The 72,089-nt window shown below is 37.3% G+C and overlaps 1 protein-coding gene and 1 long non-coding RNA gene across 4 annotated transcripts; both read right to left on the reverse strand.

Annotated features, from left to right (window-relative positions):
• Window positions 1-6,398: 6,398 nt before the first annotated feature.
• LOC131156512 (uncharacterized) lies at window positions 6,399-9,130 on the reverse strand. The gene is made up of 2 exons (XR_009137017.1): window positions 8,403-9,130; window positions 6,399-8,305 (listed from the first exon to the last, which is right to left on the reverse strand). It is a non-coding gene; the product is annotated as an uncharacterized LOC131156512 (long non-coding RNA).
• An 11,414-nt stretch (window positions 9,131-20,544) lies between these two features.
• On the reverse strand, window positions 20,545-41,507 carry LOC131156513 (peptidyl-prolyl cis-trans isomerase CYP63-like). 3 transcript variants are annotated; one of them, XM_058110247.1, is made up of 15 exons: window positions 41,250-41,476; window positions 40,141-40,238; window positions 39,966-40,020; window positions 32,037-32,125; window positions 24,779-24,803; window positions 24,641-24,679; window positions 24,438-24,555; window positions 24,112-24,272; window positions 23,633-23,996; window positions 23,354-23,496; window positions 23,019-23,238; window positions 22,492-22,881; window positions 22,355-22,417; window positions 21,384-21,432; window positions 20,999-21,096 (listed from the first exon to the last, which is right to left on the reverse strand). In XM_058110247.1, the coding sequence occupies exons 2-14, from the start codon at window positions 40,216-40,218 to the stop codon at window positions 21,423-21,425; spliced, it is 1,755 nt and encodes a 584-aa protein (XP_057966230.1). In that variant the 5' UTR covers window positions 40,219-40,238; window positions 41,250-41,476; the 3' UTR covers window positions 20,999-21,096; window positions 21,384-21,422. The 3 variants fall into 3 exon arrangements, with proteins under 3 accessions (XP_057966229.1, XP_057966228.1, XP_057966230.1); XM_058110246.1 differs by lacking the exon at window positions 21,384-21,432 and having other exon boundaries at window positions 20,545-21,096; window positions 41,250-41,507; XM_058110245.1 differs by lacking the exon at window positions 21,384-21,432 and having other exon boundaries at window positions 20,545-21,096; window positions 41,174-41,400.
• Between the last annotated feature and the right edge of the window lie 30,582 nt (window positions 41,508-72,089).

Below are 72,089 nucleotides of genomic sequence, written 5' to 3' on the forward strand. Positions count from 1 at the left end.
TTAAGAAAGTAACTTAATTCATGATCAACAAACAAACTAGTTGAAATAGAAAAACTTAAAGATGAGTTTAAACAAACACAAATAACATTGTTGGCCAAAATCATAGGATGATTTTTACAAGGCTTAACTTAAGAAAATATCAAATTGAGCTTATTACATAAGTACCTTGATTAAGAAAAAGATATTTGAGAATGAAAGCCTATATGTTACATGCTTACATGACTATATGATATGCTATATGCTACATATGTATGCCTTGACTTGACTTGACTTATATTGAAAATTTATGGCTCACTATGTTGAAAGTTTGAGCATGAGATTATTGAACATAAGCATGAATTTGATATGAGATTAATTCTTGACCATACATGCTAATGATGAATCACATGGATAAACGTACTACTCTTTATATTGATATCTATGAGCTATGAAAGATATAATAGTTATATTGAGCTCCACATGATGTGATATTGGCTTTGGTATCTATAAAGTACTTTGGTATCCTTGAATACTTTAATTGATATCAAAATTTAAAAGCTCACTTGGTATCACAATCTAAAAGTTAAATTTGTTTTTGAGCATGACAAGTATGATTATATCTATGAGCATGGTATGACATTGATGATATTAGCATGATATTGATATTTGATACATGATGTGAATCAATGTTTTGAAACATGGGATGATAAAAGCATAATTGGTAATAAAACTAAATGTATTGAATTCAGGGGGAGTGTTATGACTTATTGTTTATATTATGATCATTTCCCTATTAATCAATTGGTATCGTAAATTAATAAAAATTTTAAATTGGTATCATAAAATCAATAATTGGTATTTTGAATAATGTCAAAGGGAAAAAGTTGTTAGTAAAGATATTACAACTCATATCATATACATGACTATTAAAACACACTACACATGCTAAGATATGCATGTTTGATGATATGTTCAAAATAATGATTTTATTTGAACTTAAATCATTTTTTCTCTTTTTAATTGATGTCAAAAGGAGGGGAAGTTTTAAGCAAAAAATTAGCATGGTATTGCAAAAATTGAGTATGAACATAATATATATCAAAAGGAGGAGAAGTATTTGATATTGATTGATAAACTTGAACTTGAATGAAGTGAGGAACATAATTGTAAAAGAGTTTTGAAATTAATATTGATCTTTCAAATATTGTTAAGATGATGCTTATTAAAAGGGGGAGTCTTTTTAAGGCTCACTCCAATTTTTGCTTCTTGTTTGTCATCATCAAAAAAGGGAAGCTTGTAAGCCTTACAAGGCTTAATGTCCTATTTTGATGTTAACAAACAAGTGAAACTTAACATATTTGATTAAGTGATGTCATTTCAGGATTCAATGATGAATGTAAGGTCAAGTGTGTAGAAGGATTCATGAAAGCTTATATTTAAAAGAAGGATGATCAATATGAAGCTTAAAACATGGATTCAAAAATGGATTCAAAGATAAAGCTTGAAAATCATGAGAGCATGAGGATTAAAGAGAACTTGATGAAAGCTCATGTCAAAAATCAAGGATCAAATGAAGCTTAGATCTCAAAATGACATATCTAGAAAGCTCACAAGGATCAAGGAACATAGAAGGCCCATATCAAATAAATGATCCATAATGCAAGCTCAGAGAAGATTGAAAGATCAAAGATCAACGACAAATGGACCTCAAAACAAAGAAGAGTCAAATAAGTTTTTAGAACAAGCTTTGAAAGTACTTCAAGTATGACTCTTCAGATTGAAGCTTATTAGGCAAACGAGACTTAGAGACCTTAGTTTTTAAGTCTTAGAACATATTTTTTTAAGGAAAAACAAATTGATATTTCAAGATTGAATAAGCAAAGAAGAGAGAGAACAAAAATATTTTAAAACAAGAAAAATTGTTTGATAGGCGACTGAGTGCTTGTGGACAGTCAACTGCCACGTTAAAGGGTTTTAAATAAATAGACAGAAACATGACAGTCAACTGTCTAGAACTTGACAGGCGACTATCAGTGCAACTTGAGATGACTGACTATGTTTTGATAGTAATTTGTCACCTTTCTGATCATATTTAAAAACCTAGTTGTTCAGTGACAGGCGCACGACTCCCTTGTTGACAGACGACTGCCATCTTACTGCTTGTGCATTTTATACGTGTAATACATTGACAAGGGACTACCAGAGACCTCACAGTCAACTGTCACACGGAAAAATTTAAAAAACATAACCAACACATTTTGAAATATTCAAATACTTGAGGCTCAAATTTATTTAAATCTTGGACCTTACTCCAAGTAAACTTGGGGAACAAGTTAGATACTTTTCTACATATATAAATACACCAAAGTTAAATTGATTTAACACTTAAGAATTCAATTTAGCATTCAAAATCTCTCTCAATTGTTCTTAAATTCTCAAAGCTCTCTCTTGCTCTCAAATTGCACGAAGCTTACTGAGTTCTTGCTGGTTCTACTCACTGATATTGTGCTACAACTACTAATTCTTTCATCCATTGAAAGAATCATACGGTGAAATACTTCTAGAGCTTCAATCTGAATTTCATATTATGAATTGCATTGAAGTATATGGTTTTGAACTGTACTAATCAGCTCTTTAGGGACTAATTCTTTGAACATCTATCTAATTTGTATCTTGTAGATATTGACGGTTCAAGGTTATTTGGATCGTTGGCTAAGCGTGGGGATATCGCTTAGAGAGGCGGGCTCTAGCCTAATTGAAAGAGTGACCGAACGAGGGTACATCGTTTGGAGAGGCGGGCTCTAACTTACTAAAGGAGTGTGTAAACGGTGTTGTTCCGCCTAGAAAAGGAACTGATTTTAGTGAATCCTTTGGCGATTTTCCAAATTCGAGGACGTAGGCTGGGTATAAGCCGAACCTCGTAAAAATCCTGGTCTCACTCTCTTTTTCCTTTACTCTTTATTTTTAGCACATATAAATTCCATGGATAATTTTATTTGTAATCATATATACTATGTATATTTGGAAATCAAGTAAACTTAAATTCTAATTTTGATTTGGGTTGCGGAAACCGAAAGGGAGTACACTGGTTAAATCATATTTTGCGGAAACCATACGGGAGTACGTTACTTAGTTAACATCTCAAAAATAAATTTACTAAGAGTTTATTTGAATTCTGAATTTTGGAAAGAGTGAATGTTTTGCTAAAAATCACTTTGAGAAAGCTAATTCATTATCAAGAGGATTGCAATTAACCACAGGGCTTAAGTCAAACTTTCATATTTTTTGGGCTGCAAATAAACAAAAGCTGAAATCTTGTATCTTGTATATCTTGGTTTGAATATTGTGTTTTGGATAATTGGTTTGGTTGATTGATTGGTTATTTGATTGTTTAAATAGTTGTGTTGTTGATTGTATAAAAGAAACTAAGTTCTTGGGTAATTGACAAATCAAACAAACAAGTCAAGAATTGGTTAAAAGAAATAAAAGAGGTTAAGAAGTCTGAAAAGAAATTAAGGGAAATTTTTTAAAATCCAATACGCCCCCCCTCTTGGGACTACATCTTACTTTTCATATCACAGCTTGTCACTCAGAGCATAAGAAGCTCAATGTTATATGAAACCTTAAAAAGCTTAAATGCGGTATCGTTGCTAGAATAGATAGATACAGTGCAACCACACACATGTTTTCTGTGTGGGTATCTAGTAGTTGGCTTGGTACAAAGGGTTATTGGTCAAAAGGGATCAGGGTGGTGATTGCCAAGTTGGGCTACTGTATGTTATGATGCCTAACAATGCCTGCACGAACAGGGCTCGATCAGTGCTTAATTATTGCACAACCCTGGCCATGGGGAGTTATTGGCATAGTTATGATAGTTTCAAAGTTGGAAGGTGTTCTAAATATGCATATACATTATTTAAAAGCTTTAATTGGTAAAGTCACAGATTTGAGTACCGGGTAGAGGGATTGTGCAGTGTATAGACCTGTACCCTACCCTAACCTCGAGAACTCTCGTTTGTTACAATGCTGAGTTATCTATTACAAGAATTATATACATATCTCTCATATTACAGTACAGAGAATGTTGTGAATGTTAATTGCCACTAATGGTTTAAACACATGTTGTCACACACTGATGTAATATCTTCCTCCTTACTGAGAAGTGTCTCACCCCAATCTTACAACCTTTGTTTTAGGAGTTACATAAAATCGGTCCTAGTCTTCTAGAGATACTATGGAGCGTAGAGTTTTGTTAGTTAACATAAGTTTCTATATGAATACTGAGTTGTTAGCCTGGTTGGCTTTTTGGGAATGTAATACAATTTATGTTTTACGTACGGATGAATGTATGTAAGGAACAGTTACATACTCTGGTATGTCTATTAGAATCCATATGAATGTTTATGTTTTTTCACAATATATGAAAGTACAGATCACTATGATATACTTGTATGTCCCTGTTTAGGGCGGGTATTTGATGTATGTTATCTGATTGTACAGGTTATGTATGGATAGTAGCACTTTGGGGTTGTATAAAGGGTTTGGGCATTACAGTTAGTATCAGAGCCATAGCCAGCCGGAAGTGTGATGTGAATTGCACTGCCTGGTTATGGATATGCTCAGCGCTTAGGTTGCTAGGTTTTGTAGATTAAACTATACCAAAGTTTAAGATGTAAATATGATTATCGAGTGTAGCTTTGTATACCTAAAGACATAAATTCATTGACAGACTTCTGTGCTTTTTTGGATCATTCGAAAGGTTCAGAAAATCATAGCAATCTATTGGCGAATTTGTTTTTAAGTGGAAAGGTGGAATTCGAATTAGAATGAGAATGTGAGTCATTAAAGTACATCAGTATTAGGAATGTTATTATGGGAAATGAGTTTATATTATTGTAGTATTAGTTGATTAAACTTCTAATTGATTTCCTCATTTACTTCCTTAGGATGGAATCTCGAGATATTACTACTAACGTTGGAAGCAGTAGTAGTGAAGGAGTTGGTCATGAGGCTAGCAACGACCCAACGTGTGTTCTGCGGGACTTCGTTCAGCTGCTTATGGCTGAGGTTGTTCGAACGAATAAGGGTCAGGATCGTCCTCCTATTGAGTTAGGATGCTCCATTGACTAGTTCACACAATTGAAACCTCTCATCTTCGTAAGGAGTGCAGATCCGATTCGAGTTGAGAATTGGATTGAGGAAATTGAGAAAATCCTGGACGTTCTTAACTGCACTGGGAAGCAGAAGATAGCCTTTGCGACGTTTAAGTTGATGGGCGAAGCAGAGAGGTGGTGGAAGTCCATTAAGATGCTTGAAGAGCATCGACATATTCCTATAGTTATGACGTGAGCCCAATTCAAAGATTTATTCTTTGAATGGTATTTTCCAACCACGGTCAGAATTGCCAAGATGGAGAAATTCATGAGTCTAGAGCAGAGGCAACTGTTAGTTCAGTAGTATGCTACCAGATTTCTTGAGCTATCTCGCTTTGCTCCATTCATGATTCTAAATGAGGCAGTGAAAGCTTGAAAGTTTCAAAATGGCCTGAAGGAGGAGATTCACAAGCAGATAGCTGTAGACACCCTAATTTTTACTAGGCCTTCCTGAAAAGACCTAGTATCGTAAGTTTGACTTCAAGTCTAAATTAGAGCTCTGGTTGTTTCAACTTTGAGTCCTATTTTGAAATCCCGATAATCTCAAGATAAACTTGTTGTTTCAGGATTGAGTCCGAGTATTCTAGCAAAAGTTGTTTTAAGTCCTTTTTACTAAAATTTTAAATTAAGTTTTTCATAAGATTTGTTTAGTGCTAAGAAATGTTTGCTCTTTAAATTCCTTCTAAAATTCTCAATTTAAATCTGAATGACAATCTTTTAGTCAAATTTTAAAAATAAGCAATGTGTTGTTAAAAGTTGAGCTTTAAATGTTTAATTAGCTCTTTCAAACTTTTAATAAGATTTTTAATTGAGTTCTTTAATTTAAAAACCAAGGTTCTATTTAGATGTTAAATTTATGCTTTAATCACTAAGTTCTTTTAGGACAAAATTGGTCAACTTGTTTGGTCAAAATTGATCAATTTATGTGGTCAAAATTGATCAACACGGGGTAGATGCATCATTCATTCCAAGAAGGCAGGTGTGCACACATGCACACGCAGATTTTTTTTTTTTTTTGGATATCGTTCGGGTCCCCAGCCGGCATCTACCAAATTACCCTGAGATGCATCAGGCCGAGACTAATCCCCACGCCCCACAGAACCCACCCCAAGACCCTGCAAGGAGGTAAATCGGGATTTGCTCAAGGCAGCAGGAATTGATCCCAAGCAACCAACCTGGGTTACAGGCTCAGCCGGGTCGCCCTTGCCACCCGAGCCAGCGCCCGGGGGTTATGCACACGCAGACTTTTAAACATACACAAAGGAATTAACATGACATACATCCCAAAAATAAATATAAAAAAACACCAAATACAAGAGCACACAAATAATGGTTGCAGGAGGAGCAACCTGGGGATACATTCTTACAGAAAATGACAAAATACAATAAAATAGAAAATATTTATACAAAATTCAATGAAAATGAAGATGCTAAGACCTCCACTACCAAGCTGCCACTTGGAATGTTCTCCCTCAAAGCCCTATGCATAGAAAAGCCACTGAATCAATCTATTAGCAGAAAATTCAAAAAATAAAATAAAAATCAAAAAGTTGAATCACACGTGGGAGTGGTTAAAGGGAATTATTCCTTGCCAAGTTTGTTGGTGGGGGAAATCGGTTAGCAGAAGAGGGATTTTGGCGCCAAGAAGGTCACCCCGCCTCCCTATAAATAGGGAGGCTCGCACACTACAAAGGGCATTTTTTTTTTTTGGGGGGGGGGGGGGGGGGGGGGGGGGGGGGGGGGGGGAGAGAGAGAGCATAAAGAAATGCTGGGAAAATAAGGAGAGCACAGTAACACTCTGCAGAATTTGAGAGAAATTAGAAAGAAGAGAGTATAGAGAAATACTGCAGAAAGTGAGAGGGAAAGAATTAGAGGGGAGACTTTGCAGAACTGGAGAGGGATTTAGAGGTTCAGGGGAAGACTCAGAATACAGAGCAACAATTCAACATCAAAAATCTAAGCAACATTCAGTAGCAGATCAGAGAGTCAGACACAAACATACCAGGAGAGAAGACCGGAGGAGGAGAAGAGAAAGGTATAATTATGTATCCCTTTGTTCAACTCATGTGATGTTACTGTGTGTGTGTGTGTGCGTGCAGGTACCCCCTCTGTTCCTAAGTTTCAAACGCAGACCCAAACCTGAGCTGGTTTGGATTCCACTTAATCTCCACTCCCTTGGACACGATTTTAATTTCGAGTCCTCACCTTCGTGAACATCCCCATTGCCACGCAGTAAATCTCCCAGGCCCGTATTTTCAAAATCAACCCATCTTAACCCGCACCCCTTTTCTAACTTCTAATCTGAAGCCCAATTTTCAAATTCAAAACAACCAGTCTATCTTAACTTTCCAAGTCCAACCCACCAATCTATTTTAAAATCAAACCCGAAGCCCACTGATGTTAACCCAAAGCCCATTTTTTAAAATTGTAGCCTAAAGCCCATTTTTCAAACTACACGAGCCCCAGGCCCATTAACTATTTAATAAAAGGGAGGAAGTCCGTTTTGTAAAATCAGGCCCGGGTTCAAGTTCATAATAAAAGTCCAATCTGATTAAAAGAACTTAGGCCCGTGTCTTTGAAATGGCCCAGCCCACCATCTTTTAAAAAAAAAAATCCCAGCCCGCTAAGTTTTTTTAAACCAGTCCATTCCCAATTTTAAAAAACCCCGAGCCTATATTAAAAAAAAAAAACAAACAACAAACAAACCCATTTGTCTTTTAAAACTCGGTCTACTAATCCAGTTTTTAAAATAAGCCCATTACCCATTTTTTTAACTAACCAGGCCAGCTTCAAAAACCACTCAAAAGCTCAAATCTCTCACACGTGACAGTCACGTGGCTAACTCTAAGTCACTCGAAGTGAGTCACCTAAGCTCCCAACTCACCTGGCACCACTCACGGGGTGGAGACGAGTCCACTCATCATTCTCCCTGACCTTGAAAATGGAACCCTAATCCTAACGTCACCAACACACAACAGCATTCGGAATCATCACAAACCAGGATCCCAATATTCAGTCCACAATCACATGCACCAAATATCAAACAAAAAAAAAAAAAAAAGAGGAAAGAATCTTATCTGCAGAAACCGAAAACCCTTTTATTTTTCGGAGCACCTATCTGTTTTCCTTTAACCACTAGACTGAAGAAGAACGAAACCGATACCTCGGTCGAACTAATCAAGCAAGAAACTTCGAAGTGAGAACTGACGATCGCAAGTTCTAGGTTATCTGAATCTTGAAATAGGAAATTTTTGAGAAGCGGATTAGAACCTGAGAGTTCGAAATCACTCGGATGGTGTGAGGGAAAGACAGAGAGAAAGGCGGGGAATAGGAAGCAGTATAGACAAAAAGATGAACAAATCATTTCTTCACATTCCTCTTTCACCTTCATTCTTGGGTTCCCCTGCTTCAAGACTCAGCACGCATGTCGCAGAAATCAGTGAGAAACCCTCTTCTTCTTCCTCCTCAAAACCCACAAACCCAAACCCTAACCCTAACTTGAGTGGGCGAGATCATTCTCCGTCTCCATCCTGCTGTGTCACCGGCAAAACCCAATTCGCGACAGACCCAAAAGAATGCTTGTCTTCAGGCTCTGCTACCAACACTTTGGAATTCATGGATGTCCCCGATGGCCTCGATTTAGGTTTAGAGTATATTGAACCCTTGAAGAACCTACTTCTAAACTCAATACTTATAGCAGAAGAATGAGAAGAAAAAGACAACCGCCCCCAGCAAAGTCGTGAATCGGCTCATCAAGAAGGCCAAGACCGCCATTGGCGAAGATCACCGAGTTTCCTACTTGGAACCCGACTGTTACTAGAGAAGCTGCTGCCAATACCCAGCAAGAATCCCGACATAACCATGACTAGAGAGACAGTTAGAGTCGGCTTCGTGATGCCATCGCTGGAGTTTCGAGCAGACGAGTTCGGGTTGGAGCTCGCGGAATGGATGAAGAAGAGAAGAGCCAGAGAAGGAAGAGAGAGGTTGGAAATGAGAGAAATGGGAAATTTTTGGCTTAAGTATGGTTGTCTTTACAGCAATGGGACACTAACACGTGGCGCCACACGCTCCACCCGTCGAAGGGTATATACTGTTAAATCCGGGCCGTGCATCTTGTGTTTCTTGGCATGGGCTCAGATTTGGGCCACCTCAGCGATCCAACTATGTTTTGATTGCCAGCCGCACGATCTAAAATTCCTTGGGACGGTCTAGATCACGCGGCAACACGAATCCTCGAGCACTGGCTTCCTCCAATTATCCCTTAACGCGTGGCAGCCCTCTCACCTTTCATTCAGAATGCCTTATGTGGCCTCGTGGTACCCGTTGGATCTTCGCTCCACGTCAACGATTGCGATCGATACATGTGGCCACGATATGCTCCATTCACAGGGTGCCACATGTAATGGTCTTGATCAAGTTCACTAAATCGGTACAAAACCGGCTCGGTTTTTATTCCTTTCTTATATTAAATAAATCCCCAAAAATCCATAAAAATCGTAAAAATTCATAAAAAAATGCATAAAAATCCAAAAAAATCCCAAAAAAAATCAAAAATACTTTAAAGCTTTAAAATTGATCCATACTTGAGAATTTTGAAGAAAAATACAATAAAGTCCAAAAGAAAATCTCTAAAATGTTTCTTTAAAAATCAAAAAATGTTTTTGCGCTTATAAAAATATCAGAAATTTCACAAAAAATTCCAAAATTATGTTTTTAAATTTCAAATTATTTTTACAATAAAAATCCCTAGTGAGTCACAAAAATTCTAGAAAAAACTCCAAAAATATTTCCAAGCTTCAATTTTCATGGTTTTTGTTTCAATTTTATTTTGTGCTATTTTGAAGTTCGGGAAAAATATTGAAAAATAATCAAAATCACAAAAAAATATCTTCACACTAAGAAAAAAATCACAAAAATGTTTATTAGGCCCAAAAAATCATTTTCATCCCGAACAAATTCCAAAAACCTCCCAGAATATTATTTTTCCTACTTAGAAAAATCCTATGAGATTTCAAAATCCGGGAGAGTATTTTGTACCTTATTTTCTCGATTTTCCCATCCTGATGGTTGCAACAAAGGGCATGGACTCCTAGGAGTATTGGATTGCTCCGGTTTTAAGGGAATACCTATATAGTATTCATTTTGTGCATTTTCTTTGACTTTCGAAAGGGAGTAATTTTAAAGGCTTATTAGATTTATTTTGAAATAATTTTCGATTAATTTGGTACCATTTGTAAGAATGGGCACGTAGGGGGTGTTAATACCTTCCCCTCGCGTAACTGTACTCTCGAGCCAAACTCTGGTGACGCAGATCGATTCTACCTGTAACGGAGTAGCAATCAAGTGTTCTAACCGCACTTCAAAAGGTTAGTGGTGACTCCATACACCATGTTTTCCACAAAAATATCTTTTTCAAAATACACATCCATTTTTCCCAGTTCACAGCCACACCCATTTGCGATACTATGTTTGACGGGTCCGGGACGTTGCGACAACAGCCATTTGGCAGATGCAGGACTTTGTTACTCTGGTTGACAAAGCCACTGTAGCAGAAGAGAGTCTGTAGAGTACCCTGAGGTTCAGGCTTCGAAGAAGAGGCTAGCACCTCCTAGTTCATCTTCTGGTTCAAGGCAGGGTAACTGGAAGAAGAGCAACAGTGATGTCTCTCAGAGTACCACATCACTCTGGTTTGTTCTACAAGTGGTCGACCTTACTCGGGGAAGTGTTTGAAAGATTCTGGAGCTTGTTTTCGGTGTGGTAGGATGGGACATCAAAAAAAAAAAAAGTCGTATGCCAATGAATAGCGCAGCTCCACAACATCCATATGGAGGAGGTGCTCAGGTGCCGCGGGGTGGTTAGCAAGGGGGGGATAGCCCAAGCTAGGGTGTACTCCCTAACTCCTGGTGACGTAGAGAACGCTGGAGATGTTGTCGTAGGTATTATTTACATGCTTTTGAATAAAGTTGTTATATTATTTGACTCAAGAATGACACATTCCTTTATTTCTCAGGGATTTGTCAAACTATGTGACTTAGAGGTGCAGCAATTAGATAAGGAACTGGTAGTGGCTACGCCATTAGGGTCGGTAATTGTATATAGTAGGGTAGTTTTAAATTTTCCATTAGAAATTCAGGAGAGGATACTATCAGTCAACCTTATTGTTTTCAACATGTATGGGTTCGATATCATCCAAGGGATGGACTAGTTGACAGCCAGTTATGCCAGTATCAATTTCCACAGGAGAGAAGTTTTGTTTAGACCTCCAAGAGAATAGGAATTCAAGTTTTAGGGTCGTGTATGTGTTCAGCACCACGGATCCTACCTCCTATTCAGGTTAATAGATTACTTCAGGATGGATGCCATGGATACCTAGCGTTTGTGAAAGACACACCGATGAAAGAATATGACCTGGAGGAGATTCCTGTTGTGTGTGAGTTCCCACATGTGTTCCCAGGGGACTTGCCGAGATTACCTCCAGATCGTGAGGTGGACTTTGGTATAGAGTTGCTTCCTGGTATGGCGCCAATATCGAAAGCTCTATATCGTATGACTCCAGTAGAATTGAGGGAGTTGAAGGAACAGTTACAGGAGCTTCTTGAAAAGGGGTACATTTGACCGAGTGTTTCGTCCTAGGGAGCACTGGTTCTGTTTGTAAAGAAGAAATATGGGTTGATGAGGATGTGCATCGACTACAGAGAACTTAATAAGGTGACGATAAAGAACAAATACCCATTACCCAGGATCAATGATCTGTTCGACCGGCTTCAGGGCACACAGATCTTCTCTAAGATTGATCTACGGTCTAGGTATCACCAGTTGAAAGTGAAAATGGAGGATGTTCCGAAAACAGCTTTTCAAACTTGGTACGACCATTATGAATTCATGGTTATGCCATTCGATATGACAAATGCACCTATAACATTTATGGATTTTATGAACCAGGTTTTCCACGAATACTTAGATGAGTTCATCGTGGTATTCATTGATGACATCCTAGTATATTCTAGGAGTGCTGTAGAGCATGAAGTTCATCTGTGACTGGTATTGCAAGCGCTTAGGGATAAGAGGTTATACGCTAAATTGAAGAAGTGCTGGTTTTGGATAGAATAGATTTCGTTTCTAGGGCATGTAGTTTCCAAAGGAGGGGTAACAATGGATCCGAGTAAAATAGAAGCTGTGGTGGACTGGGCGAGACCGAAGAATGTTCAGGAGGTCAGAAGTTTTCTAGGTCTTGCAGGTTATTACCACCGTTTTGTAGAAGGGTTCTCTAGTTTAGCGGGTCCATTGACGCGACTCACAAGAAAGAACGTGAGGTACGCTTGGACTGATGAGTGTGAGCTGAGTTTCCAAGAGCTGAAATGGCGACTGGTTAATGCTCCAGTTTTGACCCTTCCATCTAGGGATAGTGGATTTTTTGTCTACAGTGACACCTCTAAGAAGGGTCTCGGCTGTGTTCTAATACAGTAGGGAAGGGTGGTTGCATACGCTTCTCGTCAACTCAAAGAGTATGAGAAGAACTACCCGACACATGATATGGAATTGGCAGTTATAATGTTTGCATTGAAAATCTGGAGGCACTACTTGTATGGTGAAAGATGCGAGATTTTTACTGATCACAAAATTCTTAAGTACATTTTCACCCAAAAAGAGCTAAACATGAGGCAACATAGATGGCTTGAGTTGATAAAGGACTACGACTGTACTATTAGCTACCACCCAAGAAAAGCAAATGTGATAGTTGATGCTCTGAGTCGAAAGTCTGTGGATGCGTCAGTCTCTACAGTGGGAGTTCAACATCAAATCTGTATGGACCTAGAAAGGTTGTGCTTAGAAGTGGTGGAAGGAAATCATCAGGTTGTTCTTACTAGCTTGGTGGTACAGCCGACCTTACAGGAGAAGATCCAAACAGCTCAGAAGGAAGATCTAGAGCTGGTTGAGGTTATGTAAGGAGTCTAGAGTCGGTTAAAGCCGGATTTCAGTATCTCTGGTGATAGGATTTTGAGATTCCATAACAGGGTATGTGTACCAGATGACGCCGAGATTAAACAGGTCATTCTGGAGAAGGCACACCATTCGTTCTACACCATACATCCTGGAAGTACGAAAATGTACTGAAATCTGAGGGAATATTTTTGGTGGTCGAACATGAAAATAGAGATCGCTTGATTCGTAGAGCAGTGTCTAACATGTCAGTAGGTCAAGGCAGAGCACTAGAGGCCAACAGGACCACTTCAGCCACTTGACATTCCTAAGTGGAAGTGGGAGCATATCTCGATGGATTTTGTGACAGGGTTACCTGCAGCGGTGCACAGACAGAATGTCATATGGGTTGTAGTTGATCGGCTGACAAAGACTGCACATTTGATTCCAATTAGAGTCAGCTATGCTCTGAATCGACTAACTAAGTCGTATGTGCAGGAGATTGTACGACTCAATGGTGTCCCTGTTTTTGTTGTTTCGGATCGAGATCCACGTTCTACGTCTCATTTTTGGAAGAGTCTATAGGATGCCTTGGGATCACAACTAATGTTCAGTACATATTTTCACCCACATACGGATAGACCGTCTGAGAGGACTATTTAGATGCTAGAAGATATGCTGCGAGAATGTGTACTGGATTTCGGTGACAGCTGGATACGGTATCTACCGCTTGTCGAGTTCGCGTACAACAACAGTTACCAGGCCAACATAAAGATGGCACCTTATGAGGCATTGTATGGTCGTCGGTGTCGATCTCCATTGTACAGGGATCAGGTAGGTGAGCGGCAGATACTGGGTTCGAAACTAATTCAACAGACCTCTGCAAAGGTTGAATTGATTAGGGAGAGAATTAAGGTAGCTCAGAGTCGGTATAAAAGTTATGTTGATACTCGCTGATGAGAGCTAGAGTTCGAGGTAGGAAGTATGGTATTCTTAAAGATCGCTCCGATGAAAGGGGTTATGAGGTTCGGGAAGATGGGGAAGTTAAGTCTTCAGTATATTGGGCCTTTCGAGATCCTGGAAAGGATAGGTTCGATTGCTTATCAAGTGGCTTTACTCCTAGCACTATCCAAATTCCATCATGTGTTCCACGTGTCAATGCTAAGGAAGTACGTGTCAAATCCATCACACGTGCTGAGTTACAAACCTCTAGAGATCAGTGATGCTTTATTATATGAGGAGGTACCAGTACAAACATTAGATTGGAAAGTTCAGCAGTTATGGATTAAGGAAATATCGTTAGTGAAGGTATTATGGTGTAACCATGCAGTGGAGGAAGTTTCATAGGAACTCGAGTCAGAGATACGCCAGAAGTACCCGCAGTTATTTTTTGATGGTACGTAAGTATGTATAGTAGTATAGGTGGTTTAGGTTAAATTAGTATGGTCTTCGAGAGAGTTTTGTATTTGTATGTGTATGTAATCTTCTGAAACATCATGTTATAACCACGGTATTCCTCCGCCATAAGTGAGGGTAGGTAATAAATTCAGGCCGAAACTGCTTTGTGGGTAGCTGCCGACTCTTCTGTAGGTCTCCGACGTAAGGTAGAGTATGTTTGGTATCGGTTGGTGAATTTTAGGGACAAAATTCTTATAAGGAGGGGAGATTGTAGGGACCTAAATCTGGAAAATAAATAAAGAAAAGAGAAGGGAAATTAAAAAGGATAAAATAGCAGAGCTCGTCGACAAGGCTCCTTTTCTCGTTGACGAAGTCTCTTTTGTGCCTCGGCGACGAGACGCAAGGGTCTGTCGACGAGAAGATACCGAGAGATTTTTAGAAATTCTAAAATCTCAGGCTCGTCGACAAGGTCACTCTCTCGGCGATGAACGCCCTTCTTTGGTTCGTCAAGGAGAACTCCAACTCATCGACGAGGCAGGCCAGGTCAACCTAGTTATAAATAAAATATGCATTGCTTCATTTGCTAAGTTATCTCAATTCTCTCTCTCTCTCTCTCTCTCTCTCTCTCTCTCTCTCTCTCTCTCTCTTTAGAACACGAACCAGCCCTCCCTCTCTCTCTAATATTTTGTGTCGTCTATTACCAGAATCAACGATCAGACGTCGCTACATGGATTAGGAGGAGATTCTCTGCAGTTATAGCGAATCAGATCTTCGTTTTGAGGATTTTCGAGTTTTTCCCTAAAATCAAGATAAGGATCTGATTTTGTTTTTGGTTCGATAGATATGTAGTAGTTGGGATTATAATGAATTATTGTTCTTCAGTTTTTAAGTTTCGAGGGTCCTGTGTTGTTGTTTTGGATCAATTCATTCATGTTTCGATTTTCAGGATTAAGGTCAGGGGATTTGTTTACATCAGTATTTTTAGAAACCGAAACCACTAGATATGTAGCTTATGTTTATATGAATGATATGACTGCTTATTTTTAAAATTTCACCAAGTAGATATGTCGATTTTGCAGTTTTACGGTTTTGGCAAAAATGAGTTTTTTGGCATATGATCTCAAAATTTCTTAAAATTACTTTATTTGCATTAAAACTAAAGTAGGAGATGCTTGAAACTCTTGATTGCAGTAAAAATGATATTTTTCGAACCAATTTATAGGAAATGTATATTTTAACCAAATAGGTGTGGCATATGATATGAAATGGTACTATAAGAGAATATACTGATTCAATTAAGTACGTATATGAAATATAGGGACTAAGTCCCAAATGACTTTCAGGAATGCAGAAATAAGATGTCGGTTAAATACCGTGCACTATGTATGTAAGGGTTAAACCAAAAGGGTATGTGTCGGTTTATACCTCAGTATGAATGAAAGAAAGTATGTATGAAAGAATGCATGAATGAGATTGTGAAAATACTGGAATTGCACGGGTTAATATGTTTTATGGTAAATCGTATATATGATAATTAGGACCGCAGCTTGTCACTCAGAGCATAAGAAGCTCAATGTTATGTGAAGCCTTAAAAGCTTTGCTAGAACAGATAGATGCAGTGCAACCACACACATGTTTTCACTGTGGGTATCTAGTAGTTGACTTGATACGAAGGGCCACTGGTCAAAAGGGATCAGGGTGGTGACGGTTAATTGGGGCTACAGTATGTTATGATGCCTGAAAATTCTTGCATGAATAGGGCTCGATCAGTACTTAGTTATCACACAACCCTGGCCATGGGGAGTTACTGGCATAGTTATGATAATTTCAAAGTTGGATGGTGTTCTAAATATACATATACATTATTTAAAAGCTTTAATGGGCAAAGTCACAGGTTTGAGTACCGGGCGGAGGGACTGTGCAGTATATGGACCTATACCCTACCCTAACATTAGGAACTCTCGCTTGTTACAATGTTGAGTTATCTATTGCAGGATTATATACATATCTCCTATATAACAGTATTGAGAATGTTGTGAATGTTAACTGCCACTAATGGTTTAAACACATGTTGTCACACACTGATGTAATATCTTCATGTTTACTGAGAATCGTCTCACCCCAATCTTACAACCTTTGTTTCAAGAGTTAAAGGAAATCGGTCCTAGTCTTCTAGAGAGACTGTGGAGCGTAGAGTCTTGTTAGTTAACGTAAGTTTTTGTATGAGTACTGGGTTGTTAGCCTGGTTGGCTTTTTGGGAATGTAATACAGTTTATATTTTTTCGTACGGATGAATGTATGTAAGGAACAGTTTGATACTCTGGTACGTCTATTAGAATCCATATGAATGTTTATATTTTTTCGCAATATATGAAAGTGCAAATCAGTATGATATACCTGTATGTCCTTGTTTAGGGCGGTTATTTGATGTATGTTATCTGATTGTACAGGTTATGTATGTATAGTAGCACTCTGGGGTTGTATAAAGGGTCGGGGTGTTGCAAGGGTGTCTGTCTAATATAAGACACAAATCATTGCGGTCAATCACATCATCCCAAATGCACTAAAGAAACCACAACTATGTTGGTAAACTCTCCTCCTCAACTATTATGAATGCTACAAGAAATATTTGCTGGTTTGAATAAGGGGTTTTTCCAATTAGAATGTGTTACATATACACAAAGAACTAGAGTACAATGATGAAATCCCTCAATTGAGATTGCAACCGACCAAAAAACACATGTCAACACTATAGACTTGTTAGCATCAGGAATATCTCTCCATACCCACTTTACCTTTGCCCTAGTATTTGACTCACACATAGCATACATCCACTTTAGCAGCATTTGATATGAAAGATCCTAATCTCCAAAAATCTTTGCAACTACCAGTTTCTTCCCAAGCCATACCATTTTGTACGATACATGATATTGATACTTTGACCTCATGTGTGCTTGCAAAGCTGCAGTTGAAGCATCAACATCACTATTGATAATTTACATTAATTCATCCACAACTAATGACAACTTCAACTGTGGGTGGTCTTGTGGAAAGAGTCTCATTCATGCATGTATAAGGACCTCTATACTATGTAATTTCAAATAGTCCATGCTTCCTACGTTCACAAGAACACAACATCCAAGCGCAACTCTTGTCTGCATTGCACCTAACAACCCATGTTGTTAGGCTCAATTGCACCACCTTGAAATTGTGGTTTTTTTGCGTATGATGCACGTGCATGGAGTGTATCAATTCATCCTTTGTGTTGAAAATCATACCCTTACAAAATTTTGAAACACAATCCCATCTGATGCCCTAAAAGAAAGTCTCAAATTGGTTTCTAATATCACCAGCATCGACGTTGATCTTGTACGGAAATGGGGGCACGTCGCGTACCCATCTCTCTCTCGTAGCTATGTTCTCAGGAGGTATGACAACTTCTTCATGCTCAACCCCTTAACCATCAGATCCACATGCCTCATTTACCTCGCCTTCTACCTCCTCTAAATCTTCCTCTAAATTGTCTTCTTCCTCTAGTTCACAATCACATTCAATGTCAAGTTTCATTGGCTCGATTATGTATGCCCCTTTGTTGTTCATTACAATTGATGGAACCATTTCAAAGTTTGGTGTGGACAGAGCTCTAGGTGAACTTTGGTCATGCTTATACCCAGTTAATAGGCGTGGTTCGTCATGAATATTGGACCCCATATTGAATCCGTGCAAATTTGTCTCCTTATTTGCAAACTATGTTGACAAAAATTCTGGCTGGAATGACGAACCTGGCATGTCATTTAAATCCAAAGCTATGGTCACCTGTGAAAGGTGATCGCATAGCCTATCTGTCTCAGCAATATTGAATTCATTATATAATTAATGATGAAAAATGTCTTCCTCTGCAGAATTGAAGTTCCATCCATACTCCTGCTTCGATGGATGCGTTTAACAAAAATTTTGACTATATACACATTAGAATAAGAACTCTACGGGTCCAATGCAATTAGCGGATCTAAATCATCCCTTATCAACCATCGACATACTCTACACTTCCAACCCCCCCCCCCCCCTAACTCATTGTGGATATCTTGAACTTAATTATAACAAAACTAACAAATTTTGAACAAATATTAACTTATCTTCGAAGCAAATATTTGAATAAAAATTTCTCAACGAATATTAATTCCTATTTGCTTCAAATGAACATTATTTCTAACAAAATTTCAAGGAATGATTATTTTCAAGTCAGTTAAAAATATTGTTTTCACAATAATATATTATCAAAGTTGAAAGAAATAATTTCACATGTAATAAAATATTGTAAAATTAGAACAAAATAATAAATATTATGATTAAATCATAATAATATCAAATAAATCTTACTTCACATGTATAAACACCAATCTCACATAAATATATTAATATAAATACATCATAATCATAAAAATACTTCAATATTACAATGAAACTAATGCAAGAAATCAAAGCACAAAGTCCAGCTGCTCAGTTCTACTACAATATCAAACACAAAAGTAGAAAAAAAGTTCAACTTCAAATGTATAGAGGAGAGGATTTTTTTTTTTTTTTTGACTTGAAGATGAGTATTTATACTGCTAATCCTTCTTCCTCTTAGTTAAAACGTTCACTGATAGCATGTTTAGTGACCGTTGAAAGAGAATCGTTGGAGGAGTAAAAGGGGGGACAAATGATACACAGAGGGAGGCTGGAGGAGGAAGGAAGAAGTAAGGAGGAGGGAGGCATGCAGAAGAGGGAAGGAGAAGAAAAGGGGGGCACGAGCACGTAGGGGAGCAGGGGGCCTACCACATGGCAAGCGAGTAGTGCAGCCAGGGTCCGGATTTAAATTTTGACCATTCTGTTTTTTTTTTTTTAAATATAAGAACTGACTTTTGAAAAGTCGGTTATGTGTTTGACATGACAAAACATGTTGGGGGACAGGCAGCGAGGGAGCAAGGGGCAAAGGGTTTGCTATGTGATAGGTGAGCCACACGAGGGAGGATTTAAATCCTGCATGTTCATTTTTTTATATATATAGAAGCTGACTTTTCAAAAGTTAGTTTTCAAATTGACATAACATGACAGCCCTGAGCTCACAAGGGAGCAAGGGGCAAGGGGGCCTAACACGTGGCGCCAGGCAAAGGAGGCCTATAGAAGAGGGAAATTTTTAAACGTTTGAAAAAAAAAAAACGTATATCGGAATTGACTTTCTAAAAGTCGATTATGACTCAAACAAGACTCCACTCTTACCATCACAGGGGGAATCATTAGGTTTTGAATTTCTATTTTAAAAAAAATATATCATAATTGACTTTTCAATTGTCAATTTTGACAAAATTCAACTATAAAAACTCGATTGGGTTCATTTCCGTAACTATATGGCCAGCTACCCCACAATTGTATTTATTCTATTTTAAATTGAATATTTTCGTAAAAAACTCGTCCTTTTTCTCCATTCCATAATTAAATTATGTTTCATTAATAATTAATATATATCTTTTAATATATATATTTTTTTAAGTATAAAATAGCCACTAAATTTTCATATATTTATAAAATTGAGTCAACCTATAAACAGTGCCGCTTTAAGGGATCAAAAAGCTATCTTAAATTACTTTATCAAAATTCACTTAAATAGTTTTCAAAAATATAGTTTTAGAAAAACATTTTTTATAATAATTATTTATTGTAATACAAGTCGAACGCCACTTTTTTATAAAAATAATTATTTTAAGTGATAAATACTATAAGGGCAGTACAAAATATCCCACAAGTAAATCCTTATTGGGGATATTAATCATGTTTACTCGCGTTTCACTGTCTGGGCGACTTAGAAACTAGCTAAAATGGCCATTCTTGTTCTGAAACATATTGTCCTCCACTGTGATTAGACTAAGTAGGACATCAACGTCACGACTATCACATTTTAAATTCCCATTTTAATCCTCAATTGATGAGTAACTTTTTCAGAATAAATAAAACACTTACTAGGTAGAGCAGTGCTCAACCTTGTTGCTCAATAATATGACTTCAACCCAGACAATTGACACCTGTACAGAGCCTCCAAAATAAGAACCAGAACTTGAAACCAAAAGCCAGCTTTGATTGGTCTAAGTAAAGAGCAATCAGCAAAAAAGGCCCAACATGAGGAGCATATTATGAGATGGTTGCAAAAATATGTTTAAACGAAATCATGATGGGCCATCAATTAACATTTTTCAAATTACATCACAATGCAAAGCTACACCACGCAAAGTTTGTCATCAATCCTTTTCCACATCCAAGATAAAACTACGTTGTGCCATTATCAGGACTAACATCTCCATAAGAAACCAACCCCTTCTGCCCAGCTGGGGAACTTGATCTAGAGCTAGTAGGAGATGCAGAGACCACTCTATCATGCTTCAGTCGAGCAGCATCGGGAGATCGAGAATGGGAAGATCCTCCGCTCCTTGAATTTGATCTTCTATTGCCTGGAGAATGTTTGTCAACTATTCGGGATCCCAAACGAGACCTCAACCCCTCACTTATGGCAGGTTGCCTGCCTATTGGACTCCAGCTACGAGACCTGTAACGGCCATGATAACCACCTGGGCTGCGAGAGATGCTTCTACTTCGGCGACTTTTTTGGTATCTAGGAAAAAAGGAAACATATAAACTGTTGTGTGTGGTGGTGTCTAAAATCAGCCCACCAATGAAAAAGAACAAAAAGAAAAGGAGTTCGAGGAGAGAAATTTGCTAGAAAACTAAACATATTGTATCAAAAGCAGAAGGCATTCTATTAAAGGGTGCTCCACAATTTCACATTAAATATGACTCATCTACTGATGGTGCACCACACAAATACGCATGTTCTCTATTTCAAGGTTTGTTGAAGTAACAAAACAGTAAAGAAGAGGTGGATGATCCTCAGTTTCTTACAGGTCACAGTGCCAGAATGATTCCCACAGTATTCTGCTACTACTTCCACCTGAAAAGTTAAAATCAAAACTAGCCAATATTGTGGTAACATTTTCCAGAATTATTGACACTCTTTTAACTTGAACCTGCTGGTTCTTGACACAATGGACAAGTGAATCATCTTCACTTATGTGGATGGCTGTAAACTGATGACCAGGTTTTACACAAGACACAATTGATTTATCAGCTATACCAACTTAAAGGGCCAGTGAAACTAGATCAACAAATAATCCATTTCAAACCAAAAGGGCATTTCAGCATCCCATTGAATCCAAATCATATCAACACATCCATACAACATTTGAGCATTAAAAGCAAGTAATTTTGTATATTGCACAAACAGAAATCTTAATAAATTCAAGCAATGGCATCATTCACATTTTCTTCATCTATTATTGTTTTAGTAAATCTGAACTGTTTGTTATGACAATATGATTATGATTCCATTACAAAGCATAATTCAACCGGTTGAAAATAGAAAATTGATTAAGATATGCTTAAATAAGCACACAACGCCTGCGTAACTTTACGTGGTAATTACGAATTAGTTAATGATAACAAAATCACATAGGATAGAATCACAAGTCAGTTCAGAAAGGATTACCAACTTTATAGTTACATATGTTCCCAGAAAACAAGATTGATTTGTCTCCATTAAGCCAATTTTTTTACCAGGTGAGGTGCTTTTTTTTTCTTTGATGTGTACTGATGAGAAAAATTTATGACAGAAAAATGCAATCGGAATTTTTTGGTTACTTGTTCCATCGTTTACCATTCACTTTCCATTAAAAACACACAACACCAGAGTAAGCGAGGAAATTGTAGAGTGCATATGAAGGACAGAACAAGTTCAAAGAACCATACAGTGTGTGTAATATGCAGGATGAGAGGAAGGAGATAATGAATGAGGGTTGGTCGGGGGAGAATGATACCTGGGGGGACTCCTTCCTCTTGGTGAGCTTCCATAGAATCTTCGTGGTGACCGCCTATAATACCTAGAGCAAACAACAAGAAGTCAAGGTTTAAGGAACCCTTGCCCCTCAATTCAGCCACATAAATTTGCTGTTACCTATCACGATTCCTTTCATAAGCATCCCTTCCGCCATATTGGCGTGACCTAGGAGGTGAATGCTCTGGAGATGGGGTACGATACCGACGTGCAAATGAGTAGCGTTCTGTGAACCCACGCCCCTTTCTAATGCGCTTTGAAGTGTCATTTGGAGAAGGGCTTCTCACCAAGCCCTGGCCATGATTAGGTGGTAAAGGTTCAGGATCTTTTCGGGCAAGACTACCTAATGGACTCCTTGAACTATGTCGGCGTTGCTTTCCAGACTTCCTAGCTGGGCTATCTACAGAATGCTGACACCTGGGACTCATCCTGGAAATTCTTTTGGGGCTCGTGCTTGGACTTCTCTCTGGGCTGATTTTGGTTCCTCTTTTGAGCTGTGGGGTCAGGCTCCTGTCAAAAAGTACAAGTGAATTTACTTCAGGGGACATTAATTCTTGACACATTAGACAATCAAAACAAAATTCATTTTAAAAACAAAAAACAGAACAATCATGTACATAGAAGCAAAACAAGCCAAAAGCAGAAACCTGGATTTGTTCGAGTCATCTGAATAATGGTGTTGATTGGCAGTTTTACCAGATTTGCCACCTGTGTCATTTCCATTGTTGAGAATCTCCTCATTCTTCTGAAAATACTCACCCTCTTCATGCAATGAGTCCTCCCCTATCATCTTAGGGTCATGAGCCTTTTTCTTTTCTACTATGGCCCCTTTTCCAACAACAGGGGTTGGGGATTTATTTCCTATATCTGTAACATTAAAATCACCCCAAGTCAAAAATACTACATTCATAGACTATCAGTAATTAATCATAAATAATTCCTGTCATGCATGCATGTTCTACTTGTGGACAAATTGGCATACCAGGATTATGGGATGATCTATTTTCAGCTTGCATGTTACTTGCTTTATGAGCAGAAACATGGCCACTAGCTTTTTCATTACCAGAGCTGCTTCTGCTACTGCTAGTATTCTCACTCTCTGCACTGCTTGAACTCTCTGAACTCCTGAAAGAAATGCAACAGTATGTTTTGTTCTTTTTATTACTAGTAGAAGCACAAGCAAGGAAACAGAGCAAATAGGAACATAGGAACAGGAAAAAAATTCTTTGCTTAATTGACAGGGAAATCTAATGGTACAAACCATTTGGATTTGCGCCTTGATTTTTTATGATGCCGGCCCCTCTTCTCTTTTCGTCCACCCCTCCTCTTTCTACTACGCTGGTGCTTATCTCTTCTTATTAACCTTCTCTTCTTACGCCTTCCATCACGGGAAGAACTCGAATCAGATAGTGAGGAATCAGAATCAGAATCAGAGTCTGAATCTGATAGAGACTCAGAATCAGAAGAATGAGAATCTGAAGAATCAGAGCTGTATGAATCAGTCGAAGAATATTTTCTTTTTCTCTTCCTTCTTCTGTCCTTGAGAGATCTCTTACGTCTTCCTCTTTCTTGCACATCAGAACTATCCTCAGAAGAAACAGCTTTACCAGATTTTCTCCTCTTTCCTTAAAGGAAAAAGATAACAGGATAAAGCAGAGATGAATGATATAATAAGTTCAGTAAGGAAGTAACCACAAGATCCTATTCTTGGACTAATGATCAGGACTACGAAAGCATTACCTCTCTGTGCTCCAAACACATTGTGAGCTTTACTCTGTGAAGCTTCACCACAATCTACAATATTTACAATACCATCGGGCTTTCCATCTTTTGTTCCCACCTGCTCCATTTTCTTTACAATTTCCATCCCTTGAACAACCTTTCCGAAAACAACATGTTTCCTGCCATAAAATCAGAAAAATAAAACGTACCATTAAATTATCATCAACGTGGTGATTAGCTACATTTTTTACAAAGAGAGGGAGAGAGAGAGAGAGAGAGAGAGAGAGGTGGGCAGAGAGTGAAATAAGATCATCCAAAACTCTGCACAGAGCAATGATCAATACCCATCAAGATATGGTTGGCGCCTGAAGGTTATAAAAAACTGGGACCCATTTGTGTTTGGACCACTATTGGCCATGGAGAGAAGACCAGGCCCATTATGATCCAGTTTAAAATTCTCATCTGCAAAGTAAATAAAAATATCATCACTAATACAACTAATCCGTAATGCACACAATTATGTGCTTAAAATACATACAAAACCAACCTGCAAACTTCCCTCCATAAATACTTTCTCCACCAGTGCCTGCAAACCATTTAAAAGTCAGGCTTTAGAAGTTTGGACAAGAAGACAGTAGTTAAACTCTACATTCACTAAAAGAAATAAATCAAGGACAGTGCATACCATTTCCCTTTGAAAAATCACCACCCTGTAGGGAAAAGAAATTGATTTAATGACTGAATAATTAGATGTAGTGTTTAGAGTCAAAAGAAAAAACAAACAACTGAAAATACCCCCATTTTTTTTGGTATGGCGCAGTATGCAATGTCCCCACGGGGTCAGCCACCAAATAAAACCCTAAATCCGCTCCACCCCCCACCTCCCAACAAGCTCCCCTCAGGGATAGAACCCTGGACCTCCCACATGGAAGGGCAGGTAATGAACCAGAAGCATGTGGCCTAAGGTCTGGTTTGAAATCGTCCCAAATGCCCCCCACCCCAGGGGGGACCTGCGGGGGGAGGAGGGTGGAAGAAACACACACCTCACACACAAATACACACAAAACAACAACAACAACAACAGAAACAAAGCAACAAAATTCTCCATGGACCAACAGATCTTAGAACAGCCTGGCTGCTGGTGCAATGTCGGCCAGCATCACTTGCAGAATATTCAGCTATGAAATGAAAAGATATGCCTCCAAACATGAGCATCATCCATTTGTTCAACATACTCTATTCAGCCAAATAATGTCCAAATTGGACTGTTAGGATTCCCCAATCAATTGGAATTTTCTATTTAATGATAAGATTCCCAAATCAATTGAGGTTTCTAATTAATGTGTTATGATTCCCAAATCAATTGGGATTCTATTTAATGTTAGGATTATTTAATGTTGGGATTTTTATTTAATGTGTTAGGATACCCAAATCAATTGGGATTGAGTCCATTAAAACTCGGATTGGGATATTTTACATTCCAAATAAGAGTAAGTTTCCCTACCCTATATATATGTAGCCCTACAGGGCTTTTTCATTCAAGAAATAACATAATTCATAGCCTTTTGCTAATTTCAAGGTAGATCCCTCAAAGTGATCAAACCCTATTTTCTCTTACTATTTTCCCTACTTTAAATTTCCCCAATTTCTCTATGAAAAAACCCTTGGGTCTTACCATTTGGTATCAAAGTCAACAACCCGCTTATAAAAGCAAGATCTTGGAATTCTTGATCTTCACTCGTATGCAATGGCCTCAGAAAATTCAGCAGAGTCCCAAATGGAAGCTAGGCTAAAGGCTGAATTTAGCAATATGTTTAAGTCTCAATTTGAAGAGATCCAGGCATCACTCTCTAAACTATTCATTACATCTTCCCATAAAGAGAGAGAAGAACAGCTAATCATAGGAAACAATCGTACATGCACAAAGGAGGTTACCAAGGAGAGCGTGATCATGGTCCTTCTCATATGAAGGTGGAATTTCCTTGGTGGGATAGTGATGACCCTACCAGTTGGGTTTCCAGTGCTGAAAAATACTTTGGCTTTCACCACACTCAAGAAACATCTAGAGTTAAGATTGCTGACAGTGATGCTATTCAATAGTATGACTGGTTTGAAGCTCGTTATGGAATGCCTTCATGGCAAAAATTTTTTTCTGAATTACTTGTCCCATTTGGGCCCACTGGATATGAGAATATCCATGGAGGGCTTGCGAAAATACGCCAAGGCCAAACTAAAACTGTCTTGGAGTACCAGACACGATTTGAGTGGCTATCAAACAAGACTAAAGATTGGAATGAAAGAGAACTTGTTGGTACTTTTATTGAAGGTCTCCAACCTGACATTTGGCGTGAGGTCAAAGAGCGTCAGCAACAAATTATGACTGCTGCAATTTCCTTTGCACAATTAAGAGAAGAGAAAGTGGGAGAAAAACGACACGCTCCAACAAGACCATTAGCAAGCCGAATGTCAGCAACACTATCACACCACCTGCTCCTTGCAATCCTTCTGCCAAACAATTGACTCAAGAGTAACTTCAAGAGTGAATGACAAAAGGTTTGTGCGAGCATTGTGATGAAAAGTGGCATAGAGGGCACCGTTGCAAAAAGGGATGACTCTTGGTGATTAAACCAGTGAAGAAACCAAAAGAGGTTAAGAATGACCCCCCCCCCCTTAATTTGGATTAGGACGGTATGAAATCTTATGATAATGATGAATCTATCAATTCTTCAGTTCATGCTTTAGCTAATTGCTAATCTTAACACCACGAAAATTTGTGGCTTCCTAAAACGCCAACCTGTTACCATATTAATTGATACGGGTAGCACTAATAATTTCATGGACACTAAAATTGCTAAACGGCTAGTAATATATTTATTTTTTCTGATTAAAAAAAAACACAGCTAGCCTATACTATGGAGCAATGTGAAAAGGTTGTTGTGAAGGTGGCAGATAAGAGGACCTTGACATGTCAGAGCAAGTGTCCGAAGGTTATGCAAAACCATTGCTTGCATGTTGATTTCTTTTTGCTGCCACTAGAAGACTATGAAGTGGTTTTAGGTATTGGATGGTTAAGGACTTCATGTGACATAGCTTGGAATTTCTCAAAACTGGTTATGAAGTTCCCCGTAAATGGCCAGAGAGTGACGCTTAAAGGAGAATTTTGTGGTAATGTCACTACAGTTTCAAGCCATCGTATAGAGAAGCTCTTTAAAGAGGAGTGACATGGCTTCCTGGTACAACTTCGAGCATTAGAGGAGTTACAACATCAATCTGGCCCAGATGAAGGGCTAGAATCTCTTATTTCAGAATTTTTTGACCTATATGCGGGGCCATAGTGATTGCCACCTCAGCAAACACATTATCACTGCATTCCTATATTGCCAGGTATTGTCCCAACTAATGTCCGTCCTTATTGCTATCCTTATTTTCAAAAGCAGAAATAGAAAGGATAGTGAAAGAAATGTTAGATGTTGGCATAATATAACCAAGTGTTAGTCCATATTCTTCTCCTATCTTATTGGTGAAGAAGAAGGATGGCTCTTGGCATATGTGTGTTGATTATCAAGCACTAAACAAGAATACTATGAAGGATAAAGATCCTATCCCTGTTGCGGATGAATTGCGATGAAGATCAACATGCACCTTGAGTATCTTTTGCAGATATTATGACATGTACACGACCACCCGAAGTTCACCATTGGATGTTAACTTTATTTGTAGCAATTGAAGCTTCTCTTGGAGGCCAGCTTGGAAAGAGGATGACAACTTGCAAGTCAAAGAGTCTTGATTTTTCAAGAAGCATGACAACTTGCATGTCAAAGAGTCTTGTTCTTTCAAGAAGCATTTATTTCGTTTTAAGTCTCTAGACTCCACTATAATAATTATTCTAGTTCCTAGGCACCTATTTCCTATGACAAACTATTTCCTAGGAACCTCATTACCTATGTTCTAAATGTTTTATTTTACTTTTGTGTTTTCTTTAATCTCTTAAGAAGCCATGAGCAAGTCATGTGCATGCTCATGTAAGGCTATAAATATGTCATCACTTGTATTGTAAAAGGAATTTTTGCATTATCAATTGAAAAGGAAGCTTTTTCTTGAACTTTTAAATCTTGTTCCTCTCCTTGTGAGTGAGTAGTGTGCGGCTACCTTCCATCTCCCCGGAGATTGGGTGGTCAAAGACCACGACAACGTCAACGTCATCATCAACACTACACGCCCACTCCTCTTTCATAGCTCACAGCCACAACCTTCCTCAAGCTTCATCCTCGTCTCTAGATTACTAAGGATCAACAAGCTTGTTCATGGTGCGATCAAGTACCCATGTGCCTTGGTGTTTGTCATTTCGAACCTTTTGGTAACCTCGTTTCAATTCCTTGTTTGTGAACAACCCCTAAAAGTATCTTGTAAGCCTTGAAACCCTACCTGAATCCTTGATTGAAAAACCTTGTTCATTCTCTATGACTCTTCCTAGATTTTCAACATGAACATGCTTGCTAGTACCATGCTTAGGGATATTTGATTTGTATGCTAGGACTTGTGATCTAAGACTTATAATATAACATCTTTTAAAGTGAACTTGATTGCTTGAATGAAATGATCAACTAAGGGCTTTTAAACCAAATCATATACGTTTTCAAAATCTCAATAACTTGTGATCATTAGTATATGTTTGTGATGTTCATGCTTGATTAATTCAATTCTTCCCATAGATTGTGATATTGTGTGTGTGCTACAAAGAAGGTCAACCGTAAGACTAGGGCTACTTAGAACCTTGTTAATTAGTTGGGAGGTGCCAATAGTTCACCAAACTCAACTTGAAATCAGGCTATCACCAGATGCAGGTACATAAGAATGACATTCAGAAGATTGCATTTAGAACTCATGATGGCCATTACAAGTTCTTGGTTGTGCCTTTTGCATTAACCAATGTGCTTTTGACCTTCAAAAGTCTCATGAATGACATTTTCCAACCTTACATATGTTTTTTTCTCATATTTTTTAATGAGATCCTGATATATAGCTCATCACTTGAAGATCATTTAGGTCATTTGCAAACTGTGCTCACCACTCTTCGTGAGTATCATCTGTTTGTCAACAAATCTAAATGTAGTTTTGCTCAACCGCATGTGGAATACCTTGGGCATACTGTTCCCCAAGGTGTTTAGTTGACCCTTCTAAAATACAAGTGATGACTGACTACCTATTCCACAAACAACCAAAATGCTATGAGGACTATTGGGGTTGATTGGTTACTACCACAAGTTTGTCAAGGATTATGGAAATATTAGCACTTCATTGGCTAAAAAAGCATGCATTCAAATGGAGTAAGGAATTTGAACAAGCCTTTGGCAAGCTTAAGCATGCAATGTCTACCAAACCAGTTCTTGCTTAGCCAGATTTCAACAAGGTGTTCATCGTTGAGTCTAGTGCATCAAGAGTTGACACTGGTGCAGTTCTAATACAAGACAGACGCCTCATTGCTTTTACCAATAAGGCTCTTTTTCCATCCCACATCGGCATATCAATTTATGACAAAGAGATGCTAGCCATTGTGCATACAGTTACAAAGTAGATACCATATTTAATTGGTCGGCATTCCCAAACAAGAGCCTAAAGTATTTTTTGGAGTAGCGAATATCTTCCATAGGACAATAGAAGTGGGTCACTAAGTTGTTGGGCTATGACTATGAGATTATTTACAAGAAAGGGACCAAGAATGTGGTGGCAAATGCACTCTCACGATTTCCCAAACAAGTTGAACTTATAGCAATTTCTATACCTACATGTACTACTCTAGAAAAAATGAGGAAGGAATGGTAGCAAAATCCAAAGACTCGAGGTATTACCTAAAAGCTACAAAAAGTACCAACTTCAATCCCTCCTTACTTTTGGGACTCCTAAAACTTACTATATAAAGAGAATTTTATTAGTGCCTAATTCAAACCACAAGCAAACCATATTGCAACAATTACATGCATCACCGCCTACAAATCACTCTAGTTTTCTTAGAACCTACAAGCACATTTCTCAGTAATTTTTCTAGAAGGAAATGAACGGTAAAATAAAAAATTAGTGGCAGAATGTGATATTTGTTAATGACAGAAAGGGGAAACCCTAGTGAGTCTAGGCTTTCTAGAGCCTCTTCCTTTTCCAGAAGAATCTTGGATTGATATCTCCATGGATTTCATTGAGGGACTACTATCTCCATGCTATAAGTGTTGCTCGTACTTTCATTGAGAATATTGTCAAGTTGCATGGAATTCCTTAATCTTTTGTTAGTGATCATGACAAAGTCTTTACCAACAACTTTTGAAGGAGCTTTTCCTTTTGCAAAGAACACAATTGAATATGAGCAAATATCATCCACAATCAAATGGGCAAACTAAAGTTGATAACAGGTGCTTGGAGACTATCTTCGTTGCTTTGCTAAAGACAAACTAAAAGATTGGGTGTGATGGCTCCCATGGGCGGAATGGTGGTATAATACCACTAATCATTCCTTCACAAAGTTGACTCCATTTGAGGTTGTTATTGTTGAGCTCCTCATGTCCTTGCTAGGTATTCAGTTGGATCATCCATAGTTGATCAAGTTGGCAAGGAGTTACATAATCAAGACAAAGTGCTTCATCTCCTCAAGGAAAATCTTGTTGCAACTCAAGCTCGTATGAAATAGCAAGCTGATAACCACCACAGTAAAAGGGAATTCTCAATGGAAAATCAGGTAATTCTCAGGCTACAGCCCTATAGAGTATAGACAGATATCTGTGACTGTTCATTCTTCAATGAAGTTGTCCCCTAAGTTCTATGGGCCTTATAAGATCCTGAAACACATAGACCGTGTTACTTATCGTCTTGACTTACCAACAGGTTCTAAAGTACATCCAGTTTTCATGTCTCTTGCCTCAAAAAGAAGTTAGGGGAACAAGTTAGTGTGCAGCACCACTTGCCTGATGTTGTGCATACTAGTGAGGTTCAAGTGAGCTACAAGCAATTTTAGATCGCTGAGTGATCAAACCTAAAAGTTGAGACATCATAGAAGTTTTAGTTCACTGGTCTCACCTACCATCTGAAGATGCAACTTGGGAAACTTACCAATCCTTGGAGAAGATATTCCTAGAGTTTCTTGTTGCGCAGCCTTGAGGGCAAGGCTGATATGAAGGAGGCAAGAATGTTAGGATTCCCCAATCAATTGGGATTTCTAATTAATGTGTTATGATTTCCCAATTCAATTCGGATTCTATTTAATGTCAAGATTATTTAATGTTGGGATTTTTATTTATTGTGTTAGGATTCCCAAATCAATAGGGTTTGAGTTTATTAAGGACTTGGATTGGGATATTTTTACATTCCTAACAGGAGTAAGTTTCCCTACCCTATATAAATGTAACCCTACAGGGCTTTTTCATTCAATCAATAACATAATTCATAGCCTTTGGCTAATTTCGAGGTAGATCCCCACAAAATGATCAAAACCTATTTCCTCTTACTATTTTCCCTTCTTTAAATTTCCCCAATTTCTCTACAGAAAAACCCTAGGGTCTTATCATGGACATAGAAACTGTGAAACTTAGTTGCTTACCAATATCTAGGCATGCGATAAAATCGGTGCAATTTTGCAATGCAGTTCAAGAAACATATCTAAATTTATTTTTGTTTTTTGCATGCGCTAACATAAACAGTATCCTGCGCATAGAGGACAATTGATTGTCCTCTCATGCAGAGAGGTTATTGAGCAATCTAAAGATCCTAAACCTTGAAGAAAACCAAAAGGCACAAAAAAATGGTAGCCCTCACCTTAGCTAACCATTAGACATGACATTCCAACAACAAGATGACATTCTACGAAAATTTACCACACTACCACCTTTAAAGGACAAGGAGAAATAGCAAGATTTCTCTAAAACGAGGTAAAATGTTATAAAAGACAAGAACTAACATACTTGTGCCATAAATCCAGTAATTATGCGATGGAAAATTGATCCCTTGAAGTGAAGAGGTTTCCCAGTAGAAATCCCAATGCCCTTCTCACCTACAAAGGACCATAACCCATAAACATTGAACTTCAACATGTAGCCAACACTGGCCCTATCAGAAATTGATTCTTTCACATGTACAATGAGTGCAGTTTTTTCAATCACATACTCAATTAGTTACTCATGGAAACAAAAATGCAAAAAAAACGCACATGCAGGCACCATAAACTATAATATTAGAGTTCTAAGACAGCAAACTGATTTTTTTTTTTCTTTATTTCTCCCTCCAAACAAATCACCATTCACGAATCCTCTCCATGACATATTAAAAGTATGTATAACCAAAACTTTATCTTTCTCAAAATCCAAGAAGAAATTCATCATGGAGAAGCAAATAAATATTTACGTTATGTATTTAATGGTGTGCACCATCTAATGTCACGGGAAGCTAGTAAAAAGCAGGAGTTAATGCAAGCAGTGCGAGTCCAGGACATTACATACGGGAACTATAGTAGGTTTGACTTGATTTTTCAATATATGGTTTGACACTTCAAAGTACTATTCTCACTTCCAAAAGCAACAAGCAATGCAATTTATGCATATATAAGTCTTGTTACTTTGCAGAAGGAATGAAAGCATCATACTTCTCCCCTATAAATAAAACTTCTTTCTCGGCATCTCTTTGAAAACATTCAAATTTTCTTTCTCATGGGTAAATAAGAATCTTAGTGTCACTTCCCATCAAATTCCAATACAGTACAGCTCCAGCTTCAATCAACACCACGCCTTCACTACCTACTATTAACTTTATAATATTCAACTGTTTCAACTCAAGTATAGGCTATCTAGCTGTGTTTTATATATGGAGCAATATTGGATAAAATTAATAGTAAATTAGCATTACGTCCAGAATCTAGTTGGCATGTTGAAAAGAAAAGTGTATCCAAAATCGATGCAATGAGCAAGTTTATTCCGTCTGACTAGAAAATTTTCTACTTGTATTTCGATCCACCCTGTCTGTGTTAAAGTTTCTACATTCTCTCATTAAGAGTAATTATTTAATCTCTTGTAAAATTTCTTTATGATAAAGTATATTGAACCTTTGTTTATATTAATTTTCTTACATTTTGTTTCAAAATTTTAATATCTTTACTATTTAGCAGGGTTCCTGTTGAAATCAGAGCCATTTAGTGTTATTATCCTTTTATTTATTCAATTAAATCTTTTAATAAGTTTTATTTTTGTTCATACTAGCTTTAATCTTGTTAATCTTATTCATTTCTAGCTAGTCCATTTAGTGTTATGATCCTTTTATTTATTCAGTTAAATCGTTTAATAAGTTTTGTTTCAGTCCATGTTAGCTTTAATCTGTTAATCTAATTCATTTCTAGCTAGTGTTTAACCCAGTCATCGGTGTCAAGCATTGGTTAGCCAGCTTAAATCCATTGGTCAGCCCGTTGTTGGTGTTTTGTGGTTCCGAAGGTGGTCCCTGCCAAATCTGTAGGTTTTTATTTCTTTTATTTTATATTCTGAAATAAATCAGTGTTTTTTGCACGAGAGAGAACTTATTAAAAAATTTATTATTATTAGTATTATTATTATTATTATTATTATTAATCAAGTGTTGGTCAGCCAGTTTAAATCAATTGGTCCGTCAGCCCGTTGTTGGTGTTTGGGTGGTCCCTACCAAATTTGTAGGTTTTTATTTCTTTTTTCATATTCTGAAATAAGTCAGTGTTTCTAGAGAGAGAGAACTTACTAAAGGATTTATTATTATTATTATTATTATTATTACTAAAAGAAATTACCTATTTTTATTCATTTAAATTTTAATTCATTACATGCTCAAAGAACCAATAATAAAGCATTTGCATAAAAATTATGAAATTAGGATGACAAAATAATCAACTTTTGGTTCATCCACTTTCTCTAATTACCAAAGGGGTTCATATTATCATAGGATGGGTTCCATTCATTCCAGTAAATTACATCCTGGAAATATAATAAATAAGCATATCAATGTCGATGGATGTCAAGATGCATCATGTAATGTTTTTTGTAAAATCTTGACATAAATTGTTGGCCTAGAGCTAACAGCTTAAGCTTTTAGGTGAAGTAGTAATCTAACAAGTCACGTTGCTAGGAGGTCCTAGGTTCTAGTTTTGTTGCCTGCTTTTACTGTTTGTTAAGAATTATCTTATTCTCTATAATGGGTGTGGCTCGTGTGTTTGTCTCTCAACATGCAATTAGGCATGTGCAAAGAAGTGTTCAATCTTGATATAAATTGCTGGCCCACAACCCTAAGATTTTGAGTGAAGTGGTAATCTACCAGTTTCCATGAGTCGGAGATCTCATAATTCTTGCATGCTTCACTTTTTTCCCAATTTCATGCATTTGTCTTCTTTGGGAATCGAAGGGGCCAACTAAATCCCACAACAACAACAACAACAACAAAAAAACAAGCCTTAAGTCCCACTAGGTGGGGTCCCCTACATGAATCCTTTTTCCGCCAATTTACATGATCATGAGCAATTTCTTCCAACAACTTCAAGGCTATTAAATCTTTACTCACTAACTCATTCCAAGTTATTTTAGGTCTACTGTCACTTCTACTACTCCTCACGATAACTAGCTCAATCATCCTCACAAACACATTATTTGGCCTACATTGCAAATGCCCAAACCATCTAAGTCGTCCCTTCCTTATCTTCTACAAGAGCTAAACCCAACTAACCACAAATATGTTCATTCTTTAATTTATCTTTTAATGTTATTACTACTCATCCATCTTAGCATTCACATCTCAATAACTTTTACTTTTTGGATATGTTGTTTCTTAATTGCCCAATTTTCTGATCCATATAGCATAGCTTGTCTTACAGCCATCATATAGAACTTCCCTATGATCACCATGGCACGCTCAAAGCACTTCTCCATTTTACTTAACTTGCATTAACTCTATCCATTACATCATCGTCAATCTCTCCTTCAACTTGCATAATAGCACTCCTGAGGTGGGCCTCTAGATGCGTTTTGGGCATAAAACGCCCAAAAGGCACAATTTTTAAAAGGTGATAAGTCCATTAAGGCATTTGCCTTTTTAGTTGATGCGCATGAAAAAAAATTAAAAAACAAATAAAAAGAAACAAGTTAAGACTTAAATGCAGAGACATTACCCCCCCCCCCCCACCCCCCCTTTCTTTTCGACAACTAAAGAGCCTTTCCTCCATTCTCCACTTGCAAGAAAACTTCTCACCTCTTCCAACCTGTTGTCTTCCTCCAATGACCCCCTCCAGTCTCTCGCCTCTCTCCAGCAACCCCCTCTTGCCTCTCATCTCCCTTGAGCGACATCCTCCAATGTGCCTCTCTCATCGATTGTCTCTCTCAATTTCGAGTCTCTCTTCTCCAACTGATTCGTGTCTCTCTCTCTCTCTCTCTCTCCCCCCCCCCCCCCCCCCCAAAAAAAAAAAAAAATCTTGATCATCTTAGTTCTCTCGTCTCAAGTCTATCTCAATTGAAACCCCAAAATTCATGGTGAGTTGCACTTGCAGCTGCTTTGCATTGTTTTCAATTTTCAAAAATTAATTACAAAATATTGGAAATTTTGAAAGAATGAAGCAAGCCTTGCTGATTTTTTAGTTACCCCCGAATTTCCTTGCTGTTTGTTTTAGTTTTTTACTTATTTCCCCCCAAATTTCCACAATGAAAGGTTGAAGAGCTGCTGCTTCTCTGCTGCTCGTTTCGCCATTTCCTGGAATGAGCTCTCAACTCTGAAAAATTTTAAATTTCCTGCTACAGCTGCTGATTGTTCCAATTCAATAAACAAAAGCATGTCTGAAGGTGAATCAAGGGGACAGGTTTAAACATCATTTGGCTGGTACAAGGAAGAAAACAAAAGCTTGTGCAAAAGCTCCTCAAAATGTGAGAAATGAATGCACGATCACTCTCGAAAAATTCCAAGAAGAGACGTGTAAAAGAAATAATCTTCCAAAAGAGATTGGGATGGGTCCAGGTGGAGGGTTGATTGAGAGTGCTTCTTCTCCATCGCTTGGAGATCTTGAGCAACAAAAGAGTGGGGGTGGCCTTAATCCTAGGGCTAGAGGCCCAATGGATAAGTTCACATCTTCACTGACCGAACAAGCCACTCTAAACTCACAATGGAATAAAGAAGAGAGAAATGAGGTAAGTAGGAAAGTTGGATGTTGTGTGTTCAACAATGCTCTTCCACTTAGTTTGATGGATGACATATATTGACGTGTTATAGCGGTTTGTATTGCTAATTATGGGCGAGGTTTCAAGCCTCCATCCATGCATGAGATGAGGACATGGATCCTTAGAGATGAAGCGAAAGACATGGATGGCATGTTGAAAGAGCACAAAAAACTTGGAAGGAATATGCATGTTCTATCACGGCTGATGAAAGGACTAATGGGAGTTCAAGGGTCCTAATTAATTTCTTTGTGAATAGTCTTGCTGGTACATGGTGTTTAAAATTCATCAATGCTTCTAATTCTATTAAAAAAAAAAATGGCGATTTGCTATCTAAATATCTAAATGAGGTGGTTGAGGACGCTAGTGAGGAGAATGTTGTGCAGGTGATAACTGATAATGCGAAGCAAATGATAAGTGGTGGAAAGAAACTTATTGAAAAGAGGAAAAAGTTGTATTGGACTCCCTGTGCTGCACATTAATTGGATCTCACATTGGAGGATATTGCAAAATTGAAGATCCGTGCAACCACAATCCTAAAGGCTAAGCAAGTTGGAGAATTTTTTTATAATCATTCCTATGTACTTGCAATGATGAGGAAGCATTTCACCAACAACAAAGAACTCATCTGCCCCACAGTAACACGCTATTCTACAGCATTTCTGGCACTCCAAAGCCTTTACAAACAAAAGCAAGGCCTTCAATCTATGTTCTCTTCACAAATGTGGTTCACTTCTATATATGCATAAATGCATGAAGGTGCAAGGGCTCACTCAATTGTTTTATTTGACCAACTTTTTTAGTCTCATGCAGCTTATGTTACCAAGAGTGTATTCCCTCTTGTTTGTGTCCTAATGGGAAGTTGCTTCTGAGGAAAGACCAACCATGGGGTTTATCTATGAGTTGATGGATTTGGCAAAGGGAAAAAATTTCTGCGAATTTTTCTAGAAATGCCAAGAATTATGAACCCATTTGGAGGAAAGTAGATGATAGATGGACTCCACAACTTCATCACCCTTTACATGCTGCGGGATATTATCTAAATCCCCAATTGTATTATAAGGAGAACTTCTCTGATTGTGAAGTAAAGAAAGGATTATTTGAATGCATGGATAGAATGTTGGAATATGAGGATAGGCCAGCTGCAGACATCCAATTGGATTTGTTTGATAATGCACAAGGGGATTTTAGGACTCAAGTGGCTATTGACTCTAGAATGTTGAGAAGCCCATGTATAAATAATACTTTAATAACAGTTAGTTAATTAGTAAAAGGATTCTATCCTTATTTCTTCTTATAAGTTAGAAGCAAGTGTTTCTTCTTTTGTAGCTGATTGGAGGAAGTGTTTTGGGACAAAAACCCCAGAGTCAACAAAGTTTGTCATTCGTGTGTTCTTAGCCTCACTAGCAATGCTAGCGGATGTGAGAGGAATTGGAGCACATTTGAGCAGGTTCTTAGTTCTTACAAATGCCACATTATTCTCATTTCACTTGGATATGCAATTATTTTCTAACCTCTAAAAATTTAAATGGCTTAAACTTAAGTGTAGATTCATACGAAAAAAGAAAAAAAGGAATAGATTAGAGCACAAGAGATTGAATGCTCTAGTTTATGTGAAGTACAACACCAAACTGAGAGAGAGAGATATACGAAAAAGACAAATTTATGATCCAATATTGGTGGGGGAAGTAGATTCATACGATGAGTGGATCACTGAGAAGGAAGAACCCGTCCTCCCAAAAAATCCTTCTTGGCTTGATGATGAAAATATCTTCTAATTTGATGCTATTAGAGCTTTGTTGGTGGTAGCTTTTGAAGGAGATAATGCTTAAGCAACACAAGCTTGTGGTAGCTCGCATTCCTTAATTCCTAGCAGAGGGAAGACTAGTGATTCTTGTGAGAACTTGAGTACGTACAGATCAATAGTTAGTTTTGAATTTACTAAATTCTTATTTTATAATTCTCCTAACCTATAGTTTCATTGAATATCTAGGCACTCAAGACAAAGGCAAAAGGACAAAATTGGTCACAATTGAGGAAGAAGATGATGTTGAAGTAGGAGAGGGGGAATTTATAAGTAGAATAACTCCTATATAGATGAGTTTGATGAGGACGAAGACTTTGATGAAGACCTTGATAGTTCCCTTCGAACTTTGTTAATTTAGATTTAGGTTCTTCGAATCTTGGATGATGAGACATTGTGATGCTTTAATTTGGTTTTTTCTCTTCTTTTTGTTATGTTTATTTAAGAGTTTAAACTTTCAATTTTGTGTTGTTATGTTTTATGCTTATCTTTTGACATGCATTATTTGAGTTTGTAAGCTAAAAATGGCCTATATGATACTAACGAATTATGTTTTTATTTTTATTTTATTTTTTTTGTTATTTAATTTTTTTTCTGATTTTTATACTATATATAAATCTATTTTTTTTTGTTTTTTATATAAAAAAAATAAAAAATTCAGTCCCAAAAGGCTTATGCCTCACCTTGTGGAGGGTAAATCGCCTCACTTTACACCTTTTAAAACATTGATTCTAACTAGATTCTACTCCATCTCTAGTTTCATCAATCAAAACAATATCATCTGCAAACAACATACATCATGGAACCTATTTGAGGAGAACAAACACTATGAACATTTATAATATCTTGGCCTAAGGCCATCTTGATTTTTATGATTCTATCCCTTGCTCTTTTGACAAACAAAACTATCTTTTAAGTCTTTGTCTACAATGCTTACTACCCCATTCTTGTATTTTTCTTTTCCACTATACGAAAGTTTGAATCCTGATTTTTTAATTTCTTTTACTTTCTTCCCTACCCACTTAGTTTCCTCGAGGCAGATTATAACAATTTTTCTTCTAATCATTGTGTCCACTACCTTCATATTTTTACTCGTAAGTGTCCTTATATTCCAAGCCACTAATCTAATCCTAGTATCCTGAATTAACTTCTTTATCCTCCCACGTCCAAAATGATGCAGGAACCCTTGCATATTTGACACTTTACCTAGGTGCCGATAAGGAGCGTCGCTTTGAGGCAACAACCTAGCCCGCCCTCACCCATTCTTTACTACACCCTAGTGGTATAAGAGTAATGTGTCGCTCACAGGGAACGCCCTAGCAAATTATTGGTAAGAATTCATATCATAGAGATATAACAAGTTTTACATTGGCTATCAATTACCTAACACAACCCTCCTTCTTTACCCAAGCTTGAGACTGACTATGTGAAATAAAGACAAATTTTAGCAGTAAACCAATGAAAAATTTTATTAAAATAAAGCAAAATTTTGCAAGAAGAGATGGGAGAAATTGCAGAAAAAAAAAAACATAAAATATATCAATTGATCAATAATAACTTTGTGAATCACTTCCAACTTATATAAGATTTTTACTCAACGAAAATCAGTGCGCCCACCTCACATGTGGGAGGTGGAGAGGTGCCGGAGCACGTGACTAGAATAAGTCAGCTTCAGTACTTCATGTTATTAATCACTTCTAGAGTTCTAGTCATTGAAGACCTGATCCAAGCTAATAAAATTCATACAAAACCACTTAAAAGAAACAATAGTCTCATAAAACAACAAACCAAATGTGACGACAAGAATAAACATTCATTGGAAATGCAGTAATTAACAAATGGACATTAGACGCTAGAATTGACAAAAGTTTACAGCATAATACCTGTGCAGAGTGCACGGAAATTCTCTGCCGTCTTAGGGACAACATCAGCAAAGAGCTACACATTTGAGAAGCAATACGATAAATTATATCTCTATAGGCAAATGCATGTTATACAGGACAACACAATTAACTCAAGGGCAAAACAAAAAGGAGGAGTGTGTAGCAGGAAAATTACCTCAAAGACAATTCTTTCTGCTGGATTCCCATTGAATGACACATCTAAAAAAACTAGGGGATTCTTTTTCTTAACCATCTCTACTAACTCCAGAGATGCTGAAAAATAACCAGAACATCAACATATTTCTTTAGAAAACTATAATATAAAATACTCAATTTTTCTGATATTGGCCATGCCATTGCCAGTGCTCCTGCAATATTATTCTAAAAGGCCAGACATTGCAGCAACAGTCAATAAGCAGAGATAAGTTTTAAAAGGTGTGTTTCAAGAGCTGAGCTATGGCTTGAAGCAAAAGGTAAGCTGAGACTGCAAAACTTTGCTTTTCTAAAATTATGAAACCAAAACCATTGCAAGTGGGAAACACCCATAACAAACCATTCCCTTCCACTGATTACAACACCTACTTGCAATGTTTGTAAGGGCTCAAAACCAAGCATACTTCCAAATTGGCATGTAGATAGAATTTGGGACATGTAAGTTCAGCAGCACAAAAATATTGAAGACATTGTAAAGTAAAGAAAAGTTCTTTTCTTTTATCAAATTCTCATGCATGGTACAACATTTGTTATCAGAACTATTTTCCATTGAAAGAAACAGAACTTTTTGCATGCATTAACCAGAAATTTTAGTGAGTAAATATTTTACCAGAAAATTTTCTTCACAAACTCCAAATGGATTATCCACCAATATAAATAGAAAAGTAAGAAGGATTCCTTTCATTTCCTTCAAATTAATGACAAAGGTTAAGAAAAGTTCTTTTCTTTTATCAAATTCCCATGCATACTGCAGCTTTTTCAGAACTATTTTCCATTGAACAAACAGAACCTTCTATATGCATCAACTTCAAATTACCGCATAAAAACATTGCGACATTCACACAGCCAACAAAACCCTAAAAAGCCTAAAACCCATTTCTCCAATTCAAACTATGTCTCCACGCCAAAAACAAAAAACTCCAATCGCGAGAAATTCATTGAATCGTCATAAACTAGAATATTTGAGAACAAAAACAAACAATAATTATACATACAACGAAAATTTGAAGTCCGAATCCAAACAATCAAAGATGAAGTGGCGAGTCTAGGCTCAGCGAGTTTCCAGATTACCTCTGGAAGGATATGACTGAGGCAGAGTGAACTCGGTTAGAACTCAGCAAGAAAAATCGATGGCCAAGACCATTGCTGCTTTGTAAGATGAGAAAGAGCGTACGACCTTTGGGACAGTTAAGGCCTTCTGTTTTGGGCTCCAGAAAGTAGACCGCGCTGAGCGGCTAGTCCCTTCACTGTTCCAACTCAATGGTACGGGTTTGTTCTGTAAACGAAACGAAACGAAATGAAACGAAAAACGAAACGATCCCCTTTCACATTGGGAAAAAATTAAGCCTCTGCAATAAATGAAATTACTTTAAAATGATGCACATTTCATCATTTTGTAATTCTCATCACTGTAATTGTCATCATTTCTATATAATTCTTGTTCAACATTTTTTGTATAAAACAATTCTATGTATTTCACATATCATTATTTCAGTATAAAATATATCTATATTTTCCATTTCATCGTTTCTGTGAAACATTGTTGTATATCTCGTATATTATCATTTCCTAGTAAAAACATATATATATATATATCATATTTCATCATTCCTTAGTAAAAGTACATTTGTATATAAATCTCATATCTTTACATCTGAATAAAAACATATCTGGGTATCTCATATTATCACATATTTCAATTTCAACCACATTTTCCATAATAAAACTGTTATTTCATATTCCTCGTGCCACATAATTTTTAACTGAGAATCATAATCTAATGATCACAGGAAAAATATCAATATCATAGTTTTTCCAAAACATAAACGGTATTCACAATTTCCACACTTAATTCCAACCAATTAATTTTTTCAAAAATATCTGTTATAATTTATTCCCCTTGCTAACTTATTGAGAAGGTGCCTGCTAAAATTTCTAAACTCACGCTCACGACATTCGGAGTTCAAAATCCTGAAATCATATTTTCCCAATTCAATTAGCTCAACCCCAGAATTACAATTATTTTAATATTCCTAAACTCACACGTTTCCATTAACTGGTTAAATTCTAAAAATGCAGGTTTGATTCATATTTAAATTTAATTTCTAATATATTAAAAACACCAATATGATCAAATCCCCATAGTTTAATCTAATTCCACAATATTCTCCAAAAACTCTATTCAATCAAATCCCTGCAGTTTAACTTAATCTCAGGAATATTTCAAAAAATCTAATATAGCAAAATCCTGCAGTTTAATTTAATATCAGAAATATTTCCAAAAATTTAATATAATTCAATCCTGCAGTTTAATTTAATCCAAGAAATATCTCCAAAAATCTAATATAATCCTATCCTACAGTTTAATTTAATCCCAGTAATATCTCAAAAAATCTAATAAAATCAAATGCTACAATTTAATAATTAAATTTAGAATTTAATTGGTTAATTTTTTAAAACAACAGACACAATTTGTACTCCTCACCTTATCCTAGGAGTGGTGCCTAAGAAGCCCAAATCACAAATCCACTCCGATTAAAACAAAGAAGATGGAAGTTGGGATCCTGATATCGCGTATGATCGTCAATTTAGTTGAAGATCTGAAGAAAAATTGAGAGAGAGAGAGAGAGAGAGAGAGAGAGAGAGAGAGAGAGTTATATTATCCATAGAGTGGTACCTGCAACGACCCTACAACAAATCCACTCTAATTAAAATGTCGATGGTCAAATTTGGAAGTCAAGGATACTTCCCATTCTTCAATTGGCGCACGATAAGAAATCTTAGAGAGAGAGAATTGGAGTGTGGAGAGAGAGAGAGAGAGAGTAGAGAGAGAAAGAGATGAAGAGATGAAGAGTACGCTTTGGGAGGGTTCTGTTTGCAATTGCAATTGCAATTTAAGTTCTTAGGAACTTGATTTCATATATATATATATATATATATATATATCTTATTATATTAGTTATTTAATTAATTCAGTGTAATAATATTTAATTAATTAATTAATTAATTTTTTTTTAAACTTCCATGCATATAATTTTCTAGGGCGCTACATCACTTCACATCTAATAAACTAATGGTTAATATTTTCCTCATGTTGACCACATAGAGGACAAGTAGCTTCATGGATTTTATGTAATTTCTTTAATTGACTCTTGGTTAAAAATGTGAATTTTTTAGTGAATCTATAATAAGAAATAAACAAATAATAACTAAACTTAGATTTTAGTGGTCCTATAATGTAGCACCCCGACCCGCCACGTGGGCTTGGGGTGTTGCTTTAGTGACGTCTGTGCACCTGATACCATAATCAGTAATATAAATGTAGCGGAAGTAATAAAATATTCTTCATAATCCATTACCAAAGTTCTATGTTACTAATATACATCAGAGTCTCCCAATGCTCATAATACAACCCATAATACAATACTAAAAATTAACTCAGTCCATACACTCATATTACATACTCAGGGGCTTCAAACCCAACTTAAATACAATAGAGTTCTTACTGACACTCACAAAAACTAACTGGCTATCACTCCGCGCCGGAAAACTCAACCTTGAGATGGTCCTGAAAAGATAATTTGTATATTGGGGTGAGACACTTCTCGGTAAGGAAGATTAAGTTAATATCAGTGTGTGGTCAACATGCATTTAGTATTTACCGAAAACATTCATCCTTCATTTAATTGAAAATAGCTATCTTACATTATACTCACTTTACACATTTGAAAATATTCATCTTGTTTGCATAGTAAATAGTTTAGTAAATAAGTGACATCATTTACATAAATCTACATATATGCATAAAAGACACTCATTGGGACTAAACACCATTTACTTCCCCCATGGTGCGTGTTGTACGGCCCGAAGGCTGGACTAAGCCTGGGGTGATCAACCCAAACAAAGTCAAATCATATGTCTGCTAATACACTTGCGGGAATCTGCAACTCAAATGCAGGTCTGATTGCCTTACCACTTCATGGTCTGGACTTCTAGGAAAGGTACACCCTCTACTGAGGTCAATCGGCTAAAACCACCCTACACTTCTATCTAGAACAGTGTGGGCACACATGATCAACTACTGAATCTCTAGCAACGGTATCGTGCTCATAACATAACTGGTCCTCAAGGTTCCTAAAGCATATCATGCAATTTAAGTAATAAAAACTGTATTTCAAACTCATTTCGTATAGAACCTGTCATATTATAAAAATCTTGGCCCTCAACCGTCATATAAAACCTGGCCCCCAGTCGTTATATACATCTCGACTCACAGCACTAAATAAAATCCTGGCCCTCGACCATCATATACATCTCAGCTTACAGCCGCTAAATAAAATTTCGGCCCTCAACTGTCTTATAAAACTCAGCTCATAGCCGCTATATCAAATCCCTGTATTTTTCACAAACAGTTCAATATTTCGCAAACATTCACAAACTTGGTTAAACAATAACCCCCAAAATAACATTCACCTGCCACATGATTTCATTATTTTGAACATAGCTCATAGGCAATCAAGAAACACAGTATATTTAGTTTATAACGTCAAACCAAACTTTCCACTGTTCATTTTTACTCAAAATACCATATCGTATATGTAAGAACTCGAACCGTGATAGGTGGGTTTAATTAAATAAGAGAGGGCAAATTGGGAATTTAGCAGGTTTGTCGACAAAGTCAGATTTCGTTGACGAAGTCCATGTAAGTCTCGTCGATGAAATTCAGAGGCTAGTCGATGAGGAGAAGCTGAGAGATTTTGGGAAACAGGTAATATCAGGATTCGTCAACGAATCCATCGTCTCGTCAACGAGCTGTCTATATGACCCCATCGACGAGGACACCATTTCGTCAATGAGGACAGCTGAGTTAAAGGGCTATAAATATCATTTCTCTTTGCTTCCAAGCTAAGAAAACTAATTTTTTTTTCTCTCTCTCTTTAGAACTCTTCCTACTCTCCATCTCTCTAGATTTCTTTGTCGTTCGTCGTGAGGATCGTTAATCCGAAGTTACCATAAGGATTGTGGAAGGATTCTCTACAAAACCTACGGATCGGAATCCCGTTTCGGAGATTTTCAAATTTCAACTTAAAATCAAGGTAAGGCTCGATTTTCTTTTCTGATCCAATAGTTTGGTAGAGGACGAAGTTGTGAGTATATTCTGTACTGTGATTTGTAGGTTTTGGAACTCGGTTTGCTGTTTAGGGGCCTTAGAGTTCGGGATTTGCCATTTGGAGGAAAGGTAAGAGGAATTGTGTTTATATTGGTTATTTTTTTGAAATCGAACTCGGTAGAACTATGGTTCACGGTCCTGTGTGTGTTTTGTCTACTCATTTGGAGGGATCTAATGGCGAAAACTATGGGTTTTCATGATTAGAGTTTTGGTAAAAGGGGAGGACGGGCTGCATCCCTGGTTTTGTTGAAAACTGAATGTATATGTTGATTTATACCATGTTATAGGGATGGTCGTGCCTTGACTTGTTTTAAACTGTATATGTTTGGAAAACCATGATTTTAGATTACCAAATGGGTGTGGTTTGTTTGGTTATATGAGCATGCATGTTTGTGTTGTATTTTTGTTGAAATGCTAGTAGGAACGTGGTTCCGAATTTGTTCCAGGTACTGAGAGTGTCCGGCTCTATATCCGAGGGCATATGAAATCGCTGGCCATAGGTTGGCAGAGTGTTCGGCTCTATATCCGAGGGCATGAGCCTATCCCAGATGATCATCGAAGGGTGTGGATCCACCAGTTAGCGTTGGTACGATGCCATGGGAGTCAGGGACTAACTATGTGCAGTGGCGCCATGTTTCGCAGGTTGGCTACGGGCCAACACCGTATGTCGCGGGCCGGCTTTGGGCCAAAAGGTGTGACGACACCGGGATTTCTAATCATGCGTGTGTGTGCGTGTATGCACTGTTGTGAAATTAGTAGTGGAACTGCATTTAACTATGTGTATGTTTCATCATGATAACACTCAAATGCCACACACCGATATAACCTATATTCTTCCTTACTGAGAGGTGTCTCACCCCTACTGTACGTACATATTTTTTAGGTCCTTCGAGTAATCGTAACTAGCGTCCTTGTGTCAGGAGCATAGTGACCAGTGTACTGCGGGTAGCGCTTGCGTAAGTGTTAGGACCTGTGTTTTGTGGGTTTCCGTTTTCAGATATGTTGGGCACCCAGTTGTAAGTTGTATGATAAAGCCTTGTTTCCGCTCGTGTATAGACTCTGGTATGGTACCATGTATGTATATAGAATAACCTTTTTTCCGCTGCGTATATGATTGTGTTTGGATGTGTATAGGGTGCCTCGGAACCCCACGAGGTCGAAGCCTCATCCTTTGTATTGTATCTTTGGATGTTTTATTGAATATAGGGACAAGTTAGGTTACATTTTCACCCCTGGGTCCCATTTCCGGGTTCGGAGCGTGACAACTTGGTATCAGAGCTAACTAGGTTGATAGGTCATGTAAACTTGGTTAGGCTTAGCTGTGAGTACATACCAGAGTATAGGATGTTTGATGTGAGTAGTGTTGGTTGAGGGTTGTTCAGTTGCTAGACCGGGATTTGTTGGCAATATTCTGTGTTTTTCTTGGAATGATGATTTCAGTAAAAGTAGGGCAGACCATTGATGACTTTCGTGTCGGTGTGATAGGACAGACTTGGACCTGGCAGGGAGTAGTTAACACGATTAGTTGTAGGTAATTGTGTTAACTGTATGTGTTGTAGGAATACTGATAGATTCCTATTGTGTTTCAGAATGGAGGCCAAGGATAATGGCCTGGGAAGTGGCTCTGAGGAGACTGCGAGTGATGAGTCTCCATCTGTGCCTCAAGGGTTGACGAGGCAGGTTTTGTGAGAGATCGGGCGGAGTGTGAGGAGATGCGAATGCTCTCCTATTGCTGCGGGGTGCACCATTGAGAGGTTCACATGCATTCATCCTTCCACGTTCTCTGAGGGACATGACCCAATGATAGCGAAGGACTGGATCGAGAAGACCGAGAGGATTTTGGAAGTCCTCCACTATACAGATGAGCAGAGAGTCTTATACGCTACCTTCCAACTGTCTGGGGAAGCGGGGCGTTGGTGGACTGCCGTGAATCTGCTGGAGAAGCAAAAAGCCGGTGTTTCAAGGATGTCTTGGAGTCGTTTCAAAGAGGTATTCTTTGAGAAATACTTCCCGGCTTCTGTACGTGATGCGAAGGCGGATGAGTTTTCTGCTCTGACTTAGGGAGATATGACGGTGCAAAGGGATGTGGCTCGGTACATAAAGCTATCCCAATTTGCTCCGCGCTTGATCTCAAGCGAGTATGAGAAGACTCGGAGGTTCGAGAAGGGTTTGAGGAAGGATATCTGCAGACTAGTGGGTATGTTGCAGATCTGCAAGTTCTTGGTGTTGGTGGATAAAGCCACGGTGATTGAGACTAGTATCCGAGAGGATGAGGTGGATCAGGAATCGAGGAAGAGGACAATACATTTTGGTTCTCAGTCAAGATCTCGTCGAGGATCGTTAAAGAAGAGGAACAAGGACTTGGGTTACCATAAAAATATCGAGCGCCAGAGTTCTTAGGGGAGCCAAACTAGTGGACGTTATACTAGATGCCACAAATGGCACGAGGGCGAGTGCCGGTCATTTGGGGGTAATTGCTACAACTGTGGCCAGTCAGGTCACATGTTTCGCGATTGTCATGCACCGAAGCGAAAAGTGCCTGCATCTAGTGTGAACCGAGGGAGCAATCAAATACCTCGGGGAACCGTTCAGGCGAATATAGCTCCGGCCAGAGTATACTCTCTTACTCTAGTGGATGCTGAACATGCAGGGAATGTAGTGACAGGTACCTTATTATTGCTTTCAAGTAAAGCTTCTGTTTTGTTTGATTCGAATGCGACCCATTCTTTTGTATTTGTGAGTTTTGTTAAATTATGTGGGGTTGAGACCCAAATCATGAACGAGGTGTTATTTGTCACTACACCATCTGGGAGTATATCATTCTGTAGGAGGATGTTGGAAGACTGCTCAGTGATAATTTAAGGGAAGTTGCTACCAGCGAATCTTGTAGTATACGACATGTCGAGGTTCGATGTTATTCTGGGGATGGATTGGTTATTCTCCAGTTATGCTATGATCGACTATCGTATGAAGGTAGTAGTGTTCAGACCTCCTGGGGAGTAGGAGTACGAGTTTATAGGATCGTGTGTGCGTTCAACGCCACAGATTCTATCGGCACTACAGGCAAGGAGGCTACTCTTGGACGGATGTCGGGGGTACCTAGCTTGTGTGAAGGAACCGATGCAGGATGAGTTGAGGCTCGAGGATATTTGGGTAGTCAAAGAGTTTCTGGACTTGTTTCCAAATGATTTACCTAGTTTACCTCCAGATCGTGAGGTGAAGTTTGCGATAGAGTTGCTGTCTGGTAAGGCACCGATCTCTAAAACTCCGTACCGGATGGCTCCAGCAGAACTTCAAGAGTTGAAGGATCAGTTGTAGGAATTACTGGACATCGGTTTCATTCGACCTAGTGTTGCGCCCTGGGGAGCTCCATTATTGTTTGTGAAGAAGAAGGACCGGTCGATGCGGATGTGCATTGATTACCGTGAGCTTAATAAGGTAACTGTGATGAATCGCTATCCTTTACCTCGTATAGATGATCTCTTTGACCAATTGCAGGGGATGCGAGTCTTTTCGAAGATCGACTTGCGGTTAGGATATCATTAGGTGAGGGTCAGATCTCAGGATGTAGCGAAGACTGCTTTCCGAACCAGATATAGCCACTACGAGTTCTTAGTCATGCCTTTTAGGTTGATGAATGCTTCGACAGTATTTATGGATCTTATGAATAGGGTTTTCCATTAGTACCTAGGCCAGTTCGTGGTAGTATTTATTGACGATATTTTGGTATACTCGAGGAGTTCGAAAGAGCACGATTATCATCTGAGGTTAGTACTACAGATTTTGCGGGAGAAGAAGTTGTATGCTAAACTGAAGAAGTGTGAATTCTGGTTGAGTCAAATTGCATTCTTAGGCCATGTGGTGACTGGTGATGGTATCTCAGTTGATCCTAGCAAGATCGAAGTTGTGGTTGATTGGGTGAGGCCGAAGAATGTGCAGGAGGTTTGGAGTTTTCTAGGACTGGCGGGTTATTATCGTCGGTTCGTGGAAGGTTTCTCTAAATTGTCTGGGCCTCTGACTCGATTGACCAGGAAGGGAGTGCAATTTGAATGGACCAATGATTACGAGTAGTGCTTTCAGGAGTTGAAGCACCGGTTGGTTACTGCTCCGGTTTTGACCATTCCTTTCGGGGGATGGCAGTTTTGTGATTTATAGTGATGCGTATCTGAAGGGTCTACGATGTGTGCTTATGCAACAAGGTAAGGTAGTAGCGTATGCTTCTCGGCAACTGAAAGAATACGAGAAGAATTATCCTACGCATGATCTGGAGCTAGCTGCTGTTGTATATGCACTGAAGATTTGGTGACACTATTTGTATGGTGTGCAGTGTGAGATCTTTACTGACCACAAAAGCCTCAGGTACTTATTCACATAGAAGGAGCTGAATATGAGGCAGAGGCGATGACTAGAGTTGATCAAGGACTATGATTGCATGATCAGTTATCACCCGGGGAAAGCTAATATGGTAGCTGACGCATTGAGTCGGAAGTCAGGACCTGCAATTATATCTGCAGTTGTAGCTTAGCATATCAGACGGGATCTGGAAAGCATTAGCCCAGCAGGGCCGTTGCAGCCTTTGCCTATTCCAGTGTGGAAATGAGAGCATGTTTCCATGGATTTTGTGACTAGATTGCCGCCAGCACTTCACGGCCAAAATGTCATTTGGGTGATCGTGGACAGATTGACAAAATCTGCTCATTTCATACCGATAAAGGTTAGCTATCCTTTGAGTAGGCTAGCAGATATGTATGTGCATGAGATTGTGAGAATGCACAGAGTACCGGTGTCTATTGTGTCAGATCGAGACCCGAGGTTTACTTTTTGATTCTGAAAGAGCTTGTAGGAGGCACTAGGGATGAAGCTTACTTTCTGTACAACGTTCCACCCCCAGACTGACGAACAGTCGGAGAGGACGATACAAATCTTGGAAGATATGTTGTGAGCTTGTGTATTAGATTTCGGTGGTAGCTGGATATAGTTTATGCCATTGGTAGAGTTTGCTTATAATAACAGCTTCCACGCTAGTATCAGGATGGCACCGTTCGAGGCTTTGTATGGTCGGAGATGTCGATCTCCTTTATGTTGGGATGAGGTTGGTGAACGTCAGGTATTAGGATCTGAACTTGTGCAATAGGCATCTGAGAAGGTGGGTTTGATCTGTGAGAGGATTAAATTAGCTTAGAATTGGCAGCAGAGTTACATAGATGTTCGCCGCCGTGAGTTAGAGTTCGAGGTGGGGGGTAAGGTATTTCTGCATATCGCCCCGATGAAAAGGGTGATAAGATTTGGGAGGAAGGGCAAGCTGAGCCCAAGGTATGTTGGACCATTCGAGGTTCTTGAGCGAGTGGGTCCGGTAGCCTACAGGATTACACTACCCCCAGTACTTTTGAGGGTCCATGATGTGTTTCACGTATCCATGTTGAGGAGGTACGTGCTGGATCCATCATATGTTATTAGTTATGATGAGTTGGAAATTGGGGATACTTTAACGTATGAGGAGATACCTGTTCAGGTTCTGGACCATAAAGTTCAAAAGCTTTGTACTGATGAGATACCATTAGTAAAGGTATTGTGGCGAAACCACAAGATTGAGGAAACTTTTTGGAAACTGGAAATGGAAATACGCCGGAAGTATCCACAGTTGTTTTGAGTACTTGTATGTTATCCTACTTTGGGTTGGGATAGGTGGTTAGTCGTCAGAAGTGTGTATATTGTGAACTCTTGAGACGGGTGTATATATATATAACCACGGTATTCCTCCGCCATAAGTGAGGGTGTGTAAGTATGTGTATAATGGGACTGCGCTGTAGTGGTCGCTAGTTTTCTTTAAGCTGCGTGTATGTATTTAGTTATATGAATGAGTTCATGAATGAGAGGATGACAAATTTTGAGGATGAAATTTTTGTAAAGAGGGGAGACTATAAGAACCTGAATCGTGATAGGTGGGTTTAATTAAATAAGAGAGGGGAAAATTGGGAATTTAGTAGGTTCATCGACGAAGCCAGATTTCGTCGACGAAGTCCATGTAAGTCTTGTCAACGAAATTCAGAGGATCGTCGACAAGGAGAAGCTGAGAGATTTCGAGAAACCGGTAATATCAGGATTTTTTGACGAATCCATCGTCTCGTCGATGAGCTGTCTATATGACCTTGTCGACGAGGACACCATTTAGTCAATGAGGATGATCGAGTCAAAGAGCTTTAAATATCATTTCTCTTTGCTTCCAAGCTAAGAAAACTAAATTTTTTTTTTTCTCTCTCTCTCTATAACTCTTCCTACTCTCCATCTCTCTAGATTTCTTCGCCGTTCGTCGCGAGGATCGTTAATCCGAAGTTTCCACGAGGATCATGGAAGGATTCTCTACAAAACCTACAGATCGGAATCCCGTTTCGGAGATTTTCGGGTTTCGGCTTAAAATTGAGGTAAGGCTCGGTTTTCTTTCTTGATCTGGTAGTTTTGTAGAAGACGGAGTTGTGAGTATATTCTGTGCTGTGATTTGTACGTTTTGGAACTCAGTTCGCTGTTTAGGGGCCTTAGAGTTCGGGATTTGCCATTTGGGGGAAAGGTAAGGGGAATTATGTATATATCGGTTATTTTTTTGAAATCGAACTCGGTAGAACTATGGTTTACAGTCCTGTGTGTGTTTTGGCTACTCATTTGGCAGGATCTAATGGGGAAAACTATGAGTTTTTCATGATTATAGTTTTGGGCAAAGGGGGCGAGGGGTTGCATCCCTGGTTTTGTTGAAAATCGAATGTATATGTTGATTTATACTGTGTTATAGGGATGGTCGTGCCTTAACTTGTTTTAAACTGCATATGTTTGGAAAACCATGATTTTAGATTGCCAAATGGGTGTGGTTTGTTTGGTTATATAAGCATGCATGTTTGTGTTGTATTTTGGTTGAAATGCTAGTAGGAACGTGATTCTGAATTTGTTCCAGGTACTAAGAGTGTCCGGCTCTATAACCGAGGGCGTATGAAATCGCTGGCCATAGGTTGGCAGAGTGGCCAACTCTATATGCAAGGGCGTGAGCCTATCCCGACTGATCACCGAAGGGTGTGGATCCACTAGTTAGCGCCGATACAATGCTATGGGAGTCGGGGACTAGCCATGTGCCGGTGGCGCCGTGTTTCACGGGTTGGCTACGGGCTAACGCTGTTTGTCATGGGCCAGCTTTGGGTCGAAGGGTGTGACGACACCGAGATTGCTGATCATGTGTGTGTTTGCATGTATGTACTATTGCGAAATTAGTACTGGAACTGCATTTAACTGTGTGTATGTTGCATCATGATAACACTCAAATGCCACACACCGATATAATATGTATTCTTCCTTACTGAGAGGTGTCTCACCCCTACTGTACGTACATATTTTTCAGGTCCTTCAAATAACCGAAACTAGTGTCCTTGTGTCGGGAGCGTAGTGGCCGGTGTACTGCGGGTAGCGCTTGGGTAAGTACTAGGACCTGTGTTTTGTGGATTGCCATTTTCAGATATGTTGGGCACCCAGTTGTATGTTGTATGATAAAGCCTTGTTTCCTCTCGTGTATAGACTCTGATATGGTACCATGTATGTATATTGAATGACCTTCTTTTCCGCTGCGTATATGATTATGTTTGGATGTGTATAGGGTGCCTGGGAACCCCACGGGGTCGGAACCTCATCCTTCGTACTGTAGCTTTGGATATTTTATTGGATACAGGGACATGTTAGGTTACATTTTCACTCCTGGGTCCCATTTCTGGGTTCGGGGCGTGACATTATATCCTAGATTTAAAAAAGGTTCATTAGAACGGTTGATTTTTGAAATAACAACTAAAAACATAAATATACATATATTGCAGTTTAATCGGTTCAACTTTAGTAAAATCCTAACTTGACTTAATCCCTTTACCTGTTTACTAAGAGAGAGTTCCTACAATACTCCTATAGCCCACCTTATGGCGATATGGAGCCTAAAACCCTAGAAACATATTTCCCCAGTTTAATCAACTCAAATCCCAGATTAGCAACCACTAAACATCCCTAGGCCCATACACCCCCCCTTTAACTAATTACATACTAGACAAATAACTCATTTCTACCCTTACCTCAACTTTGGGGTGATGCCTTGAAAGACCCCATTCAAAAATCCACTCCGCTAGACTTACAGAGAAACACCCCTAGATCCTCATGGTAACTTCTGATCATTGATTCGAGTAACGAATTGCGAGATATCATAGAGAGAAGGGGTGGGGGCATGGTTTATAGAGAGAGAGAGAGAGAGAGAAATATTTTCTGATTTATTAATGAAGAAGTAATTCCAAAGCTATTTATAGGTCATTGACTCGGTCGCATTCGTCGACGAAATGAAGCTTTCGTCTACGAGTTGCTTCTATGTTCATCGACGAAAAAAAGGGTTCGTCTACGAACCTGAAGCCTAAAATTTCCTATCGTTCGGGATCTTTTCCTTTCTTCTTTTCTTATTTATTTCTTTTATTTTCTGGGTTCGGGTTTCTACATATAATGGCACCCAAGAGTGGGGTGAATTGGATGATTAAAAAAATATTTTTTTAAAGACTTTGAATAAGAAATCAATTTCTTAGAATACTTGTTTGATTGAAATCATATTGTTAAATAGTCAAGTAATTAGAGGATGTGTTATGAGACTAAGTTGCAATATAAACAAACCATCACACAGAAATAATGGAACACAAGATTTCATAATGATTTGGTCCACCATGACCTATGTCCATTCCACAAGAAAACTTTCTAGAGATTTACCATTACGCTCAAATAAATCAATTACATTGAGTAGCTCACACATAATAGGACAATTTGTCTTTGACAAATTAATTTATCTCCGCTAAAATGCCTTACAATCCAACCTTGCACTTTGGCAACCTTCCCTTTTCTTCAGGCAATCTATCATTTCAAGATTAAAAAGAAACAAACAATGATTCTTTGGTTCTTTTCGAGATCGCTTAGATGATTTGTATAAAAATTTGTAATATTGGAGAGATGATATTCTCAACCTATTGAGAAAATTTAAAATAATACAATAAACAAAATGATCAAAAGATACAATTATTGAAGAAATTCTTCTAGTAGATGATCTTCAGAAATCTTTTCATATGAAAATATGCATTATGATTAATTCCATGCAAACTGAATCTGGAATTTATAGTCTGTGATGCTTCTTCTCGGCTGGACAACAAACTATGGTATTTTATGCTTAACTGATAGAAGTACTTGGAAAAAGAATCGTCACAACTTTTTATCTTGAGAAAAGAACTATATTTCCGAGGAGAAATTGAGTCCCAAAAGTTAGTGTAGAGTCTAACTTTTCTACTAAGAAATAATCAATTCATTTCAAATGAAACATTTTGATTAGCAACAATTGAATCATATTATAATATATCCAAAGTTACCATGATTAACCAAATATGCTAAGTAATAATCTCTTGAAAAACAATAAAAATTAATAATGAGTTTTATGAGAACCATGATGACCACATTGCTGATAAAAGCATCTTACAACCCTTCTTATGGTGCTTCTTGAGATGCATCTTATGACGCTTCTATGCATCCTTCTTATTTAGCTTCTTATGCATGTTTTTTATGTAGCTTTTATGCATGCTTCTTATAGGAATTACTATAGATGTATAACATATGCATCTTATCATTCTTTCTTGTAATACTTCTTATAATTATAAATATATCTAAATTTTTCTCTCATTAATACTTCAAAAAATTTCAACACTATCTACTAGTTTTGTCATATATCAAAATTTATTTCCAACATTCATCCCCCTTTTTATGATAACAAAACTTATTCATTTATATTATGTTTTCCCAGAGTTACAACCAATGATATTAAGATAATGCTCCACCTTAATTTATGCTCCATCTTTCAAAAACTCCCCCTTAATTTATCACCAATAAACACAATTACCATAGTAAAGTTTTTCAACAATATCCACTCATAAAAACCATATATATATATATATATATATATATATATATATATATATTCAAATCATAGAACATTAAACAAACTTTAAACATATAAAGAGCACAATATACTTCTCCCCCTTTTTGTCAACAATAAAAAGTAAATTAGGAGAAGCTATAAAATAGAAAACAATGCTTAAATAACCAAATTAGAAATTGTTTGAGCAAAAAAATGTTAGAAATTTAAAGAGATTAAAATGGATTATCACTCATAAATAGGGGTTTAGGTATGTTGAACAAGGGTTAGGATCTCCTTATTTTGCTTAATGATCTTATCTACGTTTTCTTAATTTGAAAACATGAAGCTTCAAGATTTCCAACTCTTTTAGCAAAGGAATCCTATTTTTTATCCTTGATATACATGCTGCTCTAAATATCTTGAATCAGAACATAGATTTGTCGTTGAATTTAAAGAGAAAACCTACTAGTAGAAGTTGACACTTTTGGTTGCTCTTTCTTCTTGTAGACCCTGTGCCCCAAGCCCTTGGTGCCAACAATTAAAGAATGAAGTTTAAGAAAATAGGCCAAGGAAAGAGGTTGGTCGATCACCCTAGGAGGTTCAGTCAGCCAGCCCACTGATCTACATTTTTATTTTTTTAAAAAAAGAATGTAGTCACCACTTTATTTTTACTTTTAAAAAAGGTAAATATAAAGAAAAAAAACTTTGAAAAATATTTTGAGTTTGGGAGTGTAATTGTGCATAAGGAAGATAATTAAATACTCTTCCAAAATGAAAAACTAATTACTTAGCACTTTGTCAACACCTCATTCAAAAAACAATTACCACAATTGTGTGTGTTTCCCCCCAAAACACATTTTTTTTTTTAAAAAAACAACTTTTAAAAAGAAAAAGAAACAAGAGAATGATAGGAAGTGGTCGACCACCCTTAGGTACAATTGACCGTCCCATGCTCTTGGAATGTCGATTGTCTACAAAAACTGCAAAAAGTTATTTTTGGCTTTCGGAAATCACTTTTTGTGTATTTTTGTCGATATTGGGTTTTGATGACTCATTTAGGGTTGCCAACATTTGGTAATCATTTTTAAATCAAACACTTTTTGAAAAACGAAGTTGCCACTTTATTTTATTTTTTGAACGGTAAAATAAAAGAAAAACTTTTTGAAAAGATTGGCTTTGGGAGTAAAAGTATATATAGGGAAGGCAATCGTAAGGACGATTGTCCCTTACCAAAAGGGGATACACCAAGATGAGTCATGTGATCTTTAACAAAAACGTTTAATCTTTTTGCAACAAGGCTCTGATACTAATTGTGATTTTTTATGTAATCCCAAAACGGAGGGGGTGAATGGGATATTTTAAAAATCTAGGCCACCTTTTTGTCTCATTTTAAAACAAAACCATTTTATCTCAAGCTTAGGGTTTTTCAATCAATTTCAAATCCCAAAAATATCTAAGTATGCAAACATTTAACACATATACAATAATCACAAAAAAATAAATATAAACATACAAGTGCGGAAAAATAAATAATGAAGGGAAAGAGAAAACAAACACCAAGATTTTTTACAAGGTTCGGCTATCCCCGCCTACATCCTCGCCTCAAGACAACCTGCTTGAGGATTTCACTATCCACTCCATAAACAAGGTGGAGCCATCTTATACACACTCCTTCAATCGGGTGGTGGCCCTTGTTACACACTCCTTCAATCAAGTGGAGCCCCCCATTACACCACTCCTTCTAGGCGGAGCAACCTTTCTAAGCAATACCCCATGCCTGGCACTGTTCTATACTCGAACAGCAAATACAGAGAGAATAAATGTTTTTGCGTACAAGGAAATTGTAATGCCACAAAAATTCTCATAACATAATAACAATAATACATATAATCACATAATATCTCTGATACCACATCTGTAGTGCCTCGAACCTGGTGGGGCCCAGAGTGTTATTCTCCATACATATATCTCTGATACCTTAACTATAACAAACTGAATCTGAAATGGGGTACCGGGTACACCTATCCATAACTCAATTTAAAATCATGCAGCGGAAAATATTTTAATCCTCAAAAACTATACCAGAGTTCTAATCCTTCTCATTTACATAGGTATTTCCCAAAAGCAATATTACAACCCATGGTATACAAAAAACATCACTATATACATATCAGTGTCATATAAGCACTTACTCTAAGTTATGGTATCTAAACCTCACCCCGAAGCTTGCTAAGTTCGGCTCCTTATATTTCTAGAAATGTGTTAAAATTATTGAAGTGAGACACTTCTTAGTATGACGAAATAGATTATTATCAGTGTGTAGCAAATGAGTTTTAGTGTAACAAAATTTATCCATTAATTAATTTTAAATGAAATAGCATTTAAAACTGTACTCACACCTATATAATTTGAAAATACATACTTTCTTCTCAAAACATGGTTTGGCTCAATAAATTTCTTTGTTTACATAAATCTACATATATGCATAGAAGAACCTCCCTGACTGGACAATCATATAACATCACGTATTAACCTCACATGATTGGATTGTGCGGTCCGAAGACTGGACTTAACCATGGCTGGCCTACCACCAGGCTAAGTCAAACATATTTGTCTGTAGTATGATTTGCCTACCATAGCCTGGTGCGGACTCCAGGGGCGGTCCACAACTCTTCGCAAGCCAAATCGACTTCCATTACCAACACTCTTAGAATAGTGTGGTTGCACTGACATATCACTAGCTACGGTACCATGCCCTCAACATATTTGGTCCATTAGGGTTCTTATACCATGTAATGCAATTTATATAATAAAAACAATAACATGATCTCATTTTTCACAACTCGGTATGAAACCGTCATATTCACTAATCAATACAAAACCTATCATATTCATAAATTGGTATGAAATTGTCATATTCACAAATTAGTACAAAACCTTTCATATTCATGAATCGATATAAAACCATCATATCATAACTCAGTATAAAACTGTCATATTATAACTCAGTATAAAATCATCATATTATAACTTAGTATAAACTGTCATATCATAAATTCACGTCATTCTCAACATTTTTTGAAATCAGTATAAAAGCATATCTTTCACCGTATAATACCATAAAAACAAATAGATTTAATTTTACATTAAAAACAAATAAATCATTCTCATGCCATACAATTTAAATAATAATTATAATTTCATAAAGTACTCGATAAATTTTCACAAACATATATTCAGTAAATTTAAATAAAAACACGGGTATTATCAATTTCACCTATTTAATTTAATTCCTTTATATTCCAAAAAACCTGATATAATCAAATCCCTGAAGTTTGATTTAATTCAAAAATATTCCCAAAAATTCAATATAATCAAATCCCTGCAGTATAATTTTGTAATGACCCAAAAATTCTTATATATATATATATATATATATATATTACTGCTAAAAATATTAAATTACTCTGATACCAATAATAATATCCACAATGTCTTCCCGAACCCAAAGTTGGTATCGGGGATACCTGTCCAGAAACACATACTATCTATGTAGTAAAAAACATAATTGTTGACCTTATAGGTCACGCCTGGTTTTGATTATGACAAATACTCATAATATCTAATGGGTATTTGAGATTTTGTGCAGGAACCTTAAAATTGCCAAGATCGAGACGAGCACAAAAAGCAAGTGAAGTTGAAGACCTAATCTCTTTTCGTATTGCATTTCATATTTATTTGGTCAGTAATAGTAAATAGGTCTTTGGTTTGTAATAAGTACACACATCACATGCATGGTTTATTACGTAAGTTCAAACAAACCGTAAACTAAAAGTGACCGTAGAAAGACCTTACATCGAATTTTTTCGGTGTCTTTAATTGGATATAAATGACCTTAGGACACACACCATTGCACCTATGTTGTTAGGCACTTGAATAGGGGTTATATGATTCAAAATAGGATCGAAATGCACACTTGGTGTACTTTTGGTCGACCGACCTTGACAGTTCATTCTGCCCCGGTCGACCGAAATAGGCCTGGGTCAACAGTTGACCAAGGTCCTGGTCGACCGAACCAGTGTAGTTCAAATTCCTCGGTCGATTGAAACTCCCTAAGGTCAACAAATTGACCATCTGGTCGACAGAGCCAAATTTGTATACCAACTACCTGGTCGACCGAGGGTCCTCAGGAGAAATCTCAATTGTATGGTCGACCGAACCATTCAGTTCAAAATGACCTGGTCAAACGAACCTCGGTAAAGTGGAAAATCACCCACTTTCGGTCGACCGAGTCTTCAGTTCAAAAATGTCCTGGTTGACCGAACCATATGAACTTCGGTCAACCGAACTTGTTCTGGTCAACCGGACCTCTCGGGTTGCCCTAATTTTTACCGTGGTTAAACATTTTTTAAATAGGGTTAAAATATTTGAAAGGTCTTTAAACTTTCCTAATAATTCCTAGTAGGTCCCCAACGGTCATAATTCATGGGGTGTCTATATATACACCTTCATTTGGAAAAATTAGCAACTCAATTAGCAAACTAAAATTCAAAATTTTCTCTCAAGCAAAATATATCCTACTGCTCATACTCTTGCTAAAACCACTCAAACTTACTTCCTTCATTTCTCTATATCATCTGTAAGTGTATTGAGTGTTAGTATTTAGAGGTTTGCTTTCTCATTTGTTGAGTATTTGAATCAATTTTTTACGAGAGCGTAACCTAAGTGTTCTTAGGAAGCTTTGCTAATAAGCCCACCCTAAGAAGACTTGTGTTGAACTTTCGAGTGTTGCATTCTCATTGCAATAACTTAGGAAGTTTGTATTTGTTTTTGGCTTGCAAAAATATTTTCAAACTTACTCAAATATCTTGTGGAATCTGTATTGATATATTTGTGAAAAAATATTTGTGTTTGTTACATTAATCTTCGTGGCAATATTTATTCAAGTATATATCATTTGCTGAATAGAAAGATTGCATAACTTTTGCAAACCAAGCATATACACTATATTCGTGATTGAGACATCCTATTGATTGACATACTTGAAACTCGCTTGATATTCTGTGTGAACATGTTTGATTGAATATGTTGAGATACACAAATTGTTATTGACACTCTCACGTACTCACTACACTGATAGAAAATACATTTGAGAGTTGAACTATTTGGACCACACTGAGTTTACATATTAAATCATTATGGTGTATGTGATTGAATGCATTTGGGTACATATATGCTTTACTTGAAAGCACTTTTATCTATTCCATTTGATTGAAATATCTAAGTTATTCCAGGCATGGCTGGAGGGGGCAGTAATCCAGCCCGATAAGGATTTTTGTAAAGGTTGAGGTCTGCCCTGTGCTAATTGACTTGGTTTGTATAGGTGCTGCTCCACCCGATTAAGTGAGGAAGTTATAGTGGTAATCCTTGTGCTTGTTAGCCAAGGTGGGGACGTAGGCAATTGGCCGAACCTCGATAACATATTTGCGTGTTACCCTCTCTTTACTACTTTCTGGTGCTTGTGTGATTGATTAAATTGCTTTATTTTATTTCTGGTATACATTTACTTTACTTGCACTAGATTAACCATAGGGTTGTGAATATACTAGTGTTAGGAGATTGACCTAGGGATAAAATTTAAAAAAAAAAAAAACCAATTCACCCCCCCTCTTGGGATCATGGTAAAGCTAACAATAATATATCTGAACCTTATATACAATACTAGAGTTCTATTATCTCCATAAATGTACATATGCTTCCCCAAAAACCATAAATCATCCTAGGGATTTTACAAAACACATCTCCTAGCTCAACACTTATCCTGAATCTAGGACTGTGCCAACACCCCCTCTACCTTAGAGCACGCTCCGCTCGCCTGTCTGGATCTCTTGAAATGTTTGAATTCTGGGGTGAGACACCTCTCAGTAAGTGGGATAAAGTATCATTAGTGTGTGGCAACATAAGTTCTAGCATGTTATAAATATATATATATATATATATATACTGCAAGTAATTTAGGTGTAATATATATATATATATCAATTGTAACTAATAAATCATGGAAATCTGTACTTTTAAACATAAGCATACTATATCATAATTAATTTTTGTAACATGTAAAACATCTACTATAACTGTCCCCTAAATGGATAGCTAGCTGATATCATATATTACCCCCACATGATTGGGTTATGAGGCTCGTAGGTGGGACCTAACAATGGTTGGCCTACCATGCTAAGCCAAAATTGACTCGTTAGTAAGTACGATTGGCCTGCTCAGCCTGGTCCGGAATGCTAGGGGCACACTACTCTTCTCTGGGCTCAATCGACTATCCAATCACCAACACTTTATATGAGACGTGTGGTGGCACTAATCTAAACTGATAGCTACGGTATCGTGCTCTAAAACTAAACTAAGCCATCAGGGTTCTGCTATTATATAGTACATTTTATAAATAGTTGTAACATAACTCGTTCCATGTTTTTGTGTAAATTCTGTTTTATCAAAATTTATGAATAAACTGTTATATATATATATATATATATATATATATATATCCGATCACAGCACTAGGCCAGCTGAGCTGTCACGACACTAGGCCGACTGAAATATCACGGCACTAGACTGGCTAATTTGTAATAGTATATTGTATAATATCATATTTTCTATGATGTCTGTGTCATTTTGAAAATCATTATCAAACTACATTTGTTTTATATAATCAGAAAATACTTCGGTCCATTTATACATACTGTAAAATAATCGCACCCATGCCACACGAGTGAGTGTTGCCCTATGATATACTAACTGTTTGGGGAAAACATATTTTTGCTAAAAAATGATATTAATTATGTTTCTAGAGTTTACTCAATCCAAGCATCAGATTTCCCAAAATATATACTAATTCATAAATATCTTTTCCATATGCCTAAATATCCAGAAAAATCATATATATAGTTTCTAAATTCAAATACTGTTTTTTAATTGGTAAATTTTTCTAAAATACCTAACATAATCTATCCCCTTACCTGATTCCTAAAGAAAAGCCTGCAGGGATCCTAAAATCGTGCTTGCGGCATACACACAAAGTTCTGTATGCATAAACCCTAATTTAATTAACTCAACCCTAGAATAACAGCCATTTAACATTCCCCATACCCACACATTCAAATAACTAACTAAACTTGAAAAATAGCTTCCTTACCCTAGTTTTGGAGTGGTTCCTAGAATGTTTGATTTATGAAACCGTTTCAGTTAAATTGCATAGAATCATCGCTGGGATCCCAAAATTAGGTTTATTAGCTGAATCAGGCTTGTTTCGGGAGAGAAATCGAAAAGAGAGAGAGAGAGAGAGAGAGAGAGAGAGAGAGAGAGAGAGAGAGAGAGAGAGAGAGAGTTGGTCGCAGCCCTAAGAGAGGAGAGAGAGGGAGTGTTTGATTTCTTAACATAAAATGTACTTAAACCCTTTATATAGGGTTGCTGGCGCAAGAAGTTTGGCCTTTTTAACCAAACCATTTTTATTGTTTTACCCTTACCTCCACTCAATAACTCAAAACCGTCGACGATTTTCTAAGCTCCACCAAAACCGTTGACGGTTTGGCTTTACACCAAACCAATTTCTCCTTTTTCTGACTTATTATTATTATTACTATTATCATTTTCCGGATCTCTACATTCTCCCCTCCTTATAAAAAATTCATCCTCGAAATTTTCCATTTAGCACTTATACTAACCTTTGGGTAAAATCACTGAAATTTTATTAATTACCCTCACTTATGGAGGAGGAATATCATGGTTACATTTACAGTCCTGAGAGATTACAATAATTAAAACAAAACTCTCCCAAAACCACTCAAAACTCAAACTATTACATGCAAATCTACTTAACCTGCACAAAACCTACTTACATACAACGAATAATTACCTGAACTATTACCTTTTCTAGCTAATGTTGGGCCCCATCAAATAGATGTGGGTACTTCTAACACATTTCCTCCTCTAGCTCCCACGAAGCTTCCTTAACTGCATGGTTCCTCCAGGTTACTTTTACCAGTGGGATTTTCCTAGTGCGTAGTTCTTGTTCTTTATGATCTAAGATCTGAACTGACACTTCTTCATATGATAGTGTATCTTCAATCTCCAGTGCCTTATAACTTATTATATGTGATGGATCTGAGACGTATTTCTTCAACATAGACACATGAAATACGTCGTGTATTCTGGATAACGCTGGGGGTAACGCTAACTTGTACGCAACTGGACCGATCCTTTCCAATACCTTAAAAGACCCAATATACATAGGGTTAAGCTTACCCTTCTTCCAAATCTTATCACACCTTTCATCAGTACAATTCAAAAAATACATGATCTCCTACAATTGTAACATCCCTAAAAATTTGCTATATTTTTTTCTACATAATAATAATAATAATAATAATAATAATAATAATAATAATAATAATAATAATAATAATAATAATAATAATAATAATAATAACTCTGATACCATAAAACATAAACTAAATTAACTCGGACCCCAAGGGAAACCGAGGATAGACATGTCCATACATACATGACAACTATGTAGCAGAAAACATGATTTATTCAACCTTATATACAATACCAGAGTTCTACCATGGCCATATATATACACATATACATCCCAAAAAATACCATAAATATCCTAGGGTCATACTTCTAAAATCCATCATGGTCTCAACCCAACTACTTACCCTTCAACCAGGGTAGCACTAACAATCTCCTCTATCTCAGAGCTCGCTCCGTTCGTCTGTCTAGATTTCCTAAAATGTTTGTATTACTGGGGTGAGACACATCTCAGTAAGGGAGATAAACCAATATCAATGTGTGACAACATGAGTAATATTGTGTTATAAACATATATTGTTCGTAATATATTGTATCTGGTAAGTAAGGAAAATCTATACATAATTTAATTGCAGTTGACAAGTCAGGACAAACTATTCTGTATTAATTTGAAAAAATCATAATTCAACATAACATATTGTATCATACTAAATTTTTGTGTGTGTGTGTGTGTATATATATAAATCATCTGCTATATTTGTATATTACTGAAACTATACCCTAGATGGATAGTTAGTTGATGTCATGTATTACCCCCACATAACTGGGTTGTGCGACCCGTAGGCAAGACCTAGTTATGGTTGGCCTACCACGCTAAGCCAAAACTGATTAGTTTGTAAGTACGATTGGCCTACCGAGTCTGGTTCGGACTGCCAGGGGGCACACTCCTATACTGGGCTCAATCAACTATCCATCTCTCACACTCTATCTAAGACGTGTGGTAGCACTACCTAATATGATAGCTACGGTACTGTGCTCTGAAACTAAACTAAGCCATCATGGTTCTGCTATCATATAGTATATTTCATATGTAGCTGTATAATACTGTTTCATGATTCTGTGTAAAATCTATCATAATAATATTTTTGAATATCACAGTATCTTCATCGGCTAAATATCATAATATATTGAAAATATAATTTTTGTACTATTTATAGTTTTTCTAAAAATTGTCGTCAAATCATGCTTATACTGTGAATTCATAAAATATTATGACATGCCATTATTTACAGTGAAATTTATAACCATGCCACACACAAGTGAGTACTACTTAGTAATAAATTATCTGGCCTGGGAAAACATATTTTGCTGACAAAATAATATTAAATCTGTTTTCAAAGTTTCCTCAGTTTAACATTAGTATTCCCCAAAACTATACTAAATCATATATAAATTTCTAAATCAAATACTATATATTCAATAATAATTTTTTTGAAAATACCTGACTTAATCTATCCCCTTACCTGCTTCCTAAGAAGCTTGTTGAAAAATCCTAAACCATGCCCACGGCGTTCAGAACTCTAAACCCTGAAATCACATCATCCCAAGTTCAATCAACTCAACCCCAGTCTATTTATCATCTAACACATTTCCTGAGTCCACATATTCCAAATAATCATTTAAACCCTAAAATAACTCACTTGCCCTGATTTTGGAGTGCTGCACAAGAACTCCAAATCAACAATTTGCTCTGATCAACTTGCAGAAAATCACCCCTAGATCATTGTGGCAGTTCCAAATCGTTGAAACAGGCTAAAATGGAGCCAAAAATGAAGAGAGAAGGAGGAAGGGCCGAACTTAGAGAGAGAAAGTGAGAGAGAGAGAAATGAAATCTCGCTGAAAAACTGATTTAAGCATAAATATATATATATATATATATATATATATGTATAGACTATTGGCCACATGTCCTTGTCGAGAAGACACGTGGACTCGTCGATGAGCCAAAGAAGAGCATTCGTAGATGAAGATAATGGGTTCGTCGACGAACCCTTAATGACCTGAAATTCTTTGCTCTCGGTATCTTCTCATCGAAGAGACACATATACTCGTTGACGAGACCAAGAAGGGCGTTCGTCAACAAAGATAATGTGTTTGTCGATGAGTCCCTGCTGATGCCCCTTTTTAAAATTTCTTTTCCCCTTCCTTTTCTTTCTCTTTCCTTTCCTTTATTATTTTCATAAATTAAAATTTTTGGGTCACTACATACACCAAATTCCAGCTTCTTTCGACGAGTGTCTGCGTAACTTTTCTATCGACTCTGAGCTATTTTAATTCTTTCCTAGATAAGCTTGATTTTCTCAGAAGTCCTGTATATAATCTCTGGTCCCAAAATCTTTTTTTCACCAATTTGATCCCAATATAATGGAGATCGACATCTTCGACCATACAGGGTTATCCCAATACTGGCCTAGTAACTGTTGTTATAAGCAAACTCTACTAGTGGCAGATACTGAATCTAGCTACCCCAAAAATCCAAAGCACATATCTTCTAGTATATGTATGATCCTCTCCGTATGTCCATTCGTTTGAGGATGAAAGGTCATCCTAAAAGCCAACTGGGAACCGAAAGCCCTCTATAAGCTCTTCCAGAACTGAGACTTGAATCGTGGGTCCCGGTTAGTAATGATGGACACTGGCACCCAATGCAGTTTGACTATTTCCTGGATATACAGCTTTTCTAATCTACCCATGGAGCAGTTAACTCTGATGAGAATAAAATGGGCAGTCTTCATCAAACGGTCCATGACTACCCATATGGAATTTTGCCCATGTTGCGTTGGTGGTAATCCTGTGACAAAGTCCATGGAGATATGCTCCCACTTTCATTCTGGGTTATGAAGTGGTTGCAATGATCCTGCTAGCCTCTAGTGCTCAGCCTTTATCTATTGGCAGGTCAAACGCTGCTCTACATATCAGGCTATATCTCTTTTCATACTATTCAACTAGAAGGATTCCCGCAAATCTTTGTACATTTTCGTACTTCCTAGATGTACAGTATACAAAGAATGATGCGCCTCTTCCAAGATGGTCTTTTTAATTTACAAACAGAACTGGTGCTCCCTAGGGCAATATATTTGGTCTGATAAACCCCTTGTCTAATAATTCCTGCAACTGATCTTTTCGTTCTTTTAACTCTGTTAGAGCCATTATGTAGGGTGCTTTAGAAATCAGTGTCGTCCCTGGAAGTAAATCAACGGTAAATTCAATTTCACAATCAGGGGGTAATTCAGGTAACTCCTCTAGAAAGACATTTGAAAATTCTCTCACTACTGGAATATCAGTAAGTTTTAATTCTCCCTATGACATTTCCTTTACACAAGCTATGTACCCCTTGCACCGGTCCACTAGTAGCCTCCTCGCTTGAATAGCTGACAATAACTGTGGTGAGGAGTGCACACACGATCCCAAAAATCTGTATTCTTGCTCCCCAGGAGGTCTGAATACTACCTCCTTCTAATGATAATTGATGCAGGCATGATTAGCTGCTAGCCAGTCCATCCCCATAATCACATCGAACCCATGCATATCCACAACTATGAGGTCGGCCGGTAGCACTCTCCTCGGTATATCTACTAGATAGCCTTTGAGCACTTTCCTACAAACCACTACTACTCCTATCGGTGTGACCACATGTAATTCGACATCCAATACTTGAGGTTCTATCCCACACAATTTAATATATTCCCGGCAAATGAATGAATGTGTGGCTCTTGTATCAAACAAAATAGTAGCTTTTGTAGACACCCTAATTTTAACCAGTCCGATTTGGGAAGACTCGGCATAGTAAAAAGCTGCCTTTGTATCCTAGGAATGGAAAGGTCCTTTTTGAAATATCTGATCGAGCCCCAAACCTTCAAAATTGAGTCCTTTTTCAAACATGAGTTTCGATTATTGAGTTCTAATTATTTTCAAAATTAAGTCCCAATTATTTTCAAAATCGAGTCCTAGTATTCTAAACTAAGTCTTGGTGTTTCAATTGAGTCTGGTTATTTTATTTTTATTTTTTTAAAAAAGAGTCTCGGTATTTTTAAATTGAGTCTTGGTGTTTTAATTAAGTCATGATATTTTTAAATTGAGTCTTAATATTTTAATTGAGTTATGTTTTTTTAAAACGAGTCCCCATTGTTTTCAAAATTTGAGTCTCGAAATTTTTGGGAGGAGGGGCAACAGCTAAGGCAACCCTAGGGTTTCTTTCTATTCCTCACTCTCTTTTCTCTCCCTCGTTTTTCTGCTACTCCATTCTTCCCACACGTTGCAGAGTTCCCTCAAACAGCCGTGAGCACTCCCACGGCACCACACAACTCACTTTCCCTCTCCACCTCATGGCATCCCAGCCCCCTCCACAGCCATATACGACACATAGGCAGCAGCTCTCCTCTCTCACGGTAGCAGATCCGTGCACCATCTTGAGCGACCTCCAACCCGCCGAATGTCGCTGCCACCAATGCCGCCCCTGAATCGAACCCCTTCTCATCCCGAGCTCCACGCCACCGCCATCCTGCTGCCGACCAATGTAGCAACTGCTGCAACGCTGCTCTTAACACGGAACCACTCCTGCTCCTGCCTGAGTCCGCTACGCAGCGCCGACGACGTTCTAGACACAGCAGTGGTTTCTTCTCCTCAGGCAACTCGAGCCAGCCCCCAGGTAAGCACCTTCTTCTCTCTGCGCGCACGCGCACACACACACACACTAAGAACACCCACTTATGCATTCTTTTTTTCTCATTATTATTTATTTGGTATTGAGTAAGTTGTCTTTTTTTTTTATTATGGTATTTACGTTATTATCATATTCATATATCATAGGGTTATTGTGATTATATATATATATATATATGTATATACATATGTTTAGTTGATTATACGTTTATTATTATTATTATTATGATTATTGATATAATTAATTGTAGGATTTTTATTTATTTAGTATGGTGGTATTATTTAACTAATCCATATTATTGTTGTAAGATTGTTTTTGTTGTAATATTTACTTAAATTTTTGTTGTATTTTATTGTAAATATTAATTAGTTTGTTTTCATTATTGTAGGATATTTTTTATCGCGGAGGTAAAAATTCTATTATTTAATATTTAAATGTAATAATTTTTGTTGTTGTATATTATTAAGTGCATAATATTCAAGTTGTATGTTTAATATTTAGGGTTTTGTTGTATATTATTAAATAGGCAATATTCAAGTTTTGTGGGTTTTGTTGTATTTATTAAATAAGTGATATTCAAGTTGTATGTTTAACATTTAGGGTTTCGTTGTATTTATTTAAATAGGTAATGTTCATGTGTATGTTTAATGTTTATGGTTTTCTTTTTATCATGTTTATCGTTATACAGTATTTAAGTTTTTTTTGTTATTGTTTTTTATTTCTAATTGTTATTATTTCGTATTTATACAAACGTATGTTTAGTGGTTTGAACCGGTTTCCTATGTTATCATATTTACTTACTTGAGTTTTTAAAAATGGATAAAAATATTAGAAAAATCACAAAAAAAAAATTAGAAAAATACAAATCAAAAACACATGAAAAAAATTCCAAAAAAATATTTTTGACTTGATTTTCATTATTTGTCTTTTTGTTATTTCAAAATTTGGGGAAAAATATCCAAAATGTTATAAAAATTCAAAAAAGTTACAAGAAATTATAAAAATATTTTCTTGAGGTTTGAAATTCATCTTTGCGAATTTTTCATCCCCAAATGAGTTAAAAAAAAAAAAAAACCTCCAGAATATTATACTTTGAAGAACCTTGCGACGCCTAGAACCCGTTAAGTGGGGCCCAAGTGCCACGTGTTCCATTTACCTGTATCTAATACTATAACATCAATTACGCAACAGAAAAATAAACTAACATCCTTTATAACATACTAGAGTTCTATATATATATATCCCAAAAAAATATTCTCCAACATCCAGTATTCACAAATATACAACTCAAAAATCATAAATATAATAGAACCCAAAAATATATCCAAAGTTATACCCTCTCTCTCACACTTTAAACTGCTAGGCCAGCCCCGAACTCACTGAGTTTAATCATGCGGAGGTCTTGAAAAAGATGAAATTTTTATAGGGTTAGATACATGTCAGTAAGACGGAATAGATTAATATCAGTGTGTGGCTATCATGAGGTTTATGTATAAAATATAATCATCATTTATGTTGACCTTATAGGTCAGGCCCAGTTTTGATAATGACAAATACTCATGTATTTAATAAATATCTAGTTCATGTGCAGGTCTATATTAGCAGACACATTGATGGCACGTAAAAGTTTAAAGCTTGAAGACAAATTTATGTTCTCAATTGTAATATTCAGTGGTGAAATTGGTCTGTAATAGTAACTAGGGTATTTGGTTTGTAATAAGCACACACAACACTTGCATGGTTTATTTTGTAAGCTCAAACCAAATACGAACTAAAAAATGACCGTAGAAAAACCTTAGGGTTCGGTCGACCGACACCAAACTTTTTCGGTGTCTTAATTTTGGACATAAATGACCCTAGGACACATACATTTGCACATATGTCTTTTAGGCACTTGAATAGGGTTTGTATGTTTCAAAACGGGATCAAAATGCACACTTGGTGCACTTTCGGTCGACCGGCCAACTCAATTCATTTTGGCCTGGTCGACCGAACTAGACCTGGGTCAACTGTTGACCAAGGTCTTGGTCGACCGAACCAACTCAGTTCAAAACCCCCCGATCGACCAAAACCCTCTCTGGTCAACATATTAACCATCTGGTCGACCGAAACTCTTTCTCGTCAACATATTGACCATCTAGTCGACCGAGCTAGTTTTGTTCTCCAACTACCTGGTCTACCGAGGGTCCTCGGAAAAATTCTCAGCGGTCTGGTCGACCGAACCAGCCAGTTCAAAATGGTCCGATTGACCGAACCTCGAAATTTTGAAAAATCTCCTTCTCCTAGTCGACCGAGCCTTTAGTTCAAAATTCTCCTAGTCGACCGAACCATATGAGACCTGGTCGACCGGACCTCTCGGGTTGCCCTAATTTTTACCGCAGTTAAATATTTTTAAACAGGGTTAAAATGTTTTAAATGTCATTAAACTTTTCCAATAATTCCTAATAAATCCCCAACGGTAAAAAATTCTGGTATGTCTATATATACTCTTTCATTTGGGAGAATTAAGTATCAATTAGCAAAAATAAGAAATCAAATTCTTTCTCAAGAAAAATATTTCTCAAGCTCATATTCTTCCTAATACACTCTAGCTTACTCTCAATAGTTGTAAAATCATCTGTAAGTGTTATTGAGTGTTTAGTTTGAAAGGTTTGCTCTCTCTTTGCTGTGAAATTGATTCATTTTGTTGGGAGCCAAACCCAAAAGGATTCTTAGGGGACTTTGCTTGTAAGTTCATCCTAAGAAGACTTTATTAGATCTTCTGAGATTGCATATTCGTTGCAACATCTTGAGAAACTCATATCTGCTTTTGGTTGCGAAATCTTTTCAAAATCATTTACAAATATCTAGTGTTCTTTATCTTGAAAATCATTTGAGGAGATATTTTTTTTTTAGGTGAACATTTTTGTTGCAATATTTAATCACTCACTTATTATTTGCTGAAAACAAAGATTATATATATTTTGCAGTCTAAGCATATACATATTTATATGATCGAGATATTCTTCTGATCGATACTCTTGAGGCTTGCTTGATATTCTGTGTGAGCATGTTTGATTGAATATCTTGATATACATAGATTGTCGTTGACACTCTCACGTACGTATTACACTGATAGAAAATACATTTGAGAGTTGAACTATTTAGACCACACTGAGCTTACATTTTAAATCATCTGTGGTGTTTGTGATTGTGCGCAATTTAGGTACAAATCTGCTTTATGTGAAAGCACCCTTATATTGTACCATTTGATTGAATATCTGAGAGATTCCAAGCGTGGCTTGAGGGGGCGGTAATCCATCCTGGTAAGGATTGGTGTAAAGGTTGAGGTTAGCCCTGTGTTAATTTGACTTGGTTTGTATAGGTGTCGCTCCACCCATTTAAGTGAGCAAGTTATTGTGATAATCCTTGTGCTGGTTAGCTAAGGCAGGAACGTAGGCAATTGGCCGAACCTCGATAACATATCTGTGTGTCACCCTTCTCTTTACTGCTTTATAGTGCTTGTGTAATTGATTAAACTGCTTTATTTAATTTCTGATATTACTCACACTAGATTGACCATAGGATTGTGAACATACTGCTGTTAAGAGGAATGCCTAGGGGAAAGATTTTAAAAATACCAATTCACCCCCCCTCTTGGGATCATGGTAAAGCTAACAATTTACAAATTAATCCACAAATATGAAATCATTCTTTGTCCCTACTCACACACATGCAATGTATTTTATTAACGTGAGT

The sequence above is a fragment of the Malania oleifera genome, chromosome 5 (genome assembly GCF_029873635.1).
Source record: "Malania oleifera isolate guangnan ecotype guangnan chromosome 5, ASM2987363v1, whole genome shotgun sequence".
Lineage (NCBI taxonomy): Eukaryota > Viridiplantae > Streptophyta > Magnoliopsida > Santalales > Ximeniaceae > Malania > Malania oleifera.

What these genes read in the sequence shown, in the direction of transcription:
- LOC131156513 (XM_058110246.1), bottom strand. Translation starts at nt 40,218, where the DNA reads ATGGTTAAGAAAAAGAATCCCCTAGTTTTTTTAGATGTGTCATTCAAT. An exon ending in CGCCAACCATATCTTGATGG is followed by an intron (nt 24,273 to 24,437) that starts GTATTGATCATT and finishes ATTTTATGGCAG; the next exon opens with GAAACATGTTGTTTTCGGAA. An exon ending in AGAGGAAGGAGTCCCCCCAG is followed by an intron (nt 21,097 to 22,354) that starts GTATCATTCTCC and finishes CTTTTTTCCTAG; the next exon opens with ATACCAAAAAAGTCGCCGAA.